Source organism: Musca domestica, unplaced genomic scaffold (genome assembly GCF_030504385.1).
Source record: "Musca domestica strain aabys unplaced genomic scaffold, Musca_domestica.polishedcontigs.V.1.1 107, whole genome shotgun sequence".
Classification (NCBI taxonomy): domain Eukaryota; kingdom Metazoa; phylum Arthropoda; class Insecta; order Diptera; family Muscidae; genus Musca; species Musca domestica.
This window is the reverse complement of record NW_026712125.1, coordinates 1,823,686-1,895,774: the sequence shown is the minus strand read 5'-3', so window position 1 is coordinate 1,895,774 and position 72,089 is coordinate 1,823,686. Positions and strand designations below refer to the sequence as shown.

General features: G+C 31.0%; 2 protein-coding genes across 2 annotated transcripts; both read left to right on the top strand.

Annotated features, from left to right (window-relative positions):
- The first annotated feature begins 29,664 nt into the window (after positions 1-29,664).
- Positions 29,665-30,230, top strand: LOC101895930 (enhancer of split malpha protein). The gene has a single exon (XM_005191315.4). It carries the CDS (start codon positions 29,689-29,691, stop codon positions 30,163-30,165), a length of 477 nt encoding a protein of 158 aa, XP_005191372.1. The 5' UTR covers positions 29,665-29,688; the 3' UTR covers positions 30,166-30,230.
- An 18,145-nt stretch (positions 30,231-48,375) lies between these two features.
- On the top strand, positions 48,376-49,125 carry LOC105262448 (uncharacterized). Its single transcript, XM_011297511.3, has one exon. The coding sequence runs from the start codon at positions 48,432-48,434 to the stop codon at positions 48,756-48,758; it is 327 nt and encodes a 108-aa protein (XP_011295813.1). The 5' UTR covers positions 48,376-48,431; the 3' UTR covers positions 48,759-49,125.
- Positions 49,126-72,089: the final 22,964 nt, after the last annotated feature.

Genomic DNA, 72,089 nt, shown 5'->3' with positions numbered 1-72,089 from the left:
TTTAAAATTAAAATATTTCAAAAAAAACTCCTTAAAAATCCAACTTGTGGACCGTAGAAGGGGGTACTAGTCAAAAAATATTTTTAAAAAATCCACGTCTTATTTTTAGCCTCAAAAAATATTTTTAAAAAATCCACGTCTTATTTTTAGCCTCAAAAAATATTTTTAAAAAATCCACGTCTTATTTTTAGCCTCAAAAAATATTTTTAAAAAATCCACGTCTTATTTTTAGCCTCAAAAAATATTTTTAAAAAATCCACGTCTTATTTTTAGCCTCAAAAAATATTTTTAAAAAATCCACGTCTTATTTTTAGCCTCAAAAAATATTTTTAAAAAATCCACGTCTTATTTTTAGCCTCAAAAAATATTTTTAAAAAATCTACGTCTTATTTTTAGCCTCAAAAAATATTTTTAAAAAATCCACGTCTTATTTTTAGGCTCAAAAAATATTTTTAAAAAATCCACGTCTTATTTTTAGGCTCAAAAAATATTTTAAAAAATCCACGTCTTATTTTAGGCTCAAAAATATTTTTAAAAAATCCACGTCTTATTTTTAGGCTCAAAAAATATTTTTAAAAAATCCACGTCTTATTTTTAGGCTCAAAAAATATTTTTAAAAAATCCACGTCTTATTTTTAGGCTCAAAAAATATTTTTAAAAAATCCACGTCTTATTTATAGGCTCAAAAAATATTTTTAAAAAATCCACGTCTTATTTTTAGGCTCAAAAAATATTTTTAAAAAATCCACGTCTTATTTTTAGGCTCAAAAAATATTTTTAAAAAATCCACGTCTTATTTATAGGCTCAAAAAATATTTTTAAAAAATCCACGTCTTATTTTTAGCCTCAAAAAATATTTTTAAAAAATCCACGTCTTATTTTTAGCCTCAAAAAATATTTTTAAAAAATCCACGTCTTATTTTTAGGCTCAAAAAATATTTTTAAAAAATCCACGTCTTATTTATAGGCTCAAAAAATATTTTTAAAAAATCCACGTCTTATTTTTAGCCTCAAAAAATATTTTTAAAAAATCCACGTCTTATTTTTAGCCTCAAAAAATATTTTTAAAAAATCCACGTCTTATTTTTAGCCTCAAAAAATATTTTTAAAAAATCCACGTCTTATTTTTAGCCTCAAAAAATATTTTTAAAAAATCCACGTCTTATTTTTAGGCTCAAAAAATATTTTTAAAAAATCCACGTCTTATTTATAGGCTCAAAAAATATTTTTAAAAAATCCACGTCTTATTTTTAGCCTCAAAAAATATTTTTAAAAAATCCACGTCTTATTTTTAGCCTCAAAAAATATTTTTAAAAAATCCACGTCTTATTTTTAGCCTCAAAAAATATTTTTAAAAAATCCACGTCTTATTTTTAGCCTCAAAAAATATTTTTAAAAAATCCACGTCTTATTTTTAGGCTCAAAAAATATTTTTAAAAAATCCACGTCTTATTTATAGGCTCAAAAAATATTTTTAAAAAATCCACGTCTTATTTTTAGCCTCAAAAAATATTTTTAAAAAATCCACGTCTTATTTTTAGGCTCAAAAAATATTTTTAAAAAATCCACGTCTTATTTTTAGCCTCAAAAAATATTTTTAAAAAATCCACGTCTTATTTTTAGCCTCAAAAAATATTTTTAAAAAATCCACGTCTTATTTTTAGCCTCAAAAAATATTTTTAAAAAATCCACGTCTTATTTATAGGCTCAAAAAATATTTTTAAAAAATCCACGTCTTATTTTTAGCCTCAAAAAATATTTTTAAAAAATCCACGTCTTATTTTTAGCCTCAAAAAATATTTTTAAAAAATCCACGTCTTATTTTTAGCCTCAAAAAATATTTTTAAAAAATCCACGTCTTATTTTTAGTCACAAAATATATGTTTAAAAAATCCACGTCTTATTTTTAGGCTCAAAAAATATTTTTAAAAAATCCACGTCTTATTTATAGGCTCAAAAAATATTTTTAAAAAATCCACGTCTTATTTTTAGCCTCAAAAAATATTTTTAAAAAATCCACGTCTTATTTTTAGCCTCAAAAAATATTTTTAAAAAATCCACGTCTTATTTTTAGCCTCAAAAAATATTTTTAAAAAATCCACGTCTTATTTTTAGCCTCAAAAAATATTTTTAAAAAATCCACGTCTTATTTTTAGGCTCAAAAAATATTTTTAAAAAATCCACGTCTTATTTATAGGCTCAAAAAATATTTTTAAAAAATCCACGTCTTATTTTTAGCCTCAAAAAATATTTTTAAAAAATCCACGTCTTATTTTTAGCCTCAAAAAATATTTTTAAAAAATCCACGTCTTATTTTTAGCCTCAAAAAATATTTTTAAAAAATCCACGTCTTATTTTTAGCCTCAAAAAATATTTTTAAAAAATCCACGTCTTATTTTTAGGCTCAAAAAATATTTTTAAAAAATCCACGTCTTATTTATAGGCTCAAAAATATTTTTAAAAAATCCACGTCTTATTTTAGCCTCAAAAAATATTTTAAAAAATCCACGTCTTATTTTTAGCCTCAAAAAATATTTTTAAAAAATCCACGTCTTATTTTTAGCCTCAAAAAATATTTTTAAAAAATCCACGTCTTATTTTTAGCCTCAAAAAATATTTTTAAAAAATCCACGTCTTATTTTTAGCCTCAAAAAATATTTTTAAAAAATCCACGTCTTATTTTTAGCCTCAAAAAATATTTTTAAAAAATCCACGTCTTATTTTTAGCCTCAAAAAATATTTTTAAAAAATCCACGTCTTATTTTTAGCCTCAAAAAATATTTTTAAAAAATCCACGTCTTATTTTTAGCCTCAAAAAATATTTTTAAAAAATCCACGTCTTATTTTTAGCCTCAAAAAATATTTTTAAAAAATCCACGTCTTATTTTTAGCCTCAAAAAATATTTTTAAAAAATCCACGTCTTATTTTTAGCCTCAAAAAATATTTTTAAAAAATCCACGTCTTATTTTTAGCCTCAAAAAATATTTTTAAAAAATCCACGTCTTATTTTTAGCCTCAAAAAATATTTTTAAAAAATCCACGTCTTATTTTTAGCCTCAAAAAATATTTTTAAAAAATCCACGTCTTATTTTTAGCCTCAAAAAATATTTTTAAAAAATCCACGTCTTATTTTTAGCCTCAAAAAATATTTTTAAAAAATCCACGTCTTATTTTTAGCCTCAAAAAATATTTTTAAAAAATCCACGTCTTATTTTTAGCCTCAAAAATATTTTTAAAAAATCCACGTCTTATTTTTAGCCTCAAAAAATATTTTTAAAAAATCCACGTCTTATTTTTAGCCTCAAAAAATATTTTAAAAAAAATCCACGTCTTATTTTTAGCCTCAAAAATTTTATTTAAAAAATCCTCGTCTTATTTTTAACCTCAAGAAATATTTTTAAAAAATCCCCGTCTTATTTTTAACCTCAAAAAATATTTTTAAAATAACCACGTCTAATTTATATCTTCAAAAAATATTTTTAAAATAACCACGTCTTATTTTTAGCCTCAAAAAATATTTTTAAAAAAATCCACGTCTTATTTTTAGCCTCACAAAATATTTTTAAAAAATCCACGTCTTATTTTTAGCCTCAAAAAAATATTTTTAAAAAATCCACGTCTTATTTTTAGCCTCAAAAAATATTTTTAAAAAATCCATGTCTTATTTTTAGTCTCAAAAAATATTTTTAAAAAATTCACGTCTTATTTTTAGCCTCAAAAAATATTTTTAAAAAATCCACGTCTTATTTTTAGTCTCAAAAATATTTTTAAAAAATTCACGTCTTATTTTTAGCCTCAAAAAATATTTTTAAAAAATCCACGTCTTATTTTTAGCTTAAAAAAATATTTTTAAAAAATCCACGTCTTATTTTTAGCCTCAAAAACTATTTTTAAAAAATCCACGTCTTAATTTTAGCCTCAAAAAATATTTTTAAAAAATCCATGTCTTATTTTAAGCCTCAAAAAATATTTTTAAAAAATCCACGTCTTAATTTTAGCCTCAAAAAATATTTTTAAAAAATCCATGTCTTATTTTAAGCCTCAAAAAATATTTTTAAAAAATCCACGTCTTATTTTAAGCCTCAAAAATATTTAAAAAAAATCCACGTCTTATTTTTAGCCTCAAAAAATATTTTTAAAAAATCCACGTCTTATTTTTAGCCTCAAAGAATAGTATTAAAAAATCCTCGAATTATTTTTAGCCCCAAAAAATATTTTTAACAAATCCACGTCTTATTTTTAGCCTCAAAAAATATTTTTAAAAAATCCACGTCTTATTTTTAGCCTCAAAAATATTTTTAAAAAATCCACGTCTTATTTTTAGCCTCAAACAATATTTTTAAAAAATCAACGTCTTATTTTTAGCCTCAAAAAAATATTTTTTAAAAATCGACGTCTTATTTTTAGCCTCAAAAAAAAATATTTTTAAAAAATCCACGTCTTATTTTTAGCCTCAAAAAATATTTTTAAAAAATCCACGTCTTATTTTTAGCCTCAAAAAATATTTTTAAAAAATCCATGTCTTATTTTTTAGCCTCAAAAAATATTTTTAAAAAAATCTACGTCTTATTTTTAGCCTCAAAAAATGTTTTAAAAAATCCACGTCTTATTTTTAGCCTTAAAAAATATTTTTATAAAATCCACGTCTTATTTTGAGCCTCATAAAATATTTTTATAAAATCCACGTCTTATTTTTAGCCTCAAATTTTTTTTTAAAATTCCAAGTCTCATTTATACATTCAAAAAATATTTTTAACAGTCTACGTCTTATTTATACCTTCAAAAAATATTTTTAAAAAATCCCCGTCTCCATTAGACCTTAAAAACATAATTTTTAAATCTATTTTATTTTTTTAATACTCGTCTCTTTATTTGGCGGCATACTTTTGACAAGTGCCTGAAAACCCAAACACTTGTCATAATTAAAAAAAACAAACCCCAACAATAAACGGAAATAAACCCCTAAAACGGAAATAAAGATGGCAAACAAACACTTATTCTGATCTCACTTTGGAGTGTGCGTTGCAGATCCCCTAAAGAGGAAGGACAAATGGGAAGTAAATATCCACGAACTAAGGGATGAGGAAGTAATTGCGCTGGAAATATATCTCCGGACATGGACATGCGCATAACACGCTTAAGACCTTAGGACATTTTGTAATCTTTGCAATGGAGTAAACTAAACTAAACTAAAGAGGGGGTAGCATTCTTCACCATTTTTCTTCAAAAACGGGACATTGAATTGAACAACCCCTCTATTTTTTTTTTTCAAAATTATGCCATGAGTTGCAGTCTTATCCTTTTCAACAACAAAAATAAATAATTACCGAGAGTCGTAAAGAAAACATGTCTCGAAAGAAAATTTCCTTTCCCACGGTTTTCTTGGGGGTTATTTTTCTTATCCCAGAAAGAAATGAATTTTCTTATCTGTCATCGTTTGCCTTGGTGTTTTGTTTAACAAGGACTATTTTTGTTCGATTTTGAAAGTAGCCAAAACATACCCTGATTATGTTAAAACAATTTTATAATCACTTCATGTCAAACAACTGTTGTTGGATTTTATGGACAAGTATTTTTTTCATTTGGAAATAGAAATATTGGAAATTAAAAGGTGCAGGATGTGTTAGAGGATTTCATGAAAAATGTAGGCAACATATTTTTTTTTTTTGTTTTGCTAAAAATGAAGGTCAACATTTTCACCCCTTATTTGAAATTACTCAATTTGTTGAAGTACGACAAGTCTACCGCCAGAATTCTCAAAAATTAGGCCGATTATAACCACTCTCATATAAGCGTGTTGTACACATGCCCGATGTTATTTTGCGAAATTTAAAAATTGTTGGAAACTCACTACACGAAATTTCTTAAAAATTATATAAATAATAAAATACAAAATTTAAACAAGTAAAAGGCTTTAAGTTCGGCCGGGCCGAACTTTTAATACCCTCCACCATTTGGTACGAATTTGAAAATTTTCAAAAAAAATAAATAAATAAAAACCGTTAAAATCTTAAAAGTATCGAATATAGGGAGTTGTTATATTAGGGTCTCTACGAAGACGTGGACCTGCATAGATAATTTTTTCACAGGCTGTAGTACCCATTAGGAACTTTAAAAACGAAATTTGAAACAATTTTGGTGAATATTGTAATTAAAATCGTCAAAATACCGAATACAAAGAGGTACCGTTAAACGAGGCTATACGAAGACCTGGACCTGCATAGACAATTTTCTGCCACAAGCTGTAGTACCCACTAAGAACTTTAAATACGACATTTGCAACAATTGCGGTGAATAATGTCCATTAAATCATCAAAATGGCGAATATAGGGAGGTACCGTTATATGGGGGCTATACGAACACCTGGAACTGCATAGATAATTTTCCGTCATAGGCTGTAGTACCCATTAGGAACTTTAAAAACGAAATTTGAAGGAATTACGGTGAATAATTTTGCCCAAATCAGCAAAATACCGAATATAGGGAGGTACCGCTATGAGGGGACTATACGAAGACCTGGACCTGCATAGACAATTTTCTGCCACAAGCTGTAGTGCCTACTAAAAACTTCAAATACGAAACTTGAAACAATTTCGGTGAATATTGTAACTAAATTCGTCAAAATACCGAATATATGGAGGAACCGATATGAGAGGACTATGCGAAGACTTGGGCCTGCATAGATAATTTTCTGTCACAGGCTAATGTACCCATTACCAACTTCAAATACGAAACTAGAAACAATTTCGGTGGATATTGTAACTAAATTCGTCAAAATAACGAATATATGGAGGAACCGATATGAGAGGACTATGCGAAGACCTGGACCTGCATAGACATTTTTCTATCACAGGCTGCAGTACCCATTATCAACTTCAAATACGAATGTTGTAACAATTCTGGTGAATAATGTCGTTAAAATCATTAAATTACCGAATATAGGGAGGTACCGTTAGGTAGGGGTTATACCAAAACATGAATCTATATACCCCATTTTAAGTACAAAATGTTCTGCAGAACAAACACACATCTGAGTAAAATATTATCAACCTACTTCAATTCGTTCGGAAGCTAGAGTGATTTCCATAGACGGACAGACACAGGCTTAAGGATATCGCTAAATCGACATAGAATTTTATGCTGATTAATAATATATATACTTTTTAGGGTCTAAGAAATATATTTCGAGGAGTTACAAACGGAATGACAAAATATACTACGGTGGAGGGTATAAAAATATTTTAATTTAATTCAAGGAAATTTCCCTATTTTTTTTTTTAATTTAAAAATTCGGAGGGGTTCGGGCCCCCTGTACCCCCACCCTGGCTACGTTGGTGGTTTGATGGACATATGATTCGGTAGTTTCTTTAAAACTACATTTTGAAGGATCGATCCTTTCTCTGTGATTCAAGAATAAAAATTGTCATAAAATATTCGAAACGAAATATCAACATCCCTCAAAGAAGCCCAGATACTTCAGTTCACTTTGCTTAAAATTTATATAAGCGTGCTTTGCGCATGCTTAACTTCCACCACATTTCAATGGCCACTTATTTCCGTTTCATCCCTCATAATTTGTTTAGTTCCTTTATTGGGGGAAGCCTCGAAGAATCCTCACACTTTAGTGGGATAACAACAAGTGGCTGTTTGCCATCTCAATTTACTTCCGAATTAGGGGTTTGTTTCCGTTACGGTGATGGGTTTGTGTTTTTGTTTTTTTTTTTCAAAATGAGAACAAGTGCTGGTCAACACTTCAACAAGTGTCGTGGTTCAAGTGTGGCGCTTAAGGGAATTATGAGTTATTCATGAGATTACCAAAACTGTTATGAAAATTTAGGAAATTATTTTTTTTTTTAATTTTTCCAACAGTTCGTGTTAGACCTTTTTTTTCTTAATTATATATTCACTTAATCAATTATTTATTTATTATTATTTATTATAAATTATTTTCATCCCTTGGAACTACGAAAATATTTTCAGGTTTGTTTCTTAAGTCTTTTGTTTCCTTTAGTGAGAGTGAGAGAGGTAGAGAGGGGGAGATTTAAATTTAAATTTCTCTATTCATATCAACCACACGGCATTGAAACATGTTCGATCATGCACGTAAATACTAATTTCAAGTTTGTGTCTTAAGTCTTTTCCGAAGGAGAGAGAGAGAGAGAGAGAGAAATGTTATGTTAACGAAAGAGAGTCCAAACGAAATGACCACAGCAAGTTTGTGTCTTAAGTCTTTCATTTTAATCACATCTCTACTCTATTCGAAGGGAACCATAAATGACCCATCGTTTAAAGCAAGTTCCAAACATGCTCAATCATGCCAAGAAATATCCAAAATAACAACAGCTGCAAAACATCAAGTTTATTTGCTTTCCAAAACTCTGGTTATAAATCCCACTCTGGGAGCTCCATCAAGACATGAGGCCATAAAGTACAAAGTAGTTACTGTTTATACCCTACAACACTATGTGTTGGGGGTATTATAAGTTTGATTGGGCCAGAATTTATGTAACACCTCGAAATATTGGTTTCCCATATAGGAAAGTATATATGGATCTTCCTAGCTCGCCGAGCTGAGTCGATCTAGCTATGTATGTCCGTCCGTCCGTCTGTCCGTCTGTCCGTCTGTCCGTCTGTCCATGTTAATTTGTAATCACTCTACAGGTCGCAATTATGGCCCGATCTTCATCAAATTTAAAATGTAGGTGGGGTTAATGTCAGAATAGAACCCTATTTCTTTTGGAGATGATCGCCAAATGTTTAGGGGTTGAAATGGACCAAATACTAAAAAAATGTCGGATTTTGCAGTAGCTATACAGGTCGCAATTATAGACCAATCGACGCGGAATTTCGCATGTAGCTAGAGTTTAGGACGGGGAAGAAGCCTACCAATTTGGGTGGTTATCGGATAATATTTAGCGGGTAAAATAGACCATATATTTTGTGTTGAAAAAATTCAACATTTGTCATTAAACCGCGAATATTTTAAATCCCGGCGAAATCACAAAGCCATGACAAGGTTACTTCCGACCTTTACATTGATGTTAACATCCAACAAATCGGATATATAGCAAAATATGTGCGATATATATGTTTATCAAAGAAGATATGCTTGAAAGATCTCTAATATGTCGAGAACGGCTGAACTGATTTCGACAGTTCTCATTAATTCAGAATGGCCTCTTGGCAGGAAAGAAAAAACGTCTAAAAAAATTGCATAAAAATATCTCTCTTATGATGAAAATATTGATTTTGTAAAATTTTCTCATATTTTTTCAATTTTGTCATATTTTTGGCATATTTTCATTTTGAATTAAACATTTGGTAATATTTCTACAGCTAACAAAACTAAGTAGTTATGACATCAGAATATCATATACAGATCGCATTTATGGCCCGATCCTTACGAAATTTTGCATGGGGATAAGATGAGGGTCAGAATAGAAGCCTACTCTTTTTGGAGATAATCGCCATATATTTAGGGGTTGAAATGGACCAAAAAACTGCAAAATTGTCAGCAGGACGTAATTATCGCCCGATCCTCACGCACATTTGAATGGGGGTTACCGGACATTGCAAAAGCCAAGCAGTTTTGGATGGCCATCCAAAAATATTCAATGTGCGAAATAGTTTGCCAACTCTTGTAGACAAAATACGAAAATGTGACTTTTTGGAGAATTCACAAATACAGGAAAGACCCATTTCTGCACGCATATAGTCAAATGTCTGTATTTCATATAGATGCGTTTCAGTCAAAAACCAATAATAAATGTTAATCTTTTGCCACTTCTGAGAGATTATAGGTCTTTGGGAAATATTGGTTCCAGATCTAGGAAGACCATTTACGAGATCTACCAATAAATTGGAAATAAGCAAATTCGTTTAAGTTGCTATTATTCGAAAATTAGATAACAAAACCTGATGGTTTTCTTTTATTATTTGTCACAATATCTTGTGGAATTCTTTCGAGTATCTCGCCTATATAAACTACATCATTTATTATAGTGTTGTAGGGTATTTAACGGTCGGCCCCGCTCGACTGTAGCCTTTGCTTACTTGTTTTTTTTTTTTTGTTGTGCCCAGAATCTCCCCTCTTTTGGTTGGCAAACCACATATGAAGCAGCATTCATGCCAATATCTTGACTTTGGATGCTGTGGGTTGAAATCTGGCTGCATCAAGTCATTCCACACACACATATCGCTGAGACATGCAAAGCTTTGGTTACCTTTTTTGCTGCTGACGACGACGACGGCAATGATTTCAAATGCACCTGTTACGCAAAAATGCTTGTAAATCAATGTCGACAATGGGTAGTGGAATGAAGCCGCGCAAAAAATCACAAGACTGGGGAAATCTAATTGTTTGTGCAATAAAAGCAAAAGGGGGAAGGTGGCGAATGCCATATAAGTTCAAGGTTATTGCTAAGAGTTGTAAATTACATACGAGATATCTGCAAGGTAAATATCGTTGAACTGTGTAATAAATTAAATTAGAATTTATTCGATTTTGAAATAAACTGTATAAACCACGTATGTGGCCGTGGATTTTTAAAAAGTATTTTTGAGGGACTATAGAACACGTGGAATGTTAAAAAAAGTATTTTTGAGGGACACGTGGATTTTTTAAAAATATTTTTCAAGGACTAGACAAAAACGTGGATTTTTTAAAATATTTTTTCAAGGACAAGACGAAGACGTGGATTTTTAAAAATATTTTTTCAAGGACTACACCAAGACGTGGATATTTTAAAAATAATTTTTTCAGGACTATACCAAGACGTGGATATTTTAAAAAAAATTTTTTCAGGACTACACCAAGACGTGGATTTTTTAAAAATATTTTTTTCAAGGACTAGACGAAGACGGGAATTTTTTAAAAAATATTTTTTCAAGGACTATATAAGACGTGGATTTTTAAAAAAAATTTTTTTCAAGGACTAGACATAGGCGTGGATTTTTTAAAAATATTTTTTCAAGGACTAAATAAGACGTGGATTTTTTAAAAATATTTTTTCAAGGACTAAATAAGACGTGGATTTTTTAAAAATATTTTTTCAAGGACTAAATAAGACGTGGATTTTTTAAAAATATTTTTTCAAGGACTAAATAAGACGTGGATTTTTTAAAAATATTTTTCAAGGACTAAATAAGACGTGGATTTTTTAAAAATATTTTTTCAAGGACTAAATAAGACGTGGATTTTTTAAAAATATTTTTTCAAGGACTAAATAAGACGTGGATTTTTTAAAAATATTTTTTCAAGGACTAAATAAGACGTGGATTTTTTAAAAATATTTTTTCAAGGACTAAATAAGACGTGGATTTTTTAAAAATATTTTTTCAAGGACTAAATAAGACGTGGATTTTTTAAAAATATTTTTTCAAGGACTAAATAAGACGTGGATTTTTTAAAAATATTTTTCAAGGACTAAATAAGACGTGGATTTTTTAAAAATATTTTTTCAAGGACTAAATAAGACGTGGATTTTTTAAGAATATTTTTTCAAGGACTAAATAAGACGTGGATTTTTTAAAAATATTTTTTCAAGGACTAAATAAGACGTGGATTTTTAAAAATATTTTTTCAAGGACTAAATAAGACGTGGATTTTTTAAAAATATTTTTTCAAGGACTAAATAAGACGTGGATTTTTTAAAAATATTTTTTCAAGGACTAAACAAGACGTGGATTTTTTAAAAATATTTTTTCAAGGACTAAATAAGACGTGGATTTTTTAAAAATATTTTTCAAGGACTAAATAAGACGTGGATTTTTTAAAAATATTTTTTCAAGGACTAAATAAGACGTGGATTTTTTAAAAATATTTTTTCAAGGACTAAATAAGACGTGGATTTTTTAAAAATATTTTTTCAAGGACTAAATAAGACGTGGATTTTTTAAAAATATTTTTTCAAGGACTAAATAAGACGTGGATTTTTAAAAATATTTTTTCAAGGACTAAATAAGACGTGGATTTTTTAAAAATATTTTTTCAAGGACTAAATAAGACGTGGATTTTTTAAAAATATTTTTTCAAGGACTAAATAAGATGTGGATTTTTTAAAAATATTTTTTCAAGGACTAAATAAGACGTGGATTTTTTAAAAATATTTTTTCAAGAACTAAATGTGGCGTGGATTTTTTTTAAATATTTTTTTAAGGACTAAATATGACGTGGATTTTTTTTAAATATTTTTTTAAGAACTAAATAAGACGTGGATTTTTTTAAAATATTTTTTTAAGAACTAAATAAGACGTGGATTTTTTTAAATATTTTTTCAAGAACTAAATAAGACGTGGAATTTTTTTAAATATTTTTTCAAGAACTAAATAAGACGTGGAATTTTTTTAAATATTTTGTCAAGGACTAAATATGACGTGGAATTTTTTTGAAAATTTTTTAAGGACTAAATTTACTGACTGAATTTACTAGGAAAATCCCCATACTAAGACACCATATATCGAAATTCCATATTAACTAATAAATAAAATATTTTCATTAGAAAAAAAGATATTTTTTCCTAACAAACCACTTTAAATTCCAATCACGTTCTTCAATCACTCGGAATTCATTTGCATCGAATTCAAGACGAAAACAGGATATTCTTGTGTACGCCAAAGTATGGCTCTGCCGTACAGAGGTCATAAATAAATATAAAGTAGGGAGAACATAACGAGAAATGTTCCTTGAAATATTTACCATAATTATTATATAAATAAATAATTTTACGTCCTCTGTCCGTCCATATTTCTCTCTCCTCTAGAGAACCGTCCTAAGAAAACGAAGGGTAATCTAAAAATGTATTTTATTTATTTTATTGCCAAGGAAATGCAAACATGAACGAACGAAAGAAAGAAGAAAGAAAACAAAATCGAATAACAAAAATAAACAACATTGACGTTGGCGATAAGTCTTGTTAGGAATATGAATGATGTTGTTTGGGGATACGGAATGCAAGAGACCATCCATGGTCGCCATGACATGACATAGAACCTGTGTGTACCTGTTTGGTGAATGATTGTCCATTGGTTTATTGGTATCGTGTTTGTTTGTAGAATAAATAAAAAACGAAACTAACCTAAAGAAATATTGTCTATGCAAAACAAATATCAAATATTTTTCTTTAAATGAAGTGTAGTTGGCGTCCAAGGCGACATAATGAGGAAAAACACTTGTGTGTGTGTTCTTTTGAAAAAAGTGGTCCCATGTTGTAATACTGAATGGTGAGGAGTACTTTCGGAAAATGGCTGCAGTATACACAAATTCATTGAGGCCCATTATTTTCCAGCTCCTCATTATTTTCCAGTTCATCATAAATCGAGGTCCATCCAGGATCCACCGGTTCAAGAAGAAAAGGGAAAAATAGGCTTACGTTTTGGCTATGGATTCTTGAATAATTTATTTGAAATTGCTCATGATTTTTTCCTAAAAAAATGGGCCATTATTTATTTCAATATTTTTTTTTTTTTTTCAAAAATTACGAGGAAAATCCAGCAGATTATGAACGTGGAGTTAAAAAAAGAGGACACGTGTATCGACGTTTGAAAGTTTAAATCGAAAAGTAGCCTTAAAAGACTGAGTTCGCCCCTCTTGCACACTTTTCGAAATTTTCATATAAGGGTTCCTGGAAAACCCCGTGTTTCATTTATATTATCTTCGGCAATATTGCAGAGGAAAATACGAGGAATATTTTAGCGGAAATTTCTAACACTCAAATGAGCCATGAAAGGGGTCTTTTTGGTCCTTTCTTCAAAATATGGTTAAAAACTCCCTTTAAACAAAGTTGTAGCAACTCAAAATATGCCACGAAATTATTTGTCACAGGATTCTACTATAGGTCCTAGAAGACCTCAAGGGTCTTAACCTTGCATAAAATGCCAGTAATTATTTGTCGCACGATTCTACTGTAGGTCCTAGAAGACCTCAAGAGTCTAAATCTTGCATAAAATGCCAGGAATTCATATATATATATATATATACGGTGAGATAAAAAAAACTGCAACAAAGTCAAACGCCTTAATTTTTACATTTTTTTCAAATTTTATTGAATGAAATCAAAAAATGTCGGAAATAGCATCGAATTTTTTTAAAAATATTTTTCCAAAGACTAGAAGAAGACATGGATTTTTTAAAAATATTTTTTTCAAAGACTAGAAGAAGACATGGATTTTTTAAAAATATTTTTTCAAGGACTAAATATGACGTGGATTTTTAAAAAATATTTTTTCAAGGACTAGACGAAGACTTGGATTTTTTAAAAATATTTTTCAAGGATTAGACGAAGACGTAGATTTTTTTAAAATATTTTTTTCCAGGACTAGACGAAGACGTGGATTTTTTAAAAATATTTTTCAAGGATTAGACGAAGACGTAGATTTTTTTAAAATATTTTTTCAATTTTAGAATAAGTTTAGATTTGTTCGAATTGTTCAACTTTGGCAAAAAATATGCTTTTCAAACGGCCAATGAAACCCTCACACGCTGCCCGAATGTTGTTCTACGGTATTTTGGCCCAATCCCGGAGAAGCGCTTGCTAGAGGTGATCGATACTTTGGTATTTTTAAGTGCCAACCATGCTTTCCAAACTACTCCAGACACAATAGTCCAACGGATTCGTATCTGGAGAATTTGGTAGCCCTTGTGCGCTGGAAGTGAAGTGAGGAGCCTCATTTTGTAGTCATTCTTGGGTGGCGTGTGCTAAGTGCGATGGTTCTGAGTCCTGTTGGAATATCCATGGTCTGCGGCCAAAATGTTTGCTTTGCGTGCCCAAGGCTTTCATACACCCTCTAGAATATTTTCGCGATAATATTCGGCAGTTATTCTGATGCCACGGCCGATAATTACGAGCGGAGAGCGATTTCAAATGTCCAAAAATTAAAAACAAAATCTAGGACTTCTGGTTCTACAATAAATTTTCAATGCGAAACATCGGAGATTGTCCTTTAGAAAATTAAAAAAAATGATCTGACAGCCCTTAAGAAATCAAAAATTCTAGGTCTTTGCAAAAAGAAAAAAACTTTGAAAAATCGGGTATTGATCTATGGGTCCTTGAGAAATATTCTTAAAAAAAAATAACAAAATACCGTTGGAAAAAAACTGAAAAGCCATTTAAAAATTCTGTGGGGCTTTGCATAAATTTCAAATAATCTTTTTCACAATTCCACAAAAATTCGCGGAATATTCTTAACAAAAAAAAAAAACAATTTGTGAAATGTTGGCCATATTCGAAATAAGATTTTCTCTCCAGAACTTATTTCACATTTCCTAGTTTCTCCCACCATTGATTGTCGTGGAAAATTGTGTACTAGTTTTGAAATTTTATGTCCTAAACTTTATGCTAATAACTATATTTGCTATGGACCCCAGCTAAACCCAAAATTAAATTTAAAAAATTATAAAATAAATAAACCTCGATTTGCAGAAAAATAAGAAAAAACAGGTTTACCACACCCAAACTCAGAGATGTTTTATGTCCGTCTTTACGTTTGTCTAAAAGTTGTAATTTTTTTGCCTTACAATTTCAAATGAAAACAAGCCACAAAAAATATTTGTTGTTGATTTGAGATGTTTTTTTTTTTTTTTTTTTTTTTTTTTTTTGCAAAAAAAAAAAACTGAAAAAGACATTTTCATGTCTCGTGCAAAGAGGCAGAAAGCCAGTTTGTCTGTACATTTAGGCAATGCCAAAGCAGAACTTCTATACACCTAATAAATACAAAGCCACACACACAAAAAATACATTTCTGGTTTTCCTCTTGCAAGTCAGCGAGCCTCACAAGCTAGGCAAGGCATATTGGTCCCCCCTTCAAGACCTGATGCCAGTCATTTAACCGAAAGACAAACCAAAGCACAACCCAAACTCTGAGCACAGACCACAAAAAGAAGTTCTTGGGGCACAAGAAACCACAGCCAACAATTTCCAATGAAGCGTGCTTTGTCATTTAATATTGGTGGAATGGCGGGACAGACAGACATCATATACCGGCTTTATGTTTATGTACATGGCTATGTTGCCTCCAACAAATATGGCAGAAACAACAAGTAAACCATAGCCAGGTCTTAATGGCTTGCCACAAAGCTGAGAAGGGTCTAAGGTACGTTATGGCCACGGCAGACACTTAAGGTTGCCATGCCCGGCCCATAACATTAAACTTGCCACAAAAATCTTTACATTTCTGGTTTTTATTTTCGTTTTTCTGTTTTTTTTTTATTTTTTCTTCCACAATTCTCTTTTGTGAACTTCAGCTTTGTCAACAGCGATCGGGCAAGCCAAGAAAAAAAGTGGTTTCTCTGGATGCCCAAAATCAAAGACGGGGTTATGAAGGGGGGAAACGAACAACAAGTCATTGTAAATGATTTTCAAAACCATAAAAAAAGGTTCTTCAGAGATTTTTTTGTTTTTTTTTTCTTGGGTTTTTATTATCAGCAATAAGCCGGTAACCGGTTTCTCAAAACCGGGGCTTAAAATAAAAAAAAAAACTTTTTCTTAACAGAAAAACAGAAGAAAAGGCAGAAAGCAAGAAAATGAAAAATTACCAACGACGGCTTGGCAGTTGAAAACTGAAGAAAAAAAAAACTTTTCTTTTAAATGGCTTTTTCAAATCGACTTAATTTAATTTATCGCTGATGGAGATCGCCACAAAACAAATAAATTTGGTTACACTCCGGAACCCCCATAGTCTTAACACTTATCAAGAGATATAAATACAAAAAATCTCATATCTTTGATTTCCAATCGAACACTTGTCCAATAGAAAACAAAAAACCAAATAATTCATAAAGCATTTATTGTTCTTATCTTTGATTTTAATTAATTCCAAATTTCTATATTTTCTGAAAACGGAAATTCTAATTTAAAAAATAAATTGTTCTTCCGTTATGGACAAATAAAAAGTCGTTGGGAGTTTTAATACCATATATGGCCAAAACAAATCATTAGCTTAAGTAAAAACCTTACTTTTCCCCTCTTCTTTAAAAACAATAGACATTTTGTAAACAAATCATTTTGTTAAACAAAAGACTTAAGACACAAACTTTGAATATCAATTTTTTTTTTCTAAAAATTGTAAATTTTCTTCAGAATTTTTTTTTTCAAAAAAATGTTTATGGGGAAAATGGGCGAGGTTTACAAAACTATTTTCCGAAGCAATTTAAAAACTTTAGACTCAAAAAAAATATTTATCAGTCTTTATAATACCCTCCACCTTGGAAAGGAGGGTATATTAACTTTGTCATTCCGTTTGTAACTTCCCTAAATATTCGACGTAGATTTAACTATGATTTAACGATGTCCGTCTGTTGAAATCATGATATAGCCCACATTATTTGACGTAGAGCGTCAAAACTTAGCAGAGCAATTTGTATTGTGTCTAGGGTGGTTGGTACTGAAAATGAGATATATCCATCCACGTTCTGGTATGGTCCCCATATAACGGTACCTCCCGATGATTTATGCCACATTTTTTCACGGATTTGTCTAAAAATTGGTATTTGTAGGTCATAACGGGTCCCTGTGTGTGTGGCAAAACATTGCATGTATAGGTCCACGTTTTGCTATAGCCCCCATATAAAGGTACCTCTCGATATTCGGTATTTTAAATTTTTTGGCCACATTTTTGTCTAAGAATTGGTATTTGTTGGTCATAATGGTTTCCAGCTCCGGTGCCGAAACATTGCATGTATGGGTCCATGATTTGGTATAGCCCCCAAATAACGGTACCTCCCGATATTCGGTATTTTAATGGTTTTTGCCACATTTTTTCACTGATTTGTCTAAAAATTGATATTTGTGGATCATAATGGGTCCTAGTTCGTGTGGCGAATCATTGTAATTATAGGTCCACGTTTTGGTATAGCCCCCATTTAACGGTACCTCCCGATATTCGGCAATTAGATGATTTTTGCCACATTTTTCACGGATTTGTCTGAAAATTGGTATTTGTAGGTCATAATGGGTTCTAGCTCGTCCACGATTTGGTATAGCCCCCATATAACGATACCTCCTGATATTCGGTATTTTGATGATTTTTGACACATTTTTTCGGGATTTTCTCTGAAAATTGGTAGTTGTAGATCATAATGGGTTCTAGCTCCTTTGGCGAAACATTGCATGCGGAGGTCAACGATTTGGTATAGGCCCCACTAACGATACCTCCCGATATTCGGCATTTTAATGGTTTTAGCCACATTTCTTCTAATGTTTCCTTTACCCTAAGGTGGAGGCTATTAAAAGTTTGGTCCGACCGAACTTAATGCTTTTTTACTTGTTTTTTTTTTTTCTAAAAATACCTTTTTCGACCTTACTCGACATAAATTTTAGTCATTAACTTTTTGAGACACCCTAACAATTTTATATTTTTTTTAAATTTTTTCCCTTAATTTTTTTCTTAAAATGCCTTTTTCGACCCTACACGACTGTACTATTAATCATAAACTTTTTTACAACACAGCTCAGCCCGGTCGAACTTAGCTGCATTTTAACTTTTTTTAATATTTTCCCTGTATTTTTTATTTAGTCATTTATTTATTTATTTTTATTTTATTTTTTTTTTTTGTCTGAAAATACCTTTCTCGACCTTATTCGACGTTTCTTTTAGCCATTGACATTTTGCGACATCCCAGAAATATTTGAATTTCCTTTTTAATTTTTTTCCCTTTAATTTTTTTTCTAAAAATTCCTTTTTCGACCCTACACGACTGTACCTTTAACCATAGACTTATTTGCAACACCGCTCAACAAAATTTGGCGTCCATTCATTACCATTCAATTTCCCAATGAATGGGTACAGTATTGTTCTTTCTAAATACCGTCAACTATTATTTTCAATTATCCAAAATCGAGCAAGCCGAGTCATGCTTGGTGTGTCGCAATAACACACAACCAGCAGGTAGAAAATGTAATGTGTCACCCTAACGACACCTAGTTTGGATTGTCATTGAATAAGGCATTTTTTTGGAAACAATGAATTGGGAAAAACAAATCAATTTGAGAATGGTAAGAATTATAAAGGTAAGTAGGCATTACAATAAAATTTTGAATGAAAATTGTATTTGAATGTCGTAAGGCGTAACTGTACGCACTGAAATTGGCGTAATTTTTCTAATATAAAGGTTGCTAGATTTATAATTTAAAGGTCTAATTTAGAAAATAGAGACATCTCCATCCCTTCACCTAATACCCAATTTAGTACAATTTAATATAAATATAATACGGATTTCGTATAAATATAATACGGATTTGTAAAACTACCGGCAGGTCTTAAACACAGATCCCATCAGTAATCTAAATATGAAATTTTAGAATTTTATCTCTATCCCTTCAACCAATTGCCCAATATAGTACCATCCAGTACTTTTCGTACAATTATAGAACACATTTTCCGAAACCACTTCCATATGTCCAAGTTACACATTTTGATGATTTGCAATGTAAAATTCATGCAGTTGTTTATTCCAATAAGAATTTCGATGTTTTATGAGCTTTATACAGGTTTACAACATATTATACAAGTTTACGACATTTTTGACAAACACTATTCTATTGATTTTCAATGTACAATTAATGCAGTTATGCATTTCTTTACGAATTCCATTGTTTAGTGGGTTTTATACAGGTTTACGGCATATTATACAAGTTTATGACATTTTTGACAAACACGAATTTTGTGTTATTAAATGTAAAATTGATATATTCACCCATTCCAACATGAATTTCTTGGTTTAAGGAATTTTATACAGGTTTACAACATATTATACAACTTTTTGACATTTTTGACAAACACAATTTGATGATTTTCAATGCATAATTAATGCAGTTATGTATTTCTTTACGAATTCCGTTATTTAGTGGGTTTTATACAGGTTTACAACATATTATACAAGTTTATGACATTTTTGACAAATATCATTTGGATGATTTTCAATGTAAAACTCATGCAGTTATGCATTTCCTTACGCATTCCATTGTTTGGTGGGTTTTATACAGGTTTACGACATATTATACAAGTTTACAACGTTTTTGACAAACACTATTTTATTGATTTTCAATGTAAAATTCACGCAGTTATACATTTCTTAAGAATTTCTTTGTTTTATGAGTTTTATACAGATGTACGACTTATTATACCGGTTTACGACATTTTTGACAAACACCATGTTGATAATTTTCAAAGTACAATTAATGAATTAATTAAAAATTAATTTAGTACAATTTAGTACACATAAGTACGAATTTGCAAAACTACTAACATTCCTCAGTCCTAGAGTACTATAATAATCTCATTTCCAAATTTCAGAATTCCACCTCTATCGCTTCACCCAAATCGAAATTGTACCAAATTTAGTACCATTTAGTACTTTTTGTGCACATAAGTACAAATTTCGAAAACTTCCTCCATCCTAATTCCTCTATCCCAATTCTACACTCCACCAGTTATGTTAATTTAAAATTTTAGAAATCCAGCTCCATCCGTTCCTCCAAATTAAAATTGTTTTAAATTTAGTACCGGTTAGTACTTTTTGTATACATGAGTACTCACATCCATAACTACCTCCTTACATCGTCTCTACTCCTCAAACTTGATTCTCATTCTAGATTTCAAGTTCTTAGCTCTTACCGTTCACATGATTCGAAATGGTTCCAAATGTAGTACATTTTAATACTTTTCGTACACTTATAGTGCGAATTTCCAAAAACCCTTTGGTACATCTGTCATTCACTCCATCGGTGGCCTCATTCCAAATTTAAGAGTTCTTTCGGACCAAGTGTTACCCTTAGCCAATATTTCAAGATTCTAGCTTCTGCCATTTCGTCTGGGCGTTGATAAATCTTTACAACAGTCATCAACGCTCAACCGGATAAAGCAAGAATCTTGAAATATTGGGCGTTGATGACTGATTTTATGATTTTTCAACGCCCAGACAAAACGGCTAAAGCTAGAATCTTGAACTTGGAAGAGAGTCACTCTTGGATAAAAAAAAAACTTATAAAAATTGTTTTTTTTTAAGATATATATCTAAATCACAGTTAGAAGGGGGAAATATTTTCAAAGAAACCAATTAAAGGCAGATTTTTAGCATACATATTTTGCATGTCTCTTGTTTAACCACCTAACAATACGAGGTGATATTTCCTTTAACCAATAACCCCTATATATATTAAGTGTTAACATTAAAAATGTTAACCTCTTGTTGCCTTCATTATATTGCAATTAATTCCACTTATATCAAAAATTTACTAATTATAACAAAACGACTTAAGTCATAAACTTCAGCATCAAAAATCATATTTCCATTCAACTCTTTACAAAAGACTTAAGCAACAAGCACCGTTTCCCCTAATGAAATGCATTACCCACAATTAACTCTCCGTAATTGCAATTACGCTGAATATTCTCTATTTCTCATCTTACTAAAATCCCAGAGAGATAGCATGACTGTACTCTCCGTTAGTTCAATTACAAAACTAAATCATATGCAGTGCCCATTACCCCACTATTGAGACACAAACAAATCAACTCTCTTTATCTTCTCATTTCTCAGAGACAAACTGTACTCTCTGTTATTGTTTAAATTGCGTTTGATGCAAAACAAAAATCTCCTTTATGAGGTAACCTTTTAATTGGAAATCCAACTAGACATTGTCTTTTCTAAGAGTTCGTTATAATTTCTACCTGTTAGGTGTCACCAAAAAAGAAATTAATGTTGCTATGTGCACAATTCTCTTTAAATTATCCTCTTCATAAAGGACTACATGGAAACACACAAAATGAAAATTAATGCAATACTAATACGTCTCGCAACAAAAAAGAATTGTAAAGAAGAAAAACATGAATCAGGATTCCAATTGAAACAAGGCATTAATGTAGGTAATTTATTTTGTTGACACTTCGAGAAGGGACTTTATTTTTTAAGCCGAATTTAACCTAAAGGCAAAAACAAATTTATTTCAGCATTCTAGCCAATACAAGCAATTTAACGTTTTAATTTTTTAAAAATACCCAGCCAATGATTTCTAGGACCTTAAAAACACTCTGTAAACAATCGTTGATTTAAGCAAAGTTACTGCTCGGAAATTGATTCCTTAAAAATCTAAGGATTGTGTGGCATGAGACACAGGGTCCCGAAAAAGATTCTTCTGAAGAAAATCCTCGAATCTGAAAACTCTCCAAGAATTAATTTTTAAAAACTTGAATTCTAAAAAGAACTTGAATTCTGAAGAGGGTATAAAAACCCTCCACCATAGTATGGAGGGTCTATTAAGTTTGTCACTCCGTTTAAAACACCTCCAAAGATACATTTTAGACCCCACAAAGTATATATATTCTTCATCAGCATAAAATTCTATGTCGATTTAGCGATGTCCGTCCGTCCGTCTGTAGAAATCACACTAGCTTCCGAACGAAATGAAGTAGATTGATTAAATTTTATTCAAATGTATATAATGTCTGCAGGACTTTTTGTACTGAAAATGGGCCATGTAGGTCCACGTATTGGCATAGCCCCCATATAGCGGTACCTCTCGATATTCAGTATTTTGATGATTTTAGCGACATCATTTATCGGAATTGTTTCAAATTTGGTATTTGAAGTTCGTAATGGATAATACAGCCTCTGACAAAAAATTGTCACTGCAGGTTGACGTCATCGTATAGTCCCCATATAGCGGTACCTCCCGATATTCGGTATTTTGATGATTTTAGCGACATAATTCACGGGAATTATTTCAAATTAGGTATTTGAAGTTCGTGATGGATACAACAGCCTCTTACAGAAAATTTTCTGTGCAGGTCCACATTTTGGTATAACCCTCATACAACATTACCTCTCGATATTCGGTACTTTAATGATTTTAGCGACATTATTCACCGGAATTGTTTCAAATTTGGTATTTGAAGTTCGAAATGGATACTACAGCCTAAGACAGAAAATTGCCTGTGCAGGTCCACGTCTTCGTATAGCCCCCATATAACGTTACCTCCCGATCTTCGGTATTTTGATGATTTTAGGTACATTACTCACCGATTCCTTTTTTAAGTTTCACATTTGAGCATGACAAAAGATGTCTGTGAAGGTCGACGTCGTCGTATAGACCCTAATCATTCATTCGGTTCCTTTGGAACCGATTCTAAAAAAGTCGTCGTCCAAAAAAAAAAAATTAAAGTTCCTCGGAAAAGTAGTATTTTTAAAATCCATATTGAATTCAAAACACGGTTGTCTACGTTTTGATGTCTCTGTGAAAAATTCACTTTTCAAGTTTACTCCTAAGGCCTATGCTTATCCCTGAAAAATCCAAGCTTTATCACTCTGCTGGTTCTTGAACATCTTCAAAAATATATTTCAAAAAAGGTCCACCTTTAAAGGTCTAAATTTTCTTGGAAAATTAATGTTTTTTGTCTTTTTGATCCTTGGAAAAATAATTTATTTAGAGTCCATCTCAGAATCAAAGCCCGATTCTCCAGGGACGAAAAAAAATCCACTTTTGAATGCCCTGTGGAAAAATTCAGGTTTGAAGGCTCTGTTGGTCTTTGAAACTATTCAATATATATCCCTTAAAATGTCCATTTTAAAATTTCTGAATTTTCCATGAAAAATTGAAGTTTGATGGGTTTTTGAGCCTTGAAAAATATTTTTAAACCCCACGAGTGTCTGTAAAAATTAAAATTTTTGGGTCCTTTTGGTTCTGGATTTTTTTCAAAAAAATAATATTTATGGGCTTTTAAAAAGTCACCGTTGATCTTTGGAAAATATTATTTTTAACCCCATAATTGTCTTGGAAACAAAAAAAAAATTTGGAGCCTTTTTTATCCTTGAAAAATCTGCATAAAGTCAGTATCTATTGACTTTGGTTGCCTTCGTATTTGAAACTTTTCAATATATATCCCTTAAAAGTTCCATAATTAAATGTCTGAATTTTCATGAAAAATTAAAGTTTGATGGTTTTTGAGCCTTGCATAATATTTTAAAACCCCACGATTGTCTGTAAAAATCCAACTTTTTTGGTCCTGTTGGTCCTGGATTTTTTTTAGGTTAATATTTATGGGCTTTGAAAAAGTCACCGTTTATTTTTTGAAAAATATTATTTTTAGCACCCATAATTATCTTAGAAAAAACAAATTTTGAGAGCCTCGTTAGTCTTTGAAAAATCTTCCCTAAGTTCGTATCTGTTGATTATGGTTGACTTTGAAAAAGTCCACATTTGAGCACCCCTTTGGTCCTTAAAAAATATTTACAAAAAATTGAAGTTTGAGGCACAAATACAAATTTGAAAAAAAAATCTTTGAAAATGTAGGGAAAATAAATTTTATAACTTAATTAAGGTTTTGAAAAAAATATATATTAAGATATTACGTTTATTTACGAAAATTCAACTCAGTTAGAGATTGAAAAAAATATTTGTGGAAAATTTACATTTATTTGTGAACATAGAAGCTCAGTTGGATTTTTTTTTTTTTCAAAAAAATAATATTTATGGGCTTTTAAAAAGTTACCATTGATCTTTGGAAAAATATTATATTTAACCCCATAATTGTCTCAAAAAAAAAAAAAACAATTTTGGGGCCTTTTTGATCCTTGAAAAATCTTCATAAATCTGTTGACTTTGGTTGCCTTTGAAAAAGTCCACATTTGAGTGCCCCTTTGGTCCTTAAAAAATATTTAAAAAAATCTACGTTTAAGCCTCAGTTAAAAATTGAAAAAAAATATTTGAAAATTTATGAAAAATCAACATTAGAACTTGATTAATTTTTTGAAAAAAAAATTACTAAGAAATCGCTTTTATTTACGAAAAATTAACTCAGTTAGAGATTAAAAATAATATTTGTGAAAAATTTGCATTTATTTGTGAACATTGAAGCTCAGTTGGATTTTGGAAACAGATATTCCTTAAAGATTTTTTATGAATTTGACACTCAATTAAAGCTGGGGAAAAATATTTATTAAAAAATCCACGTTTGAGGGAAAACAAAAGGACTTAAGGCATAAACATATTATTACAACACTTCACTGAATATATAATAAAACCTACTTTTAAAATTTAATTTTTTGTATATCGTACGGGGAGAAATCTCTATTATTATTTCCAATTATAGATCCTTTTTTGTTTACATTTATATTTCCAATTATTATTCGCCAGTAGCAGTTTAATGAATTCACACATAAACAGTGTTATTCTCTTCCTGAGATTACATTACAACAACTCACCCGTTTTACAGCTCTCTGAGTTTTAATGAGAGTTTATATTTTTCTTATAATTTCTAGTCATACGCCCTTAATTGTTTACATTTGTATATTCTTTCTTTATTTCCATTTCTACTTTACTCTCACCCTTTGCAAGAGCTGTCCCCTTTATGAGACTATAATTACTCAGTGGCATGACTTTGGTTTTAATCAAAAGACTTAAGTCACAAACACTGCTGTGCCATTGCTCCAATATTTATGCTCTCTCTCCTTGTTTAAATCCAATGCAACTGTACTCTCACACAGACAACACATACACACAGAGTCAAACTGTACTCTCTGTTTATTTTGACTTCAGTTTGGCGCAAAAATTCCTCGTTTATGAGGCAATCAACTTGAATCCAACTAGAAACAAGTCCCTGAATTTCTACCTGCTTCCCAAGAGGACCCTTGGCAAAATTATGTGCTACGGCATGCACAATTTTGCTTAAATTTCGAGAGAAAAAAAGGGAACCCATAAAATGAAAATAAAAATAAATGGAATACTAATTCGTCACACAACAGTGAACAACACTTACATTGTTGTTGTTGTGTGCGGATGGTAAGCCAGAAAAAGGATAAGAGCTAAAGCAAAGCAGGATTATAACAAAAACAAATCCCAACAAAAAAGGGACATCAATTATTCACTTGGCATTTTTGAGGAAGACTTACAAAAATAACAAAAAAAATCCCAAACACTTGTGTGCCGAAAAAAATTGAACAAAACACTAACAATTTTCCAAGAGAGTAAGGGAAAGAGAAGAAAACTGAGTCCACACAAATTGTTGGTGGTAACACTGAAGGTTACTTAATTTGTATTAATTTTGCATTTCGTCTGTCCCTATGGCGGTACTAACTGTCCGTCCTGGTAATTTTAAGTAGTTGTGAATGAATGAATTTCGGGAAAAGGGTCCAAAGGATGATTAACCAAAAAGCAGGTAAAAATTGTTCAATGTTTTTATCCCTTGCCTTGCTCACGTCTCCTAACAGGGTCTAAATGCATTTGCGATGATGACTAGACTAGTTTTTCATGACCAATAACTTGTGGGGGTTTTTCCTAGGAAAAACTTGTCATAAATTTAATGGTGTCGCCGTTGAGCAGAATTTTTGTTGTTGTTTTAATGTCAGTTATCTCTTTGGCTCCTTGAACACAGCTACACATGTAGTTGTAGGTTGTTCAGAGATTTTTGGGAATTTTGTCATGAACTTGCCAGGAATTGGGCACCAGCAATGTTGGTTAGAAGCTAACAGTTAGTGGTGTTAAATTATATCCTGCGGTGTTTATTTTTGTTAGACCATGATTTATGCCGTTGCTGCTGAGAGGGGGGTCCTTTGAATACGTGACTGGACTAAGGGGTATTAGGATATACTTCCACTAATTTTGATTTACACAGACCTGTCGATTCAGGAAGGAAATTAACGGGGACAGGTTGAAGGAGGTTTAGGAATAAGGAAGATCTCTCAAAAGGAGCTTCAATTGTTGAGTAAAAAATAAAAATAATCCCCAGAAATCAAATGGATTTTTAGAGAATATTTTACAAACCCCAAGAATCCCAGAAACGTGAATTTTTTTTAAAGAATATTTTTTCAAGGATCATATGCCCCAGAAAAGGGGGTTTTTTTTGAGATTATTTTTCCAGAAACGTGGATTTTTTAAAGAATATTTTTCCAGAAACGTGGATTTTTTAAAGATTATTTTTCCAGAAACGTGGATTTTTTTAAAGATTATTTTTCAAGAATCGTGGATTTTTTAAAGATTATTTTTCCAGAAACGTGGATTTTTTAAAGAATATTTTTCCAGAAACGTGGATTTTTTTAAGATTATTTTTCCAGAAACGTGGATTTTTCAAAGATTATTTTTCCAGAAACGTGGATTTTTTAAAGATTATTTTTCCAGAAACGTGGATTTTTTAAAGAATATTTTTCCAGAAACGTGGATTTTTTATAGATTATTTTTCCAGAAACGTGGATTTTTTAAAGATTATTTTTCAAGAATCGTGGATTTTTTAAAGAATATTTTTCCAGAAACGTGGATTTTTTTAAAGATTATTTTTCAAGAATCGTGGATTTTTTTAAAGATTATTTTTCAAGAATCGTGAATTTTTTAAAGATTATTTTTCAAGAATCGTGGATTTTTTAAAGATTATTTTTCAAGAATCGTGGATTTTTTTAAAGATTATTTTTCAAGAATCGTGAATTTTTTAAAGATTATTTTTCAAGAATCGTGGATTTTTTAAAGATTATTTTTCAAGAATCGTGGATTTTTTAAAGAATATTTTTTCAAGGATCAAAGAATATTTCCTTGCCCCAGGAACATGGATTTTTTAAAGAATATTTTTTCAAGGATCAAAGAATATTTCCTTGCCCCAGGAACATGGATTTTTTAAAGAATATTTTTTCAAGGATCAAAGAATATTTCCTTGCCCCAGGAACATGGATTTTTTAAAGAATATTTCCTTGCCCCAGGAACATGGATTTTTTAAAGAATATTTTTCAAGGATCAAAGAATATTTCCTTGCCCCAGGAAAATGGATTTTTTAAAGAATATTTTTCAAGGATCAAAGAATATTTCCTTGCCCCAGGAAAATGGATTTTTTAAAGAATATTTTTTCAAGGATCAAAGAATATTTCCGCAAGGGTCAAATGCCCCAGGAACGTGGATTTTTTAAAGAATATTTTTCCAAGGACCAAATGCCCCAGAAACGTGGATTTTTTAAAGAATATTTTTTCAAGGATCAAAGAATATTTTCTAAAGAATAATTTTCCAAGGACCAAATGCAACAGGAACGTGGATTTTTTAAAGAATATTTTTTCAAGGATCAAAGAATATTTTCTAAAGAATATTTTTCCAAGGACCAAATGCCCCAAGAACGTGGATTTTTTAAAGAATATTTTTTCAAGGATCAAAGAATATTTTTTCAAGGGTCAAATGCCCCAAGAACGTGCATTTTTTAAAGAATATTTTTTCAAGGATCAAAGCATATTTTTTAAAGAATATCTTTCCAAGGACCAAATGCCCCAGAAACGTGGATTTTTTAAAGAATATTTTTCCAAGGACCAAATGCCTCAGAAACGTGGATTTTTTAAAGAATATTTTTCCAAGGACCAAATGCCCCAGAAACGTGGATTTTTTAAAGAATATTTTTTCAAGGATCAAAGAATATTTTCTCAAGGGTCAAGTGCCCCAGAAACGTGGATTTTTTAAAGAATATTTTTCCAAGGACCAAATGTCCCAGAAACGTGGATTTTTTAAAGAATATTTTTCCAAGGACCAAATGCCCCAGAAACGTGGATTTTTTAAAGAATATTTTTCCAAGGACCAAATGCCCCAGAAACGTGGATTTTTTAAAGAATATTTTTCCAAGGACCAAATGCCCCAGAAACGTGGATTTTTTAAAGAATATTTTTCCAAGGACCAAATGCCCCAGAAACGTGGATTTTTTAAAGAATATTTTTCCAAGGACTAAATGCCCCAGAAAGAAAGGAAGACTTTTCAATGAAAATTTTCAGGGTAACACGAGCCAAATAGATTCAGTTCCAACTTTTTTTTTTTTTAATCATTTTGATTTCTTTTCAATTGGAAAATCAGGCCATTTTTGATTGTCCCTTGAAGTTTATGACCCACTTCTGTTTTGTTTTGAAAACAATTTTCTCCCTGCCCCCAACCTAAGAAAGACTCTCAATTTCTTAAAGGATTTTTAAAATTCAAATAAGCATCGTCTTCGTAAAGTAATTCTCTCTCCCTTTTCAACCTGTCGTGGGATACTAAGGATTTCAATAAGAAAATGTTTACCATAAATAAATCTCCACAATATTTTAAAATCCTTAGACTCCCTGCAAATGCTCTCCCGCAAAGATTCAAATATTCTCCCAATTTCGACTTAACCTCTGAAGATGATTAAATTCTACATTTTTTTCTAGAATCTTTTTTTTTAGATAACAATTCTAAGTGGTTGAAAAACGAAAAAAAAAACAATTAATGGACCTTTTTTCTCTGACCCTGGAGAGAGATCAAATTACATTAGAAAAAAAGATCCCCTGCCGAGTTTTATTTAAAAAAAATCCACCCCAAAAAATAATAATCTGGCCGAGCAGGTAGCTAGAATTTCCCTGAATAAAAAGTAAACTCGCCTTTGAGACAAGTACAGCACACAGCTATATAACCTGCTCTCAGATTTGAAACACACACACACACAAATTCAGGGAGAAATAAAACAAAGAGAAAGAGAGAGAGTATGATTTATGTAAATAAAAGAGAGACTTGGAAAAAAACACCTGCCTCAAAACGAGCTGTGATTGGCTGATGTGTAGCCAAGCAAGAGCACAAAGAGAGAGTTTTCTGGGTACACACTCAGAGACGTTTGCCTATAAAAGCGCAGACGCAACCATGCCAGAGCATAGTTCAACGAATAACTTCAAACCGACAACATCAAGTCTTTGATTTCAAATTCATTTAATTTTCAAAAGAAAAACGAAAATGTCTTTCATGACTCGTGAATACAAATTCAATACCACCCTGCAAATGCAGAAAAAAGATCAACACACCATGGCCATGCGCAGTTTCAAGAAACTGGTGAAACCGCTGCTGAGATTGGTCAAGAAAAAGCAGCTTTTGCGCAAAACCCTGGCAGAGATTCAACAGAATACCTACAATTCCAGTCTGGAAGATATGCGCAAAGATCCCGTTTCTTTGAATGCCGCCCAAGACAATGTGGCGAATGAGGCTTTGGAGCAGCGCATTTTCAATGAAATCCGTCATTGTCCCAACAATGCTGCCGTCATTGTGCATCAGGGTCAGCAACAGCATGTGGTGTCCGTTAGCCAAACCCAAAACTACATTCCTGTGCATTTTGCCCGCACCGACAGTGGCACCTTCTTTTGGACCTCCATGGACATGGCCCAGCAGCAGGAGATGAAAATGCGCTCCCAACTGGATAGATGGGCCCAGGCTTAAAAGCGGACAACAAACAACAACAAAATTTATTTAATTTCTGTGAGAGGATCATAGCAAAAACAAAAGGGTATCAGCTTTAAATAATTCAGGCAAATTTTCCATTCACAAAAAAAAAAATTTGGAAATTTGGAAAATTTGCACTGAAATGCTTTAACTATTTTCAATAGAAATTTGTGGTGATATTAGTTTTTATAGGTTTTACTTTTTTTCGTTAAATGAAAAAAATCCATAACATAATAATTGATATTCAATTGTGAGGTAATTAATTTTATTTGTATAGGAAATTTCAATTTTGAAATGTTTATTCAATTAATTTATTGTGATTCTTAACTGAGAATTGATCATTGTCTTCCATTAGTTGTTTAGGGATTTTCTTAGGTTAATATCCACTGTCTTCCATGTAAAATGTAGATTTTTTTGTAAGAGGTTTTCTAGTTTTATAAGAAATACAAAAAAAAAATAAAATAAAATTAAAAAATAAACAACATTTTTAAATACAAAAGAAATTTTTATTTGTGTTTTTATTTAAAAAAAAAATATTGGAAAAAAATCTGTTTCAACAGAAGGGTGGTAACATGGTTAGAGATCTGTGTGTCTATTTAACAATGGGTTAATGACAAACTTGAAATCCAAATGAGATTTGAAATATAAAAAAAAATATATATAAAGATGACACAAAGCAAGGAAAAAAGCCGCCCTCCACCATTTGGAACGAATTTGGCAATTTTCAAAAAAAAAAAAAAAAAAAATCCGTCGAAAATTCAGTTAAAATTTTAAAAGTAAATTCGGAGGCTATCCGATGATGTGGACCTGCACAGACAATTTTCTGTCATAAGCTGAAGTATCGATTACGAACTTCAAATACCAAATTTGAAACATTTCCGGCAAATAATGTCGTATATATCACCAAAATACCGAATATCGGGAGGTACCGCTATATGGAAGCTATACGAAGACGTGAACCCGCACAGCCAATTTTCTGCCTTAGGTTGTAGTATCCATTACGAACTTCAAATACCAAATTTGAAACAATTCCGGTGGATAATGTAGCTAAAATCATCAAAATACCAAAAAAGGGAAGGTACCATTATATGGGAGCTATACGAAGACGTAGACCGGCACAGACAATTTTCTATCACAGGCTGTAGTATCCATTACGAACTTCAAATACGAAATTTGAAACAATTCCGGTAAATAATGTCGCTAAAATATTCAAAATACTGAATATCGGGAGGTACCGTTATATGGGGGCTATACGAAGACTTGGACCTGGACAGACAATTTTCTGTCATAGGCTGTAGTATTCATTACGAACTTCAAATACCAAATTTGAAACAATTCCGATGAATAATGACGCTAAAATCATCAAAATACCGAATATCGGGAGGCCCCGTAATATGGGGGCTATACAAAGACGTGAACCTGCACAGACAATTTTGTGTCACAGGCTGTAGTATCCATTACGAACTTCAAATACCAAATTTGAAACATTTTCGTTGAATAATGCAGCTAAAATCATCAAAATACCGAATATTGGGAGGTACCGTTATATGGGGGCTATACGAAGACGTAGACCGGCACAGACAATTTTCTGTATTAGGCTGCAGTATTCATTACGAACTTCAAATACCAAATTTGAAACATTTCCGGCGAATAATGTCGCTAAAATCATCAAAATACAGAATATCGGGAGGTACTGTTATATGGGGGCTATACGAAGACGTGAACCTGGAAAGACAATTTTCTGTCTTATGCTGTAGTATCCATCACGAACTTGAAATACCAAATTTGAAACTACTCCGTTGAATAGTTTCTCTAAAATCATGAAAATACCGAATATCGCAAGGTACAGTTATATGGGGAATATATCAAAACGTGGACCTACACGGTCCATTTTCAATACCAAAAGTCCTGCCGACATAATATAAATTTGAGTAAAATTTTATCAACTTACTTCATTTCGTTCGAAAGCTAGAGTGATTTCCACAGACGGATAGTCGGACGGACATCGCTAAATCGACATAGAATTTTATGCTGATCAAGAATAAATATACTTTGTGGGGTCTAAAATGTATATTTCGAGGTGTTACCAGCGGAATGACAAACTTAATATATCCTCCATACTATGGTGGAGGGTATAAAAATCCACCCTCTGGAGGTCCTGGAAAAAAATCCTTCATAAAATCCACATTTTAAAAAATTCACATTAATAATTCAGTTGGTCTTTGGAACAAAATTATTTAAAAAATTTCAAATTCTATAAAAAATCCACGGCTCTGGGGATCCTGAAAACAATTCTTTATAAAATTCAAATTTTAGCTCTGTTGGTCATCGCAAAAATTCGTTAGAAAATCCACCACTGATGGCCCTGTTGATCGTTAGAAAAAAAAATTATAAACAAAATCAACCTTTATGGCTCTGGTGGACCTTGGTTGTCCAAGGAAAATTCTTTGTTGGTCCTTGCAAAAATTCATTTAAAAATTCGCCATTGGTTTATTGGTCTGTTGGTTCTTAAAAAAAAAAATCTTTAAAAAATCTACGTTTATTGGTCTGTTCTTTAAAAAATCCACGTTTCTGGCTACTGAAGTTCTCGGAACAAGAATATTTTAAAATCCACGTTTCTGGCTACTAAAGTCCTCTGAAAAAAATCTTTAAAAATCCACGTTTCTGGCTACTGAAGTCCTCTGAAAAAAATCTTAAAAAAATCCAAGTTTCTGGCTACTGAAGTCCTCGAAAAAAAAATTTAAAAAATCCACGTTTCTGGCTACTGAAGTCCTGGGAAAAAAATTCTTCAAAAAATCCACGTTTCTGGCTACTGAAGTCCTGGGAAAAAATTCTTTAAAAATCCACTGAAGTCCTCTGAAAAAAATCTTTAATAAATCAACGTTTCTGGCTACTAAAGTCCTCGGAAAAAAATTCTTTAAAAAATCCACGTTTCTGCCTTGGAAGTCTTCGAAAAAAAAAATCCACGCTTGTTGGTCTATTTGTCCTCGGAAAAAAATTATTTAAAAAATCCACGTTTGTTGGTCTATTTGTCCTTGGAAAAAAATCTTTAAAAAATCTACGTTTCTGCCTCGAAAGTCCTCGAAAAAAAATCCACGCTTGTTGGTCTATTTGTCCTCGGAAAAAATTCTTTAAAAAATCCAAATTTGGGAAAAATTCTTTAAAAAATCCACGTTTATTGGTTTGTTGGTCCTTGGAAAATATCTCTAAAAAATCCACCTTTTATTCCACGATTCTGGCTACTGAAGTCCTTGAAAAAATCCACGTTTTTGGCTACCTCGTTTGAGCGTTTCAAAAACTTCCTTCCAAAAATATATTCACAAATTTGGAAACAGTGTAAATTGAACTGTGGGAAAAAATAAAAACTTAATTTTTTAAAAATATATACAAATCCATTTCCAATGCAAATATTCACCTGTTTAATTACCAAAAAAAAAAATCCACTCATTATGGCTCTGGTGGACCTTAGTGGTCCAAGGAAAATTCTTTGTTGATCTTTGCATTTTTTTTTAAAAAATTCGCCATTGGCTGCACTTTTAGTCTTTGAAAAAAAAACGTTAAACAACTTCAAATTCTTTAAAGATCCACATTTAAGGATATTTTGTCCTTGAAAATGTACTTTGAAAAGCCTTGCCTGATAGTTCTGCCAATCCTGGGGAAAAATTCTTTGAAATGCTACGTCGGACGAGTGGCTTAGAAATGCCAGCAGTCTGAAGTTGGGTGTAGTTTTTTCATCTCAACCTGTATAGCCCTGTTGATCCTTGGAAAAAAAATTATAAAAAAAAATCCACGCTTTATGGCTCTGGTAGACCTTCTTTGTTGGTCTTTGCTAAAATTCTTTTAAAAATCCGCCATTGACTGCACTTTAAATCTTTGAAAAAAAATCTTTAAAAAACTCCAAATACTTTTAAAAAATACACATTTAAAGATGTTTTTTGTCCTTGAAATATATATTTGAAAAGCCTTCTGCCGGTCCTGGGAAAAATTCTTTGATATCCTACGTTTATGTTTTTTTGCCCTTGGAAATTATAGCTCATTTGATCCTTCAATAGAATCCTCGAAAACTTCACCATTTCCTCACCTTTAAAAAATATCACAATTTCATCTCTGCTGGACCTTGAATTTGCTGTTTTTTTTTAATCCGCAATTATATGACAACAGGTCCTCGATAATTACTTTAAATAATCTCCGATTGTTACTCGGCCAGTCCTCGGACAAAATTCATAAAAATGCACGACTCTCTGCAAGTCTTGGAAAAATAAGTCCACTTAAATTTTTTCCATTGAAATCGATCGGTAAAAAAAGACTTCAAAATATCGTAAACGGAATGACGGACCTAATGGTGGAGGGTATAAAAATCGTTTGCATTGGAACAACCTGTTTTTTGAAAAAATCATAAAAATTATTTAATTATTCACTCGGCGTTGCCTCACCACCATTTAATTTTGAATAAATTAACAATGGCAATTGAAATTTTGTTATTGTTTATTTTCCAATTTATTTTTTAATTTTTTCTTTGATTTCAAATGAAAATCCAGCCACGACGTCATTTAGCTGGGGACATACATAAATATCTATGTCGGTATGTATTCATGCCTGAAAGTCATCGCGATGAACTTTAACGTCATTGTCACCCATATCACCATAAACGTCAGCATGACGACGGCAATGATCCACCATTGCTAGCTCGATGTTCGATGTCTCCAAAAAACCTGTTACCTGTCTGTCGGTTGTTGGGTCTACCTGTGTCTGTCCCCCTCCCCGCTTTAGCTGTAAATATTTAATGATGACTTGTAATGAAGAGGTTTTTGTTGTTGTTAGTTTAACTCTTTTTTGTTGTTGTTGTCGACATGTTGAATGGATGTCTCCGTGTCTCCGTCTAGCAGTCATAATTGCTTTATGTTGTCGTAAAAGTTTGATTTGTTTCTTTGGTTTTATTTGGAATTCGAAGTGTTGTTGCTGGAATTTTCTTTAGTTTTTCAAGAAGTCGAATCCAAAAACGTGATAATTTATGCTAAATTTTTTGTTTACATGATATCCATGTATGTATGCAAATGTGATTTTATGTAAATGACGTTTTACATATCTACTGGTATCTGGTATATGAAATATATTTTATGTTGAGGTTTAGGTTTTTTAACCTGCAATTCGGGCGATTAACTGGTTTCGAAAATGAAATAATGTTCGATTTATGGATATTTGAAACAATTTAACAATGGCATTTTTATTTTAATTTTATTAATTTTCATAATAAACGAGATTTTTTTGGGGTAATTATACAGGTGAATATTTGCATTGGAAATGGATTTGTATATATTTTTAAAAAATTAAGTTTTTTATGTTTTCCCACAGTTCGCTTTACACTGTTTCCAATTTTGTGAATATATTTTTGGAAGGAAGTTTTTGAAACGCTCAAATGAGGTAGCCACAAACGTGGATTTTTTCAAGGACCCCAGTAGCCAGAATCGTGGAATAAACGTGGATTTTTTAGAGATATTTTCCAAGGACCAACAAACCAATAAACGTGGATTTTTTAAAGATTTTTTCCCAAATTTGGATTTTTTGTAAAGAATTTTTTTCCGAGGACAAATAGACCAACAAACGTGGATTTTTTTCGAGGACTTTAGAGGCAGAAACGTGGATTTTTTAAAGAATTTTTTCCGAGGACTTTAGTAGCCAAAAACGTGGATTTTTTAAAGAATTTTTTCCAAGGTCTTCAGTAGCCAGAAACGTGGATTTTTTAAAGAATTTTTTCCAAGGACTTCAGTAGCCAGAAACGTGGATTTTTTAAGGATTTTTTCCAAGGACTTCAGTAGCCAGAAACGTGGATTTTTTAAAGATTTTTTTCCAAGGACTTCAGTAGCCAGAAACGTGGATTTTTTAAAGATTTTTTTTCAAGGACTTTAATAGCCAGAAACGTGGATTTTTTAAAGAATTTTTTTCCAAGGACTTCAGTAGCCAGAAACGTGGATTTTTTAAAGAATTTTTTTTCAAGGACTTCAGTAGCCAGAAACGTGGATTTTTTAAAGAATTTTTTTCCAAGGACTTCAGTAGCCAGAAACGTGGATTTTTTAAAGAATTTGTTTCAAGGACCCAAAGACTTATAAGCGTGGATTTTTTAAAATATTTTTTTCAAGGACCAACAGAACAATAAACGTGGATGTTTTAAAGATTTTTTTTCAAGGACCAACAGACCAATAAACATGATTTTTTAAAGAATTTTTTTCGGAGGACTTCAGTTGCCCGAAACGTGGATTTTTTAAAGATTTTTTTTCAAGGACCAACAGACCAATAAACATGATTTTTTAAAGAATTTTTTTCGGAGGACTTCAGTTGCCCGAAACGTGGATTTTTTAAAGATTTTTTTTCAAGGACCAACAGACCAATAAACATGATTTTTTAAAGAATTTTTTTCGGAGGACTTCAGTTGCCCGAAACGTGGATTTTTTAAAGATTTTTTTCCGAGAACTTTAGTAGTCAGAAACGTGGATTTTTTAAAGAATTTTTTTCCGAGGACATTAGTAGCCAGAAACGTGGATTTTTTAAAGAATTTTTTCCGAGAACTTCAGTAGCCAGAAATGTGGATTTTTAAAGAATTTTTTTCCAAAGACAAATAGACCAACAAACGTGGATTTTTTTAAAGAATTTTTTTCCAAGGACTTCAGTAGCCAGAAACGTGGACTTTTTAAAGAATTTTTTTCCAAGGACTTCAGTAGCCAGAAACGTGGATTTTTTAAAGAATTTCTTCCAAGGACTTCATTAGCCAGAAACGTGGATTTTTTAAAGAATTTTTTCCAAGGACTTCAGTAGCCACAAACGTGGATTTTTTAAAGAATTTTTTTCCAAGGACTTCAGTAGCCAGAAACGTGGATTTTTTAAGGATTTTTTCCAAGGACTTCAGTAGCCAGAAACGTGGATTTTTTAAAGATTTTTTTCCAAGGACTTCAGTAGCCAGAAACGTGGATTTTTTAAAGATTTTTTTTTCAAGGACTTTAGTAGCCAGAAACGTGGATTTTTTAAAGAATTTTTTCCGATGACTTCAGTAGCCAGAAACATGGATTTTTTAAAGAATTTTTTCCAAGGACTTCAGCAGCCAGAAACGTGGATTTTTTAAAGAATTTTTTTCCGAGGACCTCAGTAGCCAGAAACGTGAATTTTTTAAAGAATTTTTTCCGAGGACTTCAGTAGCCAGAAACGTGGATTTTTTAAAGAATTTTTTTTCCAAGGACTTCAGTAGACAGAAACGTGGATTTTTTAAAGAATTTTTTTCCAAGGACTTCAGTAGCCAGAAACGTGGATTTTTTAAAGAATTTTTTTTCAAGGACTTCAGTAGACAGAAACGTGGATTTTTTAAAGAATTTTTTTCCAAGGACTTCAGTAGCCAGAAACGTGGATTTTTTAAAGAATTTTTTTCCAAGGACTTCAGTAGCCAGAAACGTGGATTTTTTAAAGAATTTTTTTCCAAGAACTTCAGTAGCCAGAAACGTGGATTTTTTAAAGAATTTTTTTCCAAGGACTTCAGTAGCCAGAAACGTGGATTTTTTAAAGAATTTTTTTCCAAGGACTTCAGTAGCCAGAAACGTGGATTTTTTAAAGAATTTTTTTCCAAGGACTTCAGTAGCCAGAAACGTGGATTTTTTAAAGAATTTGTTTCAAGGACCCAAAGACTTATAAGCGTGGATTTTTTAAAATATTTTTTTCAAGGACCAACAGAACAATAAACGTGGATGTTTTAAAGATTTTTTTTCAAGGACCAACAGACCAATAAACATGATTTTTTAAAGAATTTTTTTCGGAGGACTTCAGTTGCCCGAAACGTGGATTTTTTAAAGATTTTTTTTCAAGGACCAACAGACCAATAAACATGATTTTTTAAAGAATTTTTTTCGGAGGACTTCAGTTGCCCGAAACGTGGATTTTTTAAAGATTTTTTTTCAAGGACCAACAGACCAATAAACATGATTTTTTAAAGAATTTTTTTCGGAGGACTTCAGTTGCCCGAAACGTGGATTTTTTAAAGATTTTTTTCCGAGAACTTTAGTAGTCAGAAACGTGGATTTTTTAAAGAATTTTTTTCCGAGGACATTAGTAGCCAGAAACGTGGATTTTTTAAAGAATTTTTTTCCGAGAACTTCAGTAGCCAGAAATGTGGATTTTTAAAGAATTTTTTTCCAAAGACAAATAGACCAACAAACGTGGATTTTTTTAAAGAATTTTTTTCCAAGGACTTCAGTAGCCAGAAACGTGGACTTTTTAAAGAATTTTTTTCCAAGGACTTCAGTAGCCAGAAACGTGGATTTTTTAAAGAATTTCTTCCAAGGACTTCAGTAGCCAGAAACGTGGATTTTTTAAAGAATTTTTTCCAAGGACTTCATTAGCCAGAAACGTGGATTTTTTAAAGAATTTTTTCCAAGGACTTCAGTAGCCACAAACGTGGATTTTTTAAAGAATTTTTTTCCAAGGACTTCAGTAGCCAGAAACGTGGATTTTTTAAAGAATTTTTTTCCGAGAACTTCAGTAGCCAGAAACGTGGATTTTTTAAAGAATTTTTTTCCAAGAACTTCAGTAGTGTGGATTTTTAAAGAATTTTTTTCCAAAGACAAATAGACCAACAAACGTGGATTTTTTAAATAATTTTTTTCCAAAGACAAATAGACTAACAAACGTGGATTTTTTAAAGAATTTTTTTCCAAAGACAAATAGACCAACAAACGTGGATTTTTTAAATAATTTTTTTCCAAAGACAAATAGACTAACAAACGTGGATTTTTTAAAGAATTTTTTTCCAAAGACAAATAGACCAACAAACGTGGATTTTTTAAATAATTTTTTTCCGAGAACTTCAGTAGCCAGAAACGTGGATTTTTTAAAGAATTTTTTTCCAAGGACTTCAGTAGCCAGAAATGTGGATTTTTAAAGAATTTTTTTCCAAAGACAAATAGACCAACAAACGTGGATTTTTTAAAGAATTCTTTTCAAGGACCAACACACCAATAAACCTGGATTTTTAAAGAATTTTTCCAAGGACCATAAGGAAAATAAACGTGGATTTTTTAAAGAATTTTTTCCTAGGACTTTAGTAGCCAGAAACGTGGATTTTTTAAAGAATTTTTTCCGAGGACTTCAGTAGCCAGAAACGTGGATTTTTTAAAGAATTTTTTTCCGAGGACTTCAGTAGCCAGAAATGTGGATTTTTAAAGAATTTTTTTCCAAAGACAAATAGACCAACAAACGTGGATTTTTTAAAGAATTCTTTTCAAGGACCAACACACCAATAAACCTGGATTTTTAAAGAATTTTTCCAAGGACCATAAGGAAAATAAACGTGGATTATTTAAAGAATTTTTTCCGAGGACTTTAGTAGCCAGAAACGTGGATTTTCTAGAGATTTTTTTCAGAGGACTTTAGTAGCCAGAAACGTGGATTTTCTAGAGATTTTTTTCAGAGGACTTTAGTGCCCAGAAACGTAGATTTTCTAGAGATTTTTTTAGAAGGCTTTAGTACCCAGAAACGTGGATTTTCTAGAGATTTTTTTCCGAGGGCTTTAGTAGCCAGAAACGTGGATTTTCTAGAGATTTTTTTCAGAGGACTTTAGTAGCCAGAAACGTGGATTTTCTAGAGATTTTTTTAGAGGACTTTAGTAGCCAAAAATGTGGCTTTTTTAAAAAAAAATTTAAGTAATTTTTTCAAAAACAAACAGACCAATAAACGTGGATTTTTTAAAGAATATTTTCCAAGGACCAGAAGAGCACTAAACGTGGATTTTTTTAAAGAATATTTTCCAAGGACCAGAAGAGAACTAAACGTGGATTTTTTTAAAGAATATTTTCCAAGGACCATCCAAGCCATAGGATTTTTCAAAGATTTTTTTCAAGAGGTGTGACCGTGATTTTTTTTTTTTTGAGAATTCTATTAAAGATTCAAAAGGCCTATAATCGACTACGAGCCATCAGGCTTCAATGAAGAAAAAAGACCAACAGAGTTAAAAACCTGACTTTTTCAGGACTTTTAAAGGAGGACAATTTAAACTGTCTTTTGGAAAATATTTATTTTTTTAATTTATGGTACTTGTCAAAGGATAGGGATATTTTGAGCAATTTTTACAGAATTTTACACAAGACTTCGGGAGATAATCGTGAACTTTTCCCAAACAAATACTTCTTACACTTTTTTGAACTATTTTCAAAAGAATTCCTATTGATATTTTAGTAGGAAATTTCGGAGATTTTTTATAAGAAATTTTTAGAGAGGCACTTTGTACTACTTTTCCAAGAATTTTTTTTTTTAGTATTTTAAAAAGACACCTTGAGATATTTTCCCAGATTTCTAGTAAGACTTCCTGCGAATTTTTAAATGAATTTTAAAAGGAATTTAAATGGAGTAGTGCATTTTTGGTGGAATATTCTAAGGAATCTTTCAAATATTCTTCGAAGAATTTTTTTTTTTTTTTGGTTTTTCTGCAGGAGCACTATTTATAGTTCCTTGATTTCTTACTATATAGGGATTCTTCTAGACGGCGAGGATCTCTTTTGATATTTTTGGATAGGGAATTTTTGGATCAGTAGTCCATGTCCAGGAAAATCACGGCAATATCACCCCAAAACATATAATCCATTTGTTTTTCAGATGATCAAATTAGATCAACGCTTCTTCATGAAAATGTTCAATTACTTCACAAATTCAAATACTTTTTCTTTTGTGGTCCTCCTCATAAAAATATTTGACAAAATTTCCGAGATCATCCAGTACAATATTTGTTTGCCACAAAAATTCCCTTCTCTTTTCCTTTGTAGGGGGTTGTAAAACTAAATTTTATTATTCTTTTCTAAAACCACTTCAATTTTGGGGTTTTTAGAGCGTTTTACTTGGTCGTCAACTTGTCAGATGAAAAGGAAAAGTAAATAACAACAATACAATAATTATTAAATGTGTAACATGAGGGTTTTGTTTTACAACCTCTGAAAAGAAAAACACTTCAAAAATCTGAGGCATAAAAATATTTCAAGCGGGGCATACACAAATTTAAACAATATATTTTTATTGTTGTAATTCATAGTCATCATTTAGACATGTTTTAACGCATGACAACAATAGTGTGACAGTATTTTGTTACACGAAAATATACACTGAGAGAAAATTGGGGGATGTTGCAAAGGGAAGTAGGGGATTATTATGGAGATTTTAATATTTTATAACTGAGACTTTTTAAAATCTCTCTGAAAAAAATATTGAATTTTTAAGTTTTTTTAATTTATATATTTTATTTTATGTATTTTATTTACTTTATAAGATTTTACTAATAAATAAAATAATTATAAATAAATAAACTAATATTTCATTTATTTTTTATATATTTTATTAATTAAATTTTATTATATTTTATTTCTTTTATTCTTTTTTATTTCTTTTATTTGTTTTACTTATTTTATTCTCTTATTTATTTTCTTGTATATATTCTATTTATTTATTTTATTACTTTATTTATATTATTTTTAATAATTACCTTCGATTTTTTCCCAGTGTACCCCTCATCACACATTTAATATGATGGCATATCGCATTTCCTTCTCCACAGCACACACACACATAATTGCCTGCATTTCATACCCAAATGTCCCCTTCTTGCTCTCTCTGTCAAACCCCTATCCAATGCTTAAAAACACATTAAAATGCACAATGTGGATGGGGGCTCTGAGCAACAACAATTCCTTACACATCTCACTAAGCCTCAGCAACATTGTCATCCGAGGAGATATAAGAAAAACAAAACAACACCAACACCATTCTAAAACAACAATGTTTGCTACGCACTGAGATTACAAAAAATCCAAAGTTTTTTAATCTCTCCCCCCTCCAATCCAATGCATCTCTAATGCATAATGTTCTCTTGTAGGGCAAAGAGCGTTCTCAACAACAGTAACTCAGCTCAATACAATGGAGTAATGGAGATGATCGAGAATGTGTAATTAATTCCATGCACACATATAAATGAATGGTGTTTTTTGTTGTCGCTGCCGTTGCTGTTGTTGTTTTTGTTGCTACTTCGGTTCATAATGTGTAAAAGGGGGCGAGCGTAATGAACCCAAGCGAGAACATTTAAAGCAGTGAGTGTAAATGAGTGAATGGACAGAGATGGGTGTTTGAAATGACTGATTTTAAGGGCTATATGGATGAAATAACAAAAAATTATATAATTAATTGATTTAAAAATATAAGGAATTTTTAAAAGAAAAAATTTAGGTCTTTTTAATGAAAAAATACATGAAAAAAAATAATTAAAAAAAAATAATAATAAAATATATGTAGATTATTTTAAGGAATAAAAATATTTAAAAAATACAAGTAGTGGATGAAAAAAAAAAGAAATTTAAAAATATAAACATAGGATCTGAACCGATTTTCACTAAAATTTCTTGAACTTGCTTTTAGGTTTAATTTGATCGCATGGGATAAAATATGTATGCACCATTATTTCGCGATATCCCACATAGTGTTGTGGGATATAAACATATTGCTCATCCCATCTCTGTCTCAAGCCTGTTATTCTGAAAAATCCCTTTTAGCTGATGGCCATTTATTTTTATGGGGGGACAGAAAGGCTAAACTTATGAATAATGCAAACACATACAAATTTACATACTATTCAACACACACACACACAACTATGCCCCGTAATATTCTGAACTGAACTGCCATGAAGAATATCGAAATAATGCATTTGCATTATTCAAAATGTTTGGGTTATTTTAACAAACAACAACAACAACAAAACCACTACCTTCACACTGTGTCACTGCCTTAGGCCGCTGTTGATGATGATAATGTTCATCATTTCAAAATTAAAGTTCATTGGGGGTCAGCCAAGAAAAAAAGGTTATTTTGGGGATAACCTAGACTTCAACGTAAAACGCTCCCTTGTGGGGTTCTATTAATGATTCTGGCTGGCTGTGTTCTGAAATGGAAATGCATTGTGAAATCAATTTTGTAATTCTCATTTCCATTATTTTTTATTGTTTTTGAGATTAGAACTGAAATGAATTTGACAGTTTTATGTTTTCTGTTTTTTTTTTTTTTTTTTTGAATAGGCGTTGTTGGTTAATCTGTTATCATTTGTTCATAAAAAAATATTAATGAATTCTTCTTTTGTTTCGAGGCGTTGTTAATGTGAGGCCATTAATGGGAGGCTATTGTTTTTTCAAATTGAATATTCAATTTGTTGGTATTATTAAGTAAAAAAAATAAAAATTGAAAAATTATGACTGTGAGGATCTCTGAAGTTAATCTGTGGATCTATAGAAATTTCGTTAAAAAAAATCTTTGAACAATTGGATGGTGGTTGGCTTCTATGAAATGCATTTCTGCTTGAATCTTGGAAAGAAAATAATGAAAAGTCCAACTTTATTGGTCTGTTGAAAAAATTTTCCTTAAAAATCCATATTTATTGGTCTGTTGGTCCTTGAAAACAAAAAGCTCTACTAATAGTCCTTGAAAAATATTCTTTAAAAAATCCACGCCTATTGCTTTGATAATCCACGGAAAAAATATTTTTTTAGGATTTACTAAAAGTTCTTGAAAAATATTCTTTAAAAAATCCACGCCTATTGCTTTGATAATCCACGGAAAAAATATTTTTAAAGATTTACTAAAAGTCCTTGAAAAATATTCTTTAAAAAATCCACGCCTATTGCTTTGATAATCCACGGAAAAAAATTTTTTAAGATTTACTAAAAGTCCTTGAAAAATATTCTTTAAAAAATCCACGCCTATTACTTTGATAATCCACGGAAAAATATTTTTAAAGATTTACTAAAAGTCCTTGAAAAATATTCTTTAAAAAATCCACGCCTATTGCTTTCATAGTCCTTGGAAAAAATATAAGAAAAAATCTCCTAATAGTCCTTCAAAAATATTCTTTAAGAATCCACGCCTATTGCTTTGATAGTCCTTGGAAAAATTATTTGTAAAAATCTTCTAATAGTCGTTGAAGAATATTATTTAAAAAATCCACGTCTACTGCTTTGATAGTCCTTTAAAAAAAATGTTTGTCAAAATCTTCTAATAGTCCTTGAAAAATATTCTTTAAAAAATCCACGCCTATTGCTTTGATAGTCCTTGGAAAAATTATTTTTCAAAATCTCCTAATAGTCTTTCAAAAATATTCTTTAAAAAATCCACGCCTATTGTTTTTTTTTTTGGTCCTTTGGGAAAATATTCGAAAAATCTTCCAATAGTCCTTCAAAAATATTTTTTTAAAAAATCCATGCCTATTGCTTTGTTGGTCCTTTGGAAAAATATCCTCTAATAGTCCTTCAAAAATATAACCCTTTTAAAATTCACGTTTATTGGTCTGTTGGACCCTTGCCCATGGAAACAAATATTTTTAATAATAAATATTATTAAAAAATCCACGTTTTATGGGCTGTTGGTCCTTGGAATTATGTCTATTTAAAAATCCACTTTCATTGGTCTGGAGGTCTTTGGAAAAATTTTCTCCACATTTATTGTCTCCTTGGTCCTTGAAAAAAATATTCTTTAAAAAATCCTACTTTATTGGTCCGATGGTCCTTTGAAAAAAATTCTTTAAAAAATCTACCTATATCCTCTATAAAATCCTCGTTTATGGAGTCCTTAAAAATATTCCTTCCACAATCCTTCTATTCATAGCTGAGTGTCTATTAAATTAATTATATAATTAAAGACCTCCATAGAATATAAGTAAATCCATAAAACACCAAACAATTGTCCTTTTTCAAAGGATATTCCATGATCTCTTGATCACATTCCTCTAATCCCTTGCCAAATTTTATTGTCTAACAAAAAATCTCTTTAAAAATTCAATCCAATCCTATTACATAATTTAACACTTGTTTTCAAAATAAGAATTGAAGAAGAACAAAAATAAACAAATTAAAACCCATTCCACAAATAAATGAAAAAAGATCCTCATCAAGACCGTGCCACAAAAAAACTGACATGACACGAATCTTTTGAATTTAAGAAACAAAAATACAAAAAAAATCTTTTGCAATAAAAAAACCAATCTGCGACTCAAAGAGTTAAAAGACCAGAAACACAAACAACGGCACACATCCACAATTTTGTTTTATTGTCTCGAACCACAAAAGCGACTCATCTTTAATTTTCGAAGCCAAAGCAAAACAACCACAAAAGACTGTCCAAAATTTCAACATCTTTCAAAAACTGCGAAAAAAGCAAAAAGGAAAAAAAATTGCCAAGCAAAGATTGGAAACTGTACTGGCAACAAAAAATGTTCGAGAGAAAAAATTGGCATCAACGCTTTAACGCATTGTTGCAGATTTCAAAGCAGTGGAGGATTTGAGGGAGAGTCAATGGAGGGCCTCATATTCCATAAGATTTTTTTAAAAGGATATCATAGATATAGACAATACGTCTAAAGCATATTCCCCCGGGGCCTATAAAAGTCTATAGAAAATTGTTCATAGGCCCCCGGGGCCTATAACAATTTATAGAAAATTTTTCATAGGCACCATGGGGCCTATAAAATTTATAGAAAATTTTACATAGGCCCCCGGGGCCTATAAAAATTTATAGGCCCCCGGGGCCTATAAAAATTTATAGAAAATTTTTCATGGGCCCCCGGGGCCTATAAAAATTTATAGAAAATTTTTCATGGGCCCCCGGGGCCTATAAAAAATTATAGAAAATTTTTCATGGGCCCCCGGGGCCTATAAAAATTTATAGAAAAAGCCCCCGGGGCCTATAAAAATTTATAGAAAATTTTTCATAGGCCCCCGGGGCCTATAAAAATTTATAGAAAATTTTTCATAGGCCCCCGGGGCCTATAAAAATTTATAGAAAATTTTTCATAGGCCCCCGGGGGCCTATAAAAATTTATAGGGCCTATAAAATCCTATAGAAAATTTTTCATAGGCCCACGGGGCCTATAAAATCCTATATAAAATTTTTCATAGGCCCCCGGGACCTATAAAATCCTATAGAAAATTTTTCATAGACCCCCGGGGCCTATAAAAATTTATAGAAAATTGTTCATAGGCCCCCGGAGCCTATAAAAAATTATAAAAAATTTTTCATAGACCCCGGGGGCCTATAGAAAATTTTTCATAGGCCCCCGGGGCCTATAAAAATTTAAGAAAAAACATTTATCAGGCCCATAAACGTGGATTTTAAAAATTTATAGAAAATTTTTCATAGGCCCCCGGGGCCTATAAATTCTATAGACAATATTTCATAGGCCCCCGGGGCCTATAAAAAATATGGAAAATTTTTCATAGGCCCCCGGGGCCTACAAAAATTTTATAAATAAATGTTCATAGGCCCCCGGGGCCTATAAAATTTTATAGATAAACTTTCATAGGGCCCCGGGGCCTATAAAATTCTATAGAAAATTTTTCATAGGCCTCCGGGGCCTATAAAATTCTATAGAAAATTTTTCATAGGCCTCCGGGGCCTATAAAATTCTATAGAAAATTTTTCATAGGCCTCCGGGGCCTATAAAATTCTATAGAAAATTTTTCATGGGCCCTCGGGGGCTATAAAAATTTACAGAAGAATTTTTTAAAGAATATTTTTCAAGGACTATCTGGCCCATAAACGTGGATTTCTTAAAGAATATTTTTCAAGGACTATCTGGCCCATAAACGTGGATTTTTTAAAGAATATTTTTCAAGGACTATCTGGCCCATAAACGTGGATTTTTTAAAGAATATTTTTCAAGGACTATCTGGCCCATAAACGTGGATTTTTTAAAGAATATTTTTCAAGGACTATCTGGCCCATAAACGTGGATTTTTTAAAGAATATTTTTCAAGGACTATCTGGCCCATAAACGTGGATTTTTTAAAGAATATTTTTCAAGGACTATCTGGCCCATAAACGTGGATTTTTTAAAGAATATTTTTCAAGGACTATCTGGCCCATAAAAGTGGATTTTTTAAAGAATATTTTCAAGGACTATCTGGCCCATAAACGTGGATTTTTTAAAGAATATTTTTCAAGGACTATCTGGCCCATAAACGTGGATTTTTTAAAGAATATTTTTCAAGGACTATCTGGCCCATAAACGTGGATTTTTTAAAGAATATTTTTCAAGGACTATCTGGCCCATAAACGTGGATTTTTTAAAGAATATTTTTCAAGGACTATCTGGCCCATAAACGTGGATTTTTTAAAGAATATTTTTCAAGGACTATCTGGCCCATAAACGTGGATTTTTTAAAGAATATTTTTCAAGGACTATCTGGCCCATAAACGTGGATTTTTTAAAGAATATTTTTCAAGGACTATCTGGCCCATAAACGTGGATTTTTTAAAGAATATTTTTCAAGGACTATCTGGCCCATAAACGTGGATTTTTTAAAGAATATTTTTCAAGGACTATCTGGCCCATAAACGTGGATTTTTTAAAGAATATTTTTCAAGGACTATATTTGACAGATCCTTCAAATTTCTATAGAATGTCAAAATATCCTCGAAGGCCCTTAACAAATGGCCTGTAAATTCCACTACGTCCCTGCTCTTGTCTTAATGGTATTTTGCGAAAAACGGCAACCAAGAAAAAACGCATTCAAAATACTTCAAGTGATTAAAGTGTCATTGAAAAATATTTCATAATAAATTGAGGACAAGGCAACAACAAAAAAAGGACAGCATAAAGGCAATATTTTAACCCCAAATAACCAAAAAAAATTAATGAAAAACAACAAAACCAAAATCTAGAGAAAAGGCAAACCGAAAATACAGGTAAGCAGGTAAAATAACCTGAAAGCATAAAATTGTTCAACAACCCAACCAAAAAAAGATAAATCTTTTTTGGAAGGAGAGTCGAAAAAAATAGAACAAAAAGGGATCGAACCTAAAATAACAACCCAAGATAAAGCAAAGCAATTTGAGACCCTTAACAAATTGACAGAACCGAGAAATCCAGAAAAAGGTCCACTTTAGGAGAGACAAAACTGGTTATGCACCATAACAACAACAAATCAAAAAAGACAAGCAGGTAGAATTCCTTTGAATTCGAGTGACCTGAAAACCATTGATGGCAGGACAAAAGCGAAGCGCAAATCAACCCCTAAAATTAAGAAAATCACCTAAAAGCACACAGGAGCAAATGAAATGGCATGTTGCTGGCAAAAAAGGTCCTGGCCCAAGGATCTGGGTATAAATACCACTCCTAGATGGCGAAACGAGCATCAATCGCTCATTGCCTTTGCAAGCATTAACAGCTCCAGTTTCCGTAAAAAAAAACTAAAAATTCAACCAAAATGTCTGCCGTCTACAACAATTCCAGCAGCTTCAACTCAACCTCTTTCTACATCAACAACAACACCAGCAAAAGCATGGACAAATCATCACTGACTCCGGCCTCCAGCATGAAGAAGCTATTGAAAACTGTACGCAAAATTATTTTCAATAGCAAAAAATCAGCCGGATCATCACTGCCACCGAATAGCGGCCTGAAAGTGACCAGCACCCCAATCAAGAAGCCGACTGTTCCCACTGTCATCCTGGGTTGTATGACCGAAGAGGAGCATCACAATTGGCTCAATGAACAATTGGAGGTGTCGTTTCTAAGTCAGCAAGACGAGTAGGGACCTCATGAATTTAGCCAACCTCGTTGGGTGAGGTATTGTCAGCGTTTTACCATCTCATTGCAAACACAGAAAATGAGATCAGCGTTTTAAATGCTAAGCAAACAAAAATTTGGCGGGATTTCTTCATTCATCAGCCAGTGGCCGCAGGGTTTGACCTAAGGCAGCAGCATCTTCACCAGCTTTGCACATAAGGCAAAGCAGGAGGGTCTTACTTTGAAGGCAGATACAAATAAAAAACACCAAGGGAATCAAGGCACTGAAAAATGTGTCGAATTTAGGATTTTGAAAAATATTAGAATTTTAAAATATTCAAAAACAAAATATAAAATTAAATAAAAAAATATATATTACAAATTAAACAAAATTGTTTTATTATTATTTTGGGGAAATTTTTGAAAAAATATCAAAAATATTCTTAATAGACCTTCAAAAATATTCTTTAAAAAATCCACGCCTATTGCTTTGTTGGTCCTTTGGAAAAATAAAAAAAATCTTTTCTAGTCCTTCAAAAATATTCTTTAAAAAATCCACGCCTATTGCTTTGTTGGTCCTTTGGAAAAATAAAAAAAATCTTTTCTAGTCCTTCAAAAATATTCTTTAAAAAATCCACGCCTATTGCTTTGTTGGTCCTTTGGAAAAATAAAAAAAAATCTTTTCTAGTCCTTCAAAAATATTCTTTAAAAAATCCACGCCTATTGCTTTGTTGGTCCTTTGTAAAAATAAAAAAAATCTTTTCTAGTCCTTCAAAAATATTCTTTAAAAATTCCACGCCTATTGCTTTGATAGTCCTTGGAAAAAATATTTTTAAAAACCTTGTTATAGTCCTTGAAAAATATTCTTTAAAAAATCCACGCCTATTGCCTTGATAGTCTTTGGAAAAAATAATTGTCAAAATCTACTAATAGTCCTTCAAAAATATTCTTTAAAAAATCCACGCCTATTGCCTTGATAGTCTTTGGAAAAAATAATTGTCAAAATCTACTAATAGTCCTTCAAAAATATTCTTTAAAAAATCCACGCCTATTGCCTTGATAGTCTTTGGAAAAAATAATTGTCAAAATCTACTAATAGTCCTTCAAAAATATTCTTTAAAAAATCCACGCCTATTGCCTTGATAGTCTTTGGAAAAAATAATTGTCAAAATCTACTAATAGTCCTTCAAAAATATTCTTTAAAAAATCCACGTCTATTGCCTTGATAGTCTTTGGAAAAAATAATTGTCAAAATCTACTAATAGTCCTTCAAAAATATTCTTTAAAAAATCCACGCCTATTGCTTTGAAAGTCCGTAGAAAAAATATTGGTAAAAATCTCCTCATAGTCCTTCAAAAATATTGTTTAAAAAATCCACGCCTATTGCCTTGATAGTCCTTGGAAAAAGTAATTGTCAAAATCTTCTTCTAGTCCTTCAAAAATATTGTTTAAAAAATCCACGCCTATTGCTTTGTTGGTCCTTTGGAAAAATATTTGTAAGAATCCTCTAATAGTCCTTGAAAAATATTCTTTAAAAAATCCACGCCTATTGCTTTGTTGGTCCTTTGGAAAAAATATTTGTAAAAATCCTCTAATAGTCCTTGAAAAATATTCTTTAAAAAATCCAGGCCTATAGCTTTGCTGGTCCTTTGGAAAAATATTTGAAAAAATCTTCGAATAGTCCTTGAAAAATATTCTTTAAAAAATCCACGCCTATAGCTTTGCTGGTCCTTTGGAAAAATATTTGAAAAAATCTTCGAATAGTCCTTGAAAAATATTCTTTAAAAAATCCACGCCTATAGCTTTGCTGGTCCTTTGGAAAAATATTTGAAAAAATCTTCGAATAGTCCTTGAAAAATATTATTTAAAAAATCCACGCCTATTGCTTTGATAGTCCTTGGAAAGAATATTTGTCAAAATCTTCGAATAGAACTTCAAAAATATTCTTTAAAAAATCCACGCCTATTGCCTTGATAGTCCTTGGAAAAAATATTTGTCAAAATCTTCGAATAGTCCTTCAAAAATATTCTTTAAAAAATCCACGCTTATAGCTTTGCTGGTCCTTTGGAAAAATATTTGAAAAAATCTTCGAATAGTCCTTCAAAAATATTCTTTATAAAATCTACGCCCATTACTTTATTAGTCCTTTGGAAAAATAAAATTCTTTTTCTAGGCCTTCAAAAATATTCTTTAAAAAATCCACGCCCATTGCTTTATTAGTCCTTTGGAAAAATAAAATTCTTTTTCTAGGCCTTCAAAAATATTCTTTAAAAAATCCACGCCCATTGCTTTATTAGTCCTTTGGAAAAATAAAATTCCTTTTCTAGGCCTTCAAAAATATTCTTTAAAAAATCCACGCCTATTGCTTTAATAGTCCTTGGAAAAAATATTTTTAAAAATCCTCTTCCAGTCCTTCAAAAATATTCTTTAAAAAATCCACGCCTATTGCTTTGTTGGTCCTTTGAAAAAAAATGTTTCTAAAAATCCTCTTCCATTCCTTCAAAAAAATATTCTTTAAAAAATCCACGCCTATTGCTTTGTTGGTTCTTTGCAAAAATATTTTTAAAAATCCTCTTCCATTCCTTCAAAAAAAATATTCTTTAAAAAATACACGCCTATTGCTTTGTTGGTTCTTTGCAAAAATATTTTTTTAAAAAATCCTCTTCCAGTCCTTCAAAAAATATTCTTTAAAAAATCCACGCCTATTGTTTTGTTGGTCCTTTCGGAAAAATATCTAAAAAGCCCTTTAATAGTCCTTCAAAAATATTTTTTAAAAAATCCACGCCAAGTACTTTTTTGGCTCTTTTTCAAAAATATATTTTAAAAAAATCGCTCCTTTAACCTTGATATTCAATCCATCCAAAATATTCTTCAATAAATCCACATCCATGGCTTTGACAGGCCTTTTAAATTAATAAAAAATATCATTCAAACTCATTTTTCCAAAAAGTCACCCACTGTTAGTTCTTGAGTGCCTATCGGTGTTCGTGCATGCCTGCAAAAAAAATGTGCCGAAAATGTGGCAATAAGAAAATCAAAATTCAAACACATGTGGTAGACAGACTGTCAGCATCGACAACACAACAACCACACTGAAGAGATTAACAACAAAATTTACAATCAGAAAATTTTCAAAGTCAACAGGCACGCTGAGAAAGGGAGAAATTACTGAATATGGCAATTTCATTAATGGAACCCCTTGAAATTCCCCTACCCTTAAATAGAAAATCACATATCTGCAAAATACTTTCAAAAACAGGGGCTACAATGTGTTATTATCCTTAACATATGATTACCATATTTGGAAATAGAATTAGTAAACATTCACATACAAGAGATTCTAAGAACTTTGCTCTAAACATCCTCACATTTAATGGTTGCAAAGGATCTTTGAAGTCCTCTAACGTTGCCGATATATTTCTGGCGAATTTCATGTTGTTCCTTCCTTAGTCCTTCTTATTTACAAAATATTTTGTATTATTTGTAGCTGTCGTGCCCTTTAATGTTTTGTGTCATTCCTCTCTCTGTAAGGACATGCACAAAATTTTGCCGCATCATTTGGCTGCATGAAGCCTTTGTAATGTGAGACTCGAAATTGTGGCAACTTTGAGTTTTATTTTTTTTGGGTGAAAAAAAAAAAACGAAGTTGGCATACCGTAGTTCTGCGAAATTTTTCGGCACTTTTTAGGTTTTTTTTAATGGTTGTGTTTTCGGCATTTTGGGTGAGGAAATTTGAGTTGTAACACCTTATAGATGAAATGGCTATGGGAATATTTGAATATAAGGAATTCAGCCTAAGGAAAGTGGATGCAAGAAGACCTTCTGAGGGACTTTTCTACACAACCTATCATTGTTTGATAGAGTTCTTAAAGACAATTTTCAAAAAATTGGGGAAAATTACAAAATTTCGGTAAAATTTTAAAGTCTCTGGGTCCGATGAGAAAATTCATTAAAAATGCAATGGCTCAAGAAAATTTCCAGAAAGTCCTTTTTACATACGAGTATCTTATAAATATTTGATAGTTTTAAAAAAATCTACGAAAATTATAAAATCTTTGTTAAGAAGATAAAGCCCCTGGCTGAGACTAAGACTCAGTTACTGAGTCCCCTTACAAAAATGCTATATCATTTCTATAGTTTCATAGCTCCACAAAAAATTCTTTAAATATTTTATAGGACTCTGAGATCCTTGAAAATCTATCTTTACAATTCTAAAGGCCTCTAGGAAGTCTTGTAGGGTGTATCTGTCTCTGAAATATTTTTATTAACTCGGAGGAAGTTGAGAAATGTTCTAATAATTTTTATTAGACAATTTTCCTATAAAATTTTATAAGCCTCTGATGAATTTTTCATAAAATTTTTTGGCCTCTGAGATCAATGAAAAAATGTCTACTAAATCTCTGAGTGCTATGAAAAATTGTCAATAAATATCTGGGGCCTTTGAGGCTTATGAGGAAACATTTCTACAAAATTTTATGAACCTGAGAGAGGTAAGTCCTAAAAAGTCTTTGTAAAATTGCTTTGTGCCTCTGCTTCTTATGGAAAATTTTCAAAAAATATATAGGCCTCAAAGGCACATGAACAATTTTTTGTAAGAAGTCCTCTGAAGCCTAAACAAAATTTTCGAAAAAGTTCTATAGGCTTCAGAGGCTAAAAATTTTTATTTGGGAGAAAATTTCTCAAAACTTCATAGGGAAAAATTGTGGCTTCTGAGACCACCGAAAATTTTTCTATAAATTTTTTATAGGCTTCGGAGCCGCAGAAAAAAAAATTCTATAAAAAATAGAAAGCCTCAGAAGCGTTTATAAAAAATGCTACAAAATTTTAAGACACTTCAGGCTTATGAACAATTATTAATAAATTTTTGTAGAACTCTGAGTCTCTCAACATTTTTTTTTTTGGAAAATTTACATGGCCCACAAAAGACTTTAAAAATGTGTGGAAGATTTTCTATATCCCCAAAAACCTATAGAAAAAATTTCCATAGGCCTCGGATGCCCATAAAATTTATCGAAATATCTCCATGAGCCTCATAAAAAATTGTATGAGAAATTATCTATAAATTTTTGTAGGACTTTGAGGCTCTCATTTTTTTTTTTTTTTTTGGAAATTGTTTGTGGACAATTTTCCATTACCTAAAAGCCAATAGATAATAAGTTGATAACCTCAAAGGCCTTTGCAAAAATTGCTACAAAATTCTGAAGATCTCGGATGCTTTTTAGATTATTGCTTATGTATAATATTTTATAAGACTCTGAGACTCTCAACTTTTTATTGGAGATTTTTAATGGGCTTCCAAGTTGTATAAAAATGTGCGGAAAATTGTCCATGGCCTCAAAATATATATTTTGGAAACAATTCCGTTTTGGAAACAGTTCCGTAGGCCTCGGATGTCCATAAAATATTAGCGAAATATATTTATGAGCCTCCAAAAAAACATATTTTAATAAATTTTATGAGCTTCTGAGGCATATTTAAAATTTTCTCAAAAATCCTATAGACCTCTAAAGGTTATGAAAGATTTTCCATTGTTTTTAAAAAAATTAAAAAAAAATTAATTTTATTTATTATTTAATTTTAAAACCATCTGGGGCCTACGGATTTTTTTTTTTTTTTACGGCCAGCGAAAATTTTATAAATTAAAAATTTTCATAGGTTTCGAAGACCCCGCAAAAATTTTCTAAAAAGTAGAAAGCCTCAGAGGACTGAGAAAAAATGGCTAAACAAATTTGAAGACTTTGGAGGCTTATGACCAATTATCTATAAATTTCTATAGGACTCTGAGGCTCTCAACTTTTTATAGAGATATGTCTATGGACCTCCGAGGCCAATACAAATTCATAGAAATTATTTCGTTAGCTTCGAAAGTCTTTAGCATTTCTGAGAAATGTTTCCATACTCAGATACTTAAAAATTTATTTCGGAAAAATGAGAAATCTTTCAGAGGCCCTTCGACGATTATAAAAATGTGTGGAAAATTTTCCATGGACTTAAAAGCCCGAAGAATTTTTTAGAAAATTTTACATAGACCTCAGACGCATAGATATAATTTTAATAGGCCTCAACAAATTTTCTACAGTAAGTAGAAAGCCTCTGAGGCCTAAGAAAAAAAGTGGCTACAAAAATTTGAGGACTTTAGAGGCCTATGAGAAATTATCAATAAATTTGTTTAGGATTCTGAGGCTCTCAACTTCTCATAGAAAAATGTCGATGGACCTCCGAGGCCAATACAAATTCATAGAAATTACTTCGTTAGCTTCGAAAGTCTTTAGCATTTCTGAGAAAATTGTCCATACTCAGATACTTAAAAATTTATTCAGGAAAAATCTTTCAGAGGGCCTTCGATGACTATAAAAATGTGTGGAAAATTCTATGGACTTAAAAGCCCGTAGAATTTTTTAGAAAATTTCCTATAGGCCTCAGATGCTTCGATATAATTTTTATAGGCCTCTAAAAATTGTCTATAGTAAGTAGAAAGCCTCAGAGGCCTGAGAAAAAAAAGTGGCTATAAAAATTTGAAGACTTTAGAGGCCTATGAGAAATTATCTATAAAATTTTTAGGATTCTGAGGCTCTCAACTTCTCATACAAAAATATCGCTGGGCCTCCGAGGCCTACACAAAATCATAGAAAAGTTTTTGTTAGCTTCGAAAGTCTTTAGCATTTCTGAGAAATGTTTCCATACACAGATACTTAAAAATGGATTAAGGAAAAGTGAGGAATCTTTCAGAGGGCATCCGATAACTATAAAAATGTGTGGAAAAATGTTCCATGGACTTAAAAGCCGGTAGAATTTTTTTTAGAAATTTTTTTAGGCCCCTGATTCTTAGATATCATTTTTATAAGCCTCAAAGAAATTTCTATAGAGGCCTGAGAAAAAATGGCTACAAAAATTTGAAGACTTATGAGAAATTATATTTAAATTTGTTTAGGACAGAGGCTCTCAACTTTTTATAGAAAAATGTGTATGGACCTCCGAGGCCAATACAAATTCATAGAAAAGTTTTCGCGGGCTTCACAAGTCTTTATCATTTCTGAGAAAATTTTCGATACTCAGATACTTAAAAATTTATTAAAGAAAAATGAGAAATCTTTCAGAGGGCCACCGAGGACACAAGGAAAATTTTCCATGGACTCAAAAGCCGGTAGAATTTTTCAGAAAATTTTCCACAGGCCTCAGATGCTTAGATATACATTTAAAAAATTGTTAATGGATCTCAGCGGGTCATAATTTTTTTTAGAAAAACACATTTCAAAATTTTCAGAAAAATGTTCTTTAAATTTGTATAGGCCCTTGTAAGTCTCAGTGAAAAAGTTTCCTTGAAAATTGATCAGTCTTTGAATTCTCTAAAAAATGTTCTCTGACATTTTATTTATAGATCTTTGGTGTAGGGTCTTCCCATAAATTATTTATTTATTATTTATTTATTTATTATTAATATTATTATTTTATTTATTTATTTATTTATTTTTTTTTTTTTTTTTGAGAAAAACACATTTCAAAATTTTCAGAAAATGTTCTCTAAATTTTTATAGGCCCTTGAAAGTCTCAGTGAAAAAGTTTCTTAAAAATTGATCAGTCTTTGAATATTCTAAAAAATATTCTCTGACATTTCATAGATCTTTGGTGTAGGGACTCCCCAAAAATTTATTTTTTTATGTTTCGACCAAATTCTCTATTTTTTTTTTTTTTTTGATGTTTCAACTAAATTCTCCCACTGTGCCACAATCACACACCATTGTATGAAGGTATGTATGCCTCATATGTATAGTATTATTATCCAAATCCAAAACAACGGCCTTTTAAAATTACGCTTTCCCCTAACCATGTTAATGACACTGATCAGCACATTCCATCACCGAACAATGTCTGGAAGTACTTCAACCTCAGAAAAATGTGAGAATGAATTCTTGGTAAGCGCCATATCATAAATGGCTCACGTTCCGTTTTCGCTCATAAAACATTGCATATTGCAGTCATATTTTCCACATATGTTGTGGAGGTTGCTGGGAATAACCCACAATTATGTGGTGGCTATAAGAAATTTGTGTCGGACAGACAGATAGGCAGGGAGGGAATTTTTGTCATAAGTAATTTTTGGCAAATTGGAATGTTTTCCAAAAAAAAAAAACACACACACACAAGAAGAGGACAGACAAAATGCCATATAAGTATGTGAGGAGGACGTACATTTTTCTGATAGCATTTTGGCAAACATGCCTTAAGAAGATGTCACGTAGTGTCGGAATTTGTCACTTCTTTGAATGTGACAATTATTTTGTATGTCGCCTCAAACTAACCCTAAAGCAGGCCCGCAAAACACCCCATTGTCTGAGGCGATTTGTTAAATCTTTCTCTCTCAATCTTTGATCTTTACATCCTACCCAAAGGCTTTCTCGCTAAACATTGACACCCACCCCAAAAGAAAATGTTCGGAAGAGGTAATTACAAAACGTTTGAATTTTGTGTCACGGTGGCTTAGGAATTGTGTCACTTTAAATCTTCCCAATTGCGGCGAGTCAAAGGGAACACAACAATTCTCTTCTCTCTCTTCATTTTAATCTTCACTTTTGTTGAAGTTGTTTTTAAAGATTTCTGCGAACTCCTGACTTTAGTTTATTTTTCATGTTTTCATGGCGCACGTGTGACAGTTTTGAGCTTGGAATCATTTCTTTGAAAAAAAAAAAACAACACTTATTGTTTGCTTGTTTTTTTGTGTCTTTTTTTTCAGAAAAAGAGTCATTCAAAACAGAGTACTTTTAGTTTTTTTTTTATTTAGCTGAAATTTCCTCTTTTTTATGTTGCCGTAAAAATTTCTGGAACTCAGTCTTTGTGGAGGACATAGTGGCTATTTTGAATCCAAAGAATTTGGGTTAGTGTTGTAAAGACTTGTAGCACGTACTATTTGTTAATAGCCTTGTTTTTGTACCATGACATTTTTACAGAATTCAGAGATTAATGAACATGCAGAACATTTTCACAGAGACTTACAAGGGCATATACAAATTTAGAGAATTTTTATTTTTCGGAAAAATGTAAATGACCTTTTTCTATCAAGGTTTATAACTACCCTCTGAAATCCATTAATGATTTTTAATAATTATATCTATACATCTGAGGCCTATGGAGAACTTTCTGAAAAAAAATTGTTTTTGAGCCACTGAGGTCTATAGAATTGTTCCGAAAAATTTGCAAAGGCCTAAACAAGTTATAGATATTTTTTTCATATGCCTTAGATGCCTATACGGATTTATTGAAAATTTACTATGGACCTCAGACACCCCCTTAAAAAAAAAAAACAAGTAAAAAAGCTGTAAGTTCGGCCGGGCGGAGCTTTTAATACCCTCCACCATTTGGTACAAATTTGGCAATTTCCAAAAAATAAAACCCGTTAAAAATTCTGTTAAAATCTTAAAAATACCGAATGCTTATACGACGACGTGGGCCTGCATAGGCAACTTTTGTCATAAATTATTACAATATTTAAATGCGAAACTTGAAGAAAAATCTGTTTATATGCACAGAAAATTTTCTGGCATGGGCTGAAGTATCCATTACGAACTTCACATGGATCATTTTTTGACTTTGGATGTAGTATCCATTACGAACTTCAAATACCAAATTTGAAACGATTCCGGTAAACAATGTCGCTAAAATCTTCAAAATACAGAATATCGGGGGTACCGTTATATGGGGGCTACACGAAGACGTGGACCTGCACAGATAATTTTCTGTCTTAGGCTGTAGTATCTGTTACAAACTTCAAATGCCAAATTTGAAATAATTCCGGTGAATAATGTCGCTAAAATCATCAAAATACCGAATATCGGGAGGTACCGTTATATGGGGGCTATATGATAACTTGGATCTACATGTCCCATTTACGAACTTAACCTGCCTACTGGGAAAATATAGAAAAGTTTTAATATATCTCAAATGCCTTTAAAATCTATCAAAATATTTCCATGAGCCTCAAAGGCCTATAGATTTTTCTAAAAAATGCCATAGATCTATGAAGCCAAAAAAAAAATTGTCTACACATTTATATAATCCTCGGAGGCCCAGGAAAATTAAAAAAAAATTGAGAGGTATATAATATATACCTATAAAAATTTCTACATAATTACTCATAAGCCTCCGAGGTCTGCAAATTGAATGGAAATTTGTTCACAGACCTTTGTGACTTTTAACTTTTTACTGGAAATTTGTTAATGGACCTCCGCGGCCTATAAAATTGCATACAAATATTTTCGTATGCCTCAAAAGAATATGGAATAATTGAGAAATTATTCCATAGACCTCAGATAGCTACAAAATTTATCAGATTATTTTTATTAAATTTTTTTTTTTTTTTTTTTTTTTTTTTTTTTGTATTAGAAAATCTTTCATAGACTTCAGAGTTCTATATCTTCAATATGCCTCAAAAGCTCCTTAAAATTTATTAAAAGGTTTTTTTCTGAGGCATCCAAGGAATATGGAAAATTTTTCAAAAAAAAAAAAAATATATCTATACGCTTTTGAGGCCATGGACAATTTTCCATAAAATTTCACAGTCCTCGGAAGCCCCATGCAAATTTTTCAATAAAAAGTTGAGAGCCTCAGAGTCATAAAAACATTTATAGATAATTCTTATAAGCCTCTGAGGTCTTCAGAATTTTATAGCAATTTTTGCAAAGGCATTTAAGATTATAAACTTCGTATAGAATTTTTTTTCTGGACCTCGAAGCCGATAAAAAAAGTTATAGAAAATTTTTCTTTCGCCTCAGAAGCCAAAAAAAAAAAAAAATTCCAAGGCCCCAAAATTTTTTAAAATTTATTAAATCATTTTTAAAGCATAAGAGGCTTAAGAGAGGCATCCGAGGCCTATGGATATTTTGGAAAAAATTTCACACATTTTTACAATCCTCGGGAGGCCATGAAAAATATACAAAAAAAAGTTGAGAGCCTCAAAGTCCTGTGCAAATTTAAAAATAATTGCTTATAAGCCTCCAAGGTCTTCAGAATTTTGCAGTAATTTTTGCAAATACCTCTGAGGTTTTCAATTTATTCCAGGAATTTTTTTTCTGGCCCTCAGAAGCCTATAAAAATGTATGGGCCTCAAAAGCCAAACAAACGTCGTAGTCCCCAGATGATTTTAAAATTTATCAAATTATTTTAATAAACCTAAGAGGCCCATAATTTCTTTAAAAAAAGAAAAAAATATAAAATCGGTCATAGAATTCAGAGGTCTGTAGAAGTTTTGAGAAAATTTCCCCCAGGCATCAAATGCCTATAAAATTTATCAAAATGTTTAGTCCCTGAAGACTATAAAACTTTTCAGCAAATTTTGTTTAGACCTCAGAGGACTATAACAATTTATAGGCTCAAAAAAAATCTCAATAAATCTTAATAAAATTTGGGACAGGTATTTTCGAGCTGTATCTGTTTAGACGTGAGGATGTTTAGAGGGGAGTTCTTAGAATCTTTGGTATGTGAATATTTACTAATTCTATTTTCAAATATGGCAATCATGTGTTAAGGATAATGATACATTTTAGTCCCTTTTTTTTGGAAGTATTTGGCCGATATGTGATTTTCTATTTTTTTAGGGCAGGGGGATTTCAAGGGGTTCCATTAATGAAATTACCATATTTAGTAATTTCTTCCTTTCTGAGCATGTCTGTTGACTTTGAAATTTTCTGATTGTAAATGTTGTTGTCAATCTCTTCAGTGGGGTTGTTGTGTTGTCGATGCTGACAGTCTGTCTACCACATGTGTTTGAGTTTTGATTTTCTTATTGCCACATTTTCGGCACATTTTTGCAGGCATGCACGAACTCCGATGGCACTCAACAACTAACAGTGGGTGACTTTTTGGAAAAATGTGTTTGAATGAGGATTTTTATTACTTTAAAAGGCCTGCCAAGCCATAGAAGTGGATTTAATTAAGGATATCTTTGAAGGGCTATTAGGAGATCTTTTCGGATACTTTTTCCAAGGACTATCAAAGCGCTAGGCGTGGATTTAAAAAAAAAAAGTATTTTTGAAGGACTATTTTAAGATTTTTTTTAAATATTATGTTAAAGGACTATCTAAGCAATAGGCGTGGATTCTTTTAAGAATATTCTTTGAAGGACTGGAAGAGGATTTTTAGAAATATTTTTCCAAGTGACCAACAAATCAATCTGCGTGGATTTTTTAAAAAATTTATTTGAAGGACTATTAAAGGATACTTTAGACATTTTTTCGAAGGAACAATAAAGCAATAGGTGTGGATTTTTTAAAGAATATTTTTAAGGCCTAGAAGAGGATTTCTACATTATTCCAAAGGACCAACGAAGGTATAGATGTGTATTTTTTAAAAAATATTTTTTGAAGAGGATTCTAAGATTTTTTTTCAAAGGACCAACAAAGCAATAGGCGTGGATTTTTTAGAGAATATTTTTTGAAGGACAATTAGAGGATATTTTTGCATTTTTTTTAAAGGACCAACAAAGCAATAGGCGTAGATTTTTTAAAGAATACTTTTTGAAGACATGGATTTTTTAAAGATATTTTTTGTTTTGAAGTACTATTAACGGATATTTTGCATTTTCTTCAAAGAACCAACAAAGCAATAGGCCTGGATTTTTTAAATAATATTTTTTGAAGGACTATTACAGGATATTCTTGCATTTTTTTTCAAAGGAGCAACAAAGCAATAAACGTGGATTTTTAAAAGAATATTTTTTGAAGGACAATTAGAGAATATTTTTACATTTTTTTTAAAGGACCAACAAAGCAATAGGCGTAGATTTTTTAAAGAATATTTTTTGAAGGACAATTAGAGGATATTTTTGCATTTTTTCCAAAGGACCAACAAAGCAATAGGCGTATATTTTTAAAGAATATTTTTTGAAGGACAATTAGAGGACATTTTTCAAATTTTTCAAAGGACCAACAAAGCAATAGGTGTGGATTTTTTAAAGAATATTTTTCAAGGACTATTAGAGGATTTTTACAAATATTTTTTCCAAAGGACCAACAAAGCAATAGGCGTGGATTTTTTAAAGAATATTTTTCAAGGACTATTAGAGGATTTTTACAAATATTTTTTCCAAAGGACCAACAAAGCAGTAGGCGTGGATTTTTTAAAGAATATTTTTCAAGGACTATTAGAGGATTTTTACAAATATTTTTTCCAAAGGACCAACAAAGCAATAGGCGTGGATTTTTTAAAGAATATTTTTCAAGGACTATTAGAGGATTTTTACAAATATTTTTTCCAAAGGACCAACAAAGCAATAGGCGTGGATTTTTTAAAGAATATTTCTCAAGGACTATTAGAGGATTTTTACAAATATTTTTTCCAAAGGACCAACAAAGCAATAGGTGTGGATTTTTTAAAGAATATTTTTGAAGGACTATTAGCGGATATTTTTGCATTTTTTTCCAAAGGACCAACAAAGCAATAGGCGTGGATTTTTTAAAGAATATTTCTCAAGGACTATTAGAGGATTTTTACAAATATTTTTTCCAAAGGACCAACAAAGCAATAGGTGTGGATTTTTTAAAGAATATTTTTGAAGGACTATTAGCGGATATTTTTGCATTTTTTTCCAAAGGACCAACAAAGCAATAGGCGTGGAATTCATAAAAAGTATTTTTGAAGGACTATTAAATTATATTTCCAAGGACTCCCAAAGCAATAGGCGTGGATTTTTAAAAGAATATTTTTTAAAGAACTATTAAAAGATATTTTTGCATTTCTTTCCAAAGGACCAACAAAGCAATAGGCGTGGATTTTTTAAATAATGTTTTTTGAGGGACTATTAGAGGATATTTTTGCATTTTTTTTTTCAAAGAACCAACAAAGCAATAGTCGTGGATTTTTTAAAGAATATTTTTGAAGGACTGTTAGAGGATATTTTAGATATGTTTCCAAAGGACCAATAAAGCAATAGGCGTGGATTTTTTAAAGAATATTTTTGAAGGACTATTAGTAGATCTTTACAAATATTTTATCCAAGAATATTTTTGAGTAACTATTAAAGGATTTTTTTAAATATTTTTTATATATTTCCAAAGAACCAACAAAACAATAGGCGTGGATTTTTTAAAGAATATTTCTGAAGGACTGGAAGAGGATTTTTAGAAATATTTTTCCAAAGGACCAACAAAGCAATAGGCGTGGATTGTTTAAAGAATATTTTTGAAGGACTCGAAGAGGATTTTTAGAAATATTTTTCCAAAGGACCAACAAAGCAATAGGCGTGGATTGTTTAAAGAATATTTTTGAAGGACTAGAAGAGGATTTTTAGAAATATTTTTCCAAAGGACCAACAAAGCAATAGGCGTGGATTGTTTAAAGAATATTTTTGAAGGACTAGAAGAGGATTTTTAGAAATATTTTTCCAAAGGACCAACAAAGCAATACGCGTGGATTTTTTAAAGAATATTTTTGAAGGACTATTAGCGGATATTTTTGCATTTTTTTCCAAAGGACCAAGAAAGCAATAGGCGTGGAATTCATAAAAAGTATTTTTGAAGGACTATTAAATTATATTTCCAAGGACTCCCAAAGCAATAGGCGTGGATTTTTTAAATAATATTTTTTAAAGAACTATTAAAAGATATTTTTGCATTTCTTTCCAAAGGACCAACAAAGCAATAGGCGTGGATTTTTTAAATAATGTTTTTTGAGGGACTATTAGAGGATATTTTTGCATTTTTTTTTTTTCAAAGAACCAACAAAGCAATAGTCGTGGATTTTTTAAAGAATATTTTTGAAGGACTGTTAGAGGAAATTTTAGATATGTTTCCAAAGGACCAATAAAGCAATAGGCGTGGATTTTTTTATTTTGAAGGACTAGTAAAGGAGTTTTTAAATATTTTTTTAAAGGACTATCAAAGCAATAGGCGTGGATTTTTTAAAGAATATTTTTGTAGGACTAGAAGAGGATTTTTCGAAATATTTTTTCAAGTGACCATCGAATACATACGCATGGACTTTTAAAGATCATTTTTGAGGGTCTATAAGAGGATATTTAAGAGGCCTTTTTAAACACTACTTCTAAGGACCATGGAAGTCTTAGGCGTGGATTTTTTAAAGAATATTTTTTAGGACTAGAAGAGGATTTTTTAAAATATTTTTTCAAAGGACCATCGAATACATAGGTATGGACTTTTAAAGATCATTTTTGAGGGACTATAAGAGGATATTTAAGAGGTCTTTTTAAATATTCATTCTTAGGACCATGGAAGTCTTAGACATGATTTTTTTAAAGAATTTTTTTTTTTGAAGAACCATTGGAGGATTTTCAAAATATTTTCCAAGAGGACTAACAATGCCATACCCATGGACTTTTTAAAGAATTTTTGAAGGGCTTTTAGAGCAATTTTAATAATATTTTAAGGGCTATCAAAGCCATAAGCAGAATGTTTTCCAGAATAGTTTTATAGGGTTCACATTGAAATTTATTACTCATGTTTAATGGTTCACATATTCCTCCCTCAACTACTCCTCTGAATATCCCTCAAAAACCGTTACAATTCCTTTAATCATCCTTCAAATCACCAGATCTCTGTACCATAAAACAATCACTTTCTTCCATTACCAACAAGTGCCATCTACCCAACACTCATTGTAATTGAGAAATAATTGTCATTTCATATTTTGTTGTTACAATAAGAAAGGACTTTGATGTCCTTGTTCGCTGCCGCCAGAAATTCTTGCGAATTTTATTTGTCATCACTATCCGTTTTTTTTTTCTTTCTTGTTTGGTATTTACCAAATATTTTGGGATTGTTATTATTTTTCTTCCGACTCTGATTTCAAAGGCGAAGTGACGCTCTTCCGTCATTCTAAAGAATTTGAGAGAGAGGAGAATTTATGTTACAATAATATGTCGCACAATTTGTTTGGTTGCCTTGTGTAATGTGAGAAATTGTCCTGTGAGTTTTTAAAAAGAATACTTGGAATTGGGATGGTTTGAGAAGATTCTGAAGAAAAATAGCGGTTGCACAAAAGGAGACTTGATATGGTGTTGGGATATGACAATATATTCAGATATATTTTAGAAAAACAAGAAAGAAGTTTTAATGACAATCAATAAACTCTGTATAACCTGTGTGGTAGGTATGCCAGAGGAATGGTCATACATAGTAGATATATGATATTTCTGGAGGACTAGAAGAGGATATATTTCCAAAGGACCAACAAAGCAATAGTCGTGGATTTTTTAAGAAGCATTATTAGAAAGTTTCGTAAAATAATTTCTCGTAGGATTATAGTCATTATTTTTATAGTTTCCTTATATCTAATAATTTTAATATTTCAATCCGTTAAATATTCATTTTATACAAATTACTTTGTCATTTTCTTCTATTCGAACAATGAAAGGACAATTTCTTTAGAAATAATCCGGATTCATATTTGACCTTCTTGGTGTATCGTTAAATCCTTTGTAGATTTTGTGTAAACGATTGTGTACCACACACAGTAAACTGGTACTACATAGCCAATAACAATGTCCTAACATCCTTCTTTAGAAGAATTTTAATTTAATTTAATCCTTAAGATTATAATTTATGAAATTATGAAAATTTGGTATACAAAATTTAGGACACTGGTATGCATAACAAATATGCAGATTTTGTTGGAGAAAAAGGATATTTGTAGATAGAGTATTTAGTCATCTCTAGACATTCATTAACATAGGAAAAACTATTATTATTTTTTTTTTTTAATTTCGCTTTGTTGGTCCTTTCATAAAAATGAAAAAAAGCCTCTCGTTTTTCAAAAATGATGCTGTAAAAAATCCACACCAAGTGCATTGTTGATCCTTTAAAAAAATATCAAAACAATTCTCCTTTTTTTAATTAAAAAAAAAAAATAATGCCTACGGTTTCAATGGTACCTAGGAAAAATATAAAAAAGAATCTTGCCCCAGTCCTCAAAATATATACTTAAAAAATTCGCGCCTATGGATTCGATGGCCCTTTCAAAAAATATAAAAAAAACTTTCAAAATCCATGCCTATTGCTTTGTTGGTCCTTTGGAAAAATATCTAAAATATCCTCAAATAGTTCTTCAAATATAATACTTAAAAAATTCGCACCTATTGCTTTGTTGGTCTTTTGGTCTTTTGGAAAAAATGCAAAAATATCCTTTAATAGTCCTTCAAAAAAATTCTTTAAAAAATCCACGCCTATTGCTTTGTTGATCTTTGGAAATATATCTAACACATCCTCTGATAGTCCTTCAACAATATTCTTTAAAAAATCCATGCCAATTCTTTGTTGGTGCTTTGGAAAAATATTTCTAAAAATCCTCTATTCAAATATTCAATAATATTCTTAAAAAAATCAACGCCTATTGCTTTGTTGGTCCTTTGAAAAAAAGCAAAAATATCCTCTAATAGTCTTGTTAAAAAAATCCGCGCCTATGGGTTCGATGGTCCTTTAGAGAAATATCTGTAAAGATCTTCTAATAGTCCTTCAAAAAATATTCTTTAAAAAATCAACGCCTATTGCTTTGACAGTCATTGAAAAAAAATATTTGTTAAGATTTCCTAAAAATCCCTTAAAAATACTCTTTAATAAATCCACTCCTACTGCTTTGATAGTCTTTGGAAAAAAATATTTGTTAAGATCTCCTAAAAATCCCTCAAAAATATTCTTAAAACAATACACGCATATTGTTTTGATAGTCCTTGGAAAAAATATAAAAAAAAAACTTTAATAGTCCTTTAATAGATATTTTTAAAAACTTCACTCCTATAGCTTTGATAGTCCTTGGAAAAAATATATAAAAAATCCTTTAATTATCTTTAAAAAATATTCTTAAAAAAATTCAAGCCTATTGCTTTGATAGTCCTCGGAAAATATATTAAAAAAACCTTTAATAATCCTTCAAAAATATTCTTTAAAAAATCCACGCATTCTGCTTCGCATTATTTGTCCTTTGGCAAAAAAAAATTATCTCCTTGTCCTTCAAAAAAAAAAAATCTTGAGAAATCCACGCCTATAGCCATAAAAATCCTCTAAAATATCTTCTTAAAAATCTTAAAAATTTTCTTTAAAAATCCATGCCTATAGCCATAAAAATCATCTAAAAAATCTTCTTAAAAATCTTAATTTTTTTTTAAATCCACGCCTATAGCCATAATAATCCTCTAAGAAAACTTTTTAAAAATCTTCAAAATTTTCTTTAAAAATCCATGCCTATAGCCATAAAAATCATCTAAAAAATCTTCTTAAAAATCTTAATTTTTTTTTAAATCCACGCCTATAGCCATAATAATCCTCTAAGAAAACTTTTTAGAAATCTTACAAATTTTCTTTAAAAATCCACGCCTATTGATTCGCATTGTTGGTCATTTGGAAAAAAATAAAAAAAAAACTCTCCTTGTCCTTCAAAAAAAATCTTGATAAATCCACGCCTTTAGCCATAAACATCCTCTAAAAAAATTCTTAATAATCTTCAAAATTTTCTTTAAGAATCCACGCCTATACCCAAAAAAATCTACTAAAAAATTTCTTAAAAATCTTAAAAATGTTTTTTAAAAATCCAACGCCTTTAGCCATAAAAATCCTCTAATTTTTTTTTAAATCTACAAAATTTTCTTTAAAAATCCAAGCCTTTAGCCATAAAAATACTCTAAAAAAATTTCTTAAAAATCTACAAAATTTTCTTTAAAAATAGACGCCTATAGCCATAAAAATCCTCTAAAAAACTTCTAAAATTTTTTAAAATCTTCTTTAAAAATCCTCTACTTGTCCTTCAAAATTTTTCTTCGAAAATCCACGCCTATTGCCTTGTTGGTCCTTTAGAAAAAAAATCCTCACCATAATTCGCCTTAGACAAAAATATTCTTAAAAACCCATTTCCCAATGATTGTCATCTACTAAAACTTCTTAAATACCAAATTTGAGACAGTTTCATGGGAGAATGTGACTGGGATTATTAAAATGCCGAATATTGGTGGGTATTGTTACATGTGCTCTTTAGGAAAACGTGGACCTAAATATTCATTGTTCGGCCACCGGAGCTAGAACCCATTATGACCAATTTTTAATACAAATCCGTTGAAAATGTGGCAAAAATTATCAAAATACCGAATATCGGGAGGTATCGTTATATGGGGGCTATAAGAAGACTTGGACGTGGATAACGGTACCTCCCTATAATCGGAATTTTAATGATTTTAGCTACATTATTCACCGAATTTTGTTTTTAAAGTTTCGTATTTGAATATTCCAAAGGCTTATGACGAAAGTTGCCTGTGCAGGTCCATGTCGTCGTATAGACCCTAATATAATAAAGGCTACATTCGGTATTTTTAAGATTTTAACAGAATTTTTAGCAGATTTCCATGGTTTGATTATCCTTTTTAAACTTTTAGCAGCTGTCCATAGTTTTTTCCTTTGGAGGAAATTAATTCAGTTCCATAGCCAATCGTTTTTCATCCAAAAAAATCTTTTCTGAAAATGATTGAAGGAGTCCTTTAGCCTTCAAGAATTTTCTATAGCAAAATTAAAGGTTTCCAATTGATTAGTTTCAATTAGCAAAATATTTGTTCTCAAAAGCCCCACTAATCGTGTTATTAACACTCTTGGCCAGACTAATGAAATTAGCAGGAAATTTTCGGAACTTCGGAATTTTATTATCCTTGAAACTGAAACAAGGTCATGGAAAGTATGCAGCCGGTGTTTCAAGGTAACAACCTAAAAACAATGCATTTTTTTACAATTCAGGCGAATAAATTCGTATTATCTGTTGTCAAATTTTTAATAATTCGAAATTTTCCTGCCAAGTGGCCTTCATGCCAGACCATTGTTTTGACCCAATATTTGGCCATTAATGTAATTATTTGCCAAACATTAACACCATAATTAACTAAATGTTTATGTTAATGGCATTTTGATAAACCATAAAACTGGGCAACAGCAGAGGAGAGAAAACAAAAGCTTCAAGGTCCTGGCACACAATTGCCTTGCTTCGATACAAAAAGGACTCTGGCTGAGACCAACAAAGCACTTGTTGTTTGCAGGATAACAACAAGTTTGGGGGTTTTCTCTAGAAATATGAGAGAGAGGGAGAGAGACTGAGAGAGAAGGGGAGAGAGAAATACAAAATTTCTGCAAAATTCCCTGAAGTTATCTTCCTTCCTCCTCAAGAGCGATAGGCAAATCTATGCCTACCGAAGAAGGACAACATATGGCTGACAAGGGTCTAACTCTATTTGCCCATCCTCAACTCTAATTCCAAGAGCAATTTTTAACGGTCGAAATTTAGAAAAACAAAAGAACAATTTTGATTTACAACCGAAATTTTAAAACCCCTCTTCCAAATGTTTGTTGTTGTTGCCCCTCTCCCCTTGCGGGGGATTGTCATGCATTACTGATCCTTTCTCAAACAAAAGAAAAAAATTGAACGAAAATTTTCTGTTAGCATTCCCACGGTTTTTAGGGATTTTACCCAAATTCACAGGTAGCCTAGAGGCTCATTCACCGAGAGCCATGGATGGAAAACGGAAAATCCACTGCACACGTGCAAGGTTGCTCAATGCACAAAATTTCCAACTACCTGTCTGGGCAGCAACAACAACGTTGACGACGACGACGGCGACGAAGTAACCCAAAATGTGCTTGGCGTAAGAATTTCTTTTTTTGATTCAAAAATAAAACTCTCCAAACAAACCACCTGCCTAGAACTCAATGCTGATTGGCCAGCGAGACAAGGGTGGTTTCTTCCATCCGCTATAAATAGCCGGCCATGGAAAAGTCAAAACATCATTCTCTTGTGTGTTCTACAAGCGTCAACATCAAATTTAAAAACAAAAATTAAATAAAATATTTTCAACACCACCAAAAATGGCTTACGAAACATTGGTCAACACATCCGTCATGCCCGCCAACAAACCCCAATACTCACCTCGCAAAATCCTGAAAAAGGCCTTGCGCTCCATGCGCCTCGTTTTCAAGAAATCCCATCGTCATCAACGTTTTCTCAATGAAACCATTGCCTCCTTTGATTTGGATGACTATTCGAGTGAGGAAGAGATTGAAAATCAAGAGAACGAAATGAGAGAGGCTCAATTGCAGAGACAGTGAAATGAACTCACAAAAGCAGCAAATGAACTCTCCAACCAGAGAGAGGGAGAAGTGAGAGAAAATCAAATGCTTGAATGGCTGACTGAATCAACAGAAGTCAGGCAGAGAGAGAGAGAGAGAGTCTAAGACCCACATTGCTGAGAGTAAAGGCCGTATTCAAGGCCCAGCTGAAGTCAAGAGCCTGCAATGAATGGCTCTGAGAGATGAAGGAGATTTACATAATTCCATTGCTGGAAAATAAGTAAAATCATTATAAAATTATTATTTTTTATTAAAAAAATTAAAAATAAAAAATTGAAATAATAAAAAAATAAAACAAATTATTTTTATTTTTGGGGGATTCAAAATATAATATTGGATTTGAAAAAATATTGAATGTAAAAAAACAAGAGTTATTAATGATGGACAATTTAAAAAAAAATACATTTTTCAAAAAAAATATATTAAAAAAATCAAAAATTTTTAATAAAATCAGGAAAAAATGACGACTATTTATAAAACAAATTTTTAAAATTAAAAAAAAAAAACATTCTTTTAATTTTATTTATTTATTTATTTATTTATTTTTTTTTTTTTGTTTGGAGATTTCACATTATAATATTGAATTTGAAAATAAAAAAACAGGACTAATTCATGATAGACTGTTTAAAAAAAATATATTTTTTTTTCTAAAATAAGAAGAGAATATCTCAAAAAAATTCAAAAATTAACAACTCTGAGAGATAGAGGAGATTTACACAATTCCATTGCTGGAAAAGAAATAAAATCAATATAAAATGATTATTTTTTAATAAAAAAAAATTTTGGAAATAAAAAAAATTGAAATAATAAAAAAATAAAACAAATTATTTTCATTTTTGCGGGATTCAAATTATAATATTGGATTTGAAAAAATATTGAATTTAAAAAAAACAAGAGTTATTAATGATGGACAATTTAAAAAAATACATTTTTCAAAAAAAAAAATATTAAAAAAAATCAAAAATTTTTAATAAAATCAGGAAAAAATGACGACTATTTATAAAACAAATTTTTAAAATTTAAAAAATTTAAAAACAAAAACATTCTTTTAATTTTTTTTTTTTTTTTTTTTTTTGGAGATTTCAAATTATAATATTGAATTTGAAAATAAAAAAACAGGACTAATTCATGATAGACTGTTTAAAAAATATTTTTTTTTTCTAAAATAAGAAGAAAATATCTCATTCAAAAATCAAAAACTATGAGAGATAGAGGAGATTTACACAATTCCATTGCTGGAAAAGAAATAAAATCAATAAAAAATGATTATTTTTTAATGAAAAAATTGGGAAATAAAAAAAAATGAAATAATAAAAAAATAAAACAAATTATTTTCATTTTTGGGGGATTCAAATTATAATATTGGATTTGAAAAAATATTGAATTTAAAAAAACAAGAGTTAATTATGATGGACAATTTAAAAAAAAATAATTTTTTTTCCAAAAAAAAATATTAAAAAAATAAACAAAAAAAATTTAATAAAAATCAGGAAAAATGCTGACTATATATAAAAAGATATTTCGAAAATTAAAAAAAAATTAAATAAAAATATTCTTTCTTGTTATTTTTGGGGATTTCAAATTATAATATTGAATTTGAATACAAAAAAACAGGACAAATTTATGGTAGAATATTTAATAAATATTTTTTTCTAAAATAAGAAAAAAAAATTTCTCATGAAAATATCAAAAATTTTTAATAAAATCAGGAAAAATGGCGAAAAATTTTGCAAATTTTTCAAATTATAATATTGAATAATATTGAAATAAAGAAGTATAAAAGCTGCAAATTCGGCCGGACCAAACTTTGAATACCCCCAACCATTTCCAACGGCTTTGGCAATTTTCAAAAAAAAAAAAAAATAAAATCCGTTAAAAATTCTTTTAAAATCTTAAAAATACCGAATGCAGCCGTTATATTAGGGTCTATACGACGACGTGGACCCGCATAGGCAACTTTTGTCATAAGCCATTACAATATTGAAATGCGAAACTTAAAAAAAAAAATAATGTAGCTAAAATCATCAAAATACCTAATATACAGGGTTAGATAAAAAAAACAGCAATAAAGTCAAACGCCGCGATATTCCCTCTTTCTGAAAGTAATTCGGATTTCGTTCAACATCCTTGCTAATTGGCAACCAATTGGATGTAAAAACTCATGTCTAATTGGAAAGGATGTTGGGTGGTTATTGTTGTTATATTACGCCACTGGATGGCATTGACAAATTTCTGAAATCTATTTAAGGATGCTACGCAAA

Excerpts from the sequence above, each read along its gene's own strand:
- LOC101895930 (XM_005191315.4), top strand. The coding sequence starts at position 29,689 with ATGTCTTTCATGACTCGTGAATACAAATTCAATACCACCCTGCAAATG.
- LOC105262448 (XM_011297511.3), top strand. The coding sequence starts at position 48,432 with ATGTCTGCCGTCTACAACAATTCCAGCAGCTTCAACTCAACCTCTTTC.